Source organism: Rhyacophila brunnea, unplaced genomic scaffold, assembly GCF_057557595.1.
Source record: "Rhyacophila brunnea isolate RB1 unplaced genomic scaffold, BYU_Rbru_1.0 scaffold_4, whole genome shotgun sequence".
NCBI lineage: Eukaryota > Metazoa > Arthropoda > Insecta > Trichoptera > Rhyacophilidae > Rhyacophila > Rhyacophila brunnea.
Window position 1 is genome coordinate 7415922 of NW_028233068.1, and position 52545 is coordinate 7468466.

The window sequence follows — 52545 nt, forward strand, 5'->3', positions numbered from 1 at the left end:
TATTTCAAATTACTATTTTCAACGTAGAAGTTAATAATATTTGCTTACTCAAATCAAATAACTCTAAATATTTATATTCAAAGTTACATGCTCATGTATCAGCATTTTATAAGTAAAAATTCAATGTGTGGATAGGCATTTGAATAGATTCTGAAATCAATAGTACCTACTGAAATCAATTACTACCTAACTTTATACTTACGCAGGTACAGTTAATTCATTAATATTTCATAGGTAATATTTCACCTGGATAGTAGAAATTTAATATGGGAATAGTGGATATAAATAAAACTCAGATAATTCAAATCTTTATTAGTATCATTTTCATTTCAACACAATAAAATAATACATCTAATTATTTAATAACATCTTTTAGTGCAGACTTTTTCCACGTTTTATTAAAAAAAAACAATGCAGGTTTCGTAAAGCAGTGCAGTTTCAATTGAGTTCAAAAATATAAGTTAGTATAAAGACGATATATACGTGATTACTTTCCATTTTTTTAATTTATGTATACTTATAATTAATACGGTGATACTGTGGAAAATAATAACATAATTAATGTAATATTTAGAAACTGACTATAATATCTTTATTGTTCGAAGAGAGTACACATTTTTTATAACACATAAAACTTTTATGCTTTTACAAGAATCTTTTTGTAAGTATAAGGATTTAATAATCGTTTATTTTCAATTACAGTTACACTACGCATCGCAATATGAATTCGGGTACAGAGTAAAAGACCATCATTCCGGAAACGACTTCGGTCACAAGGAAACATCAGATGGCGAGACCGCTTCGGGAGCATACCACGTCCTGCTGCCTGATGGAAGACTCCAGCAGGTGTCCTACCGCGCTGGACCGGAGGGTTACCACGCCAAGGTCACCTACCACTGATCACAATGAAGAATCTCCAACACTCCCCACCTGCACAAGAACCAGAAACATTTAAACAAATAATTGGGTAATTTTTTTCGATGAAGCTGATAATTAGGTATATCATTAAAATAGTACCCGTTGGTACTAATATAGTATTGTTACGTGCAGATCAAGGATAATTATTCTGATATGCTATGTATGTAAAGCCATTTACAAAATAATTATTATTTAGTTTTAAGATTAATTATTTATCATTATCACATCATAAAAATAGTCAAACAAGTTTTTAGTTTACTTTAAAGGTTATTACATTGTTATTATTTAAATAGCCATAATTATTTTACCAGTACCATTAACAAGGCATATACTTTAAATTGGCTTATTTTTATTTGTCGTTTTTTAATAATATTAATAATACGTTTTGACATCCACGTAATATATCTAAAAATAATAACACAAACACTTTCATTGCAATACTTAATTGATATATTTCTATAATATTGACATTTAATTCGAATACTATGGAAGGTGAACCAATTGAGACTATCACAAATACGCAATTTATTCAAAAGCTTACAACTAAAAGCTTCGTATCGTTTTCTAATTATTGAGCTTTTATTTTATCACTGCATACGTATTGATTTAAAATTTTAATACTCACTTGACCACCACTGTAATTCAAAATGTTTATTTTGATCCAAGTCACGTACGACGATAAAACATTACAAGTCCCTTTCTATCTGTACTTATAACAATATACATACAGATTTTTCATATACGAACGACTTTTCCCTTTAAAAATCATCGTGTAAAATGCTGTGTATAATAACACAATGAAAAACACATTACTGTTATTCTAATGGTTTAAAATATATTATAGTAATTATAACTGTTTTAAAATCTCTTAGTACCTACAGGTCACAAAACGGTACCAAAACAAAACGTCTGCGCCCGACGAGGCTTAAAATCCAACTGGAAAATTAACTGCCGAAACGCTTTTACTTATCACGTTTTTTCAACTCAATCAAATAAAATTTGAACGCACCAGCTGTTTGTTCCATAATTTATTTAATAATACAATAAATAATACGGCGAAACGAAATGCTTTCTTTGCCACTTTATTAAAATAGTGTACCTATAAACAGTGTAATTAAAGTACATTTTAATGCGTTTTTAATCTATGTCCGTAAACTGTATAGCAAAGATAACTTGCAGGTTATGTAGACTTTTTTACTAAACTTATTTTTTAAAGTTAACTATCTGTGAACCATTTTACAGTAAAATAAACCATAAAGTTAATAGAATAATAATGTAAAATTGCTCTTATAAGTAAGCGTGAAACAGGATTCAATCATATACCTTCATATTATCTGACTTAATTGCATATTTTATTCCTAATATCGCATTAATATGCGGACATGGGTGTATAGCACATAGCCCCCACATCTTGAAGTGGGCCCCCAGGCCAGGATCTATGGTGGTCGGATCGGATCCGGACCCCCCCCCCCAGAAACGAAAAAATACATATATGTAGTTAAATAGAATATTACTTCTTCTTAGTCTTACTCAGAACCTCATAACTGAGGATCGAGACCCGGATGACTTGGCCTTCTCAACGAGTTGGTCTCATTCATTTCGGCAAGCTTGCAATAACTCATAGGTGAAGACAAGGCGCCTGGGTGTCTGGGTATGGGAAAAGGATCTGTAATAGTGAGTAAGTTGTTCCGTGGTTGAAGCAACGAGAAAGCTGGGTAAATGTGGAATCCAGTGTCACCTTGTAGATTTTTTTTAACCCCGGCCCCCTGCTGCTGTTTTAAAAATTAATTAAAATAATATTTGGTATTTCTTTCAAAACGAATCCCCCGCCTAAAAAAATTACTACTACTCTACTCTTCCCCATAATTTTGAATTTAGAAGAATTGGGGCTAAAAAATATCGGTTGCCCCAGGCATCGCATTTTCTCTGAAATACTTTGAAAATACCGTCATTTTCGAAATACGACGTGAATAATAATATTATATTATTTTATTATATAGGTACTTCAATCTCGGTTTTATGAATTGACGATAATAAAAATATATTATGCATTCTCAAAAGCTGTTGATGGTTTTTATGATTCATGAATTGCCTTTTGTATGTCGGAGACTATTTCGTTCTTAATTAATGTGTCATAAATTCATTTAAAAAATATACTTTCGAAATAGTTTAAATTACCTAGTTATAGAAAAAATATTGGTCCTCATACGCACAATTTAAAACGTACTTACCTTAAATAATATTGTATGAATGGTGAATGGTCATAAATTCAAATATATTTTATCATCACCATGTCAAATTGTAATATTTTCTAAAACATAATGTTTTATGACTGTACCTAATTTGAATTAATTATTAGCTTAACACTCTTTCTAAATTTCTCCGTAAGTACTTTTACATAAGTGAAGGTTCACTTTTGTTCATCAAGTTTTTTCAAGAATACTTACATGCAGAAAAAATAACAGATCAGTACCTTTTTGAGAGACAGTACCCATTATGAATTGTGGCATATGATGTAGGTAACTGTAATTAATATTACCTGTTTGTTTTTTATTGAATTATTATTATATTCTACTTTTACTTAGGACTTACCTGCATAATTTTGAACGCCTCAGCACCAAAATATTCGTACCGAATGGGACTTGAACCTGCATCAAATACTACTTTAGTAAAATATAATATGCAACCGGTGCAATCCTAACCACTCCTAAATTTCCCAACCATGCGTTCGATTTCTATCGGCGAATATCTTCTGTATTTTTGAATCAAGGAATCAGCAATTTTATTTCTGATTGAAATCTTGTCTTAATTGAAAAATAAATTAAAGAAAAAATATTTTATTCAGTTATAGGTACTAATTAATTGGTTTATTAGTTGGATTTGGTATCGTCTTAAGTGACTCGGGTTTCGCATTTCGGTATCATTAGGGACTGTGCACAATTGTATATGGTAGGTACCTAAACACCAAGCTTGTAATCAATAATTATTGTTTAATAAATAGTACGAAATTTAAATCAATTCGAAATCAAATTCAAATTAACTCCCTACAGTTGATTAGTATAAATTATTATAATTGTACGGTTTCATTGGTCTTAAACTGTTAATCAGTGGCGAAGGGTGGAAGTAGGTTGTTAAGATGCGATGTAAATATAAATTCCATACTTTGTCAGTTATACGTATTTGTTTTCATTGAACTAAGACTACAATTTACAGATGGTGTTGGTTAGTTTTTAAAATTCAATTGAACCCTTCGATAACCAAGCCATAATAGATAATAGTCAAAAAATACTCCTCTATCTATAACACATCTATAATTATGATATTGAATCATACATTATTTTGGATACTTTATAGATAGAATGGTATTTTTATATATTATGGCTTGGTTTAAGCAGGGCTTAATGAATTTTAAAAAAACTGACCAACAACATGTGTAATGTATTCTTAATTCAACGAAAATCAATAAGTATGAATGAAAAATTGTGCACGATTTTGTCGGATTGCCCAAAACTATTATGGCTTAATTTAGGCAGGGCTTAATTGTTTTTTTTTAAAATAACCGACTCCATAATATGTAAATTGTAGTCTTAGTTAAATAAAAACAAATACGTATGACTGACAAAGATTAATACGCACTATTTATCTCAGTTCTTAGCAGCCTACCTCCACCCTTTGCTACTGCTGTTAATTATGTTTTTTTTAAATACCTGATCGTCTAAATAATTTTCAACTGTACGCGCGACGATATTTTGTACTCGCTTCGCATTCATTGAGAGAACGTGGAGTCAGACACACGTCACTTTGCTGCGTGATGGCGACGGGCCAATTAATTCTAAAATCGTGTAAAGATGACTAAAAACGTTACCCATTTACTTTAAAAAGAAAACATGTTAATGAATATATTATTATTGTTACTAATAGAATAATAAACAGAACATAAAATGGACGTATGTTGGATTTATATGAGAAATAATATTTCGTTTGACAGGCGTCTTTTGCACCCGCGACCCGCAATCCGCACATCGCCTAGCAACGATCTTTTTAGACCGTGCCTCAACTAATGCATGGCCTTTTAAGTATTGCGTAGATAAAAATAATACTTTAATCTCGTAAACTTATTTGAGATACCTAGAAACATTTCGAAACATACTTCAATAGAGAGGTTTTTCATAAAAAAAAATATGTGACAGTTACTTCGTAAGTATAGGTATATATTTTTTTAATTTATGTATTTTTCAAATAAGCCCAATGTAGGTTTGTAGAGTTATATTATGTTTAACTTACGAGAAAATGCCTTTGAAGGTACTCTAAAGTTCCAATTTCGGAGAAAAATGTAGCTAAACAGTGACATCCCTTGGCAAAATACCGCCCTTATTATTTTATAGGATCATGTTTGTTTTTAAAAATTTAATAGTATAATAAAATTAATTACCGAGCGTATTTGTGTCACTTATTTTATATTATAATGTTTCTACCGATAGTTGAGCTCAATAAAATTATTTTTAATTAAAAATCGTTCTTCCTAATATTACAAACAGATCGACATGAATAAATCTATCTAATGCCATTACATTATTATTTTTTTAGTATTTAAGTAGGTACGTATTTTTATTAGATACGTTGTAATATTATGTGCAATATTTTATATATTAAGTTTAATTAAATAAGTACTAATTATTTCTTTCAGGCAATGTTATTAAATTTAGTCATATTTTTAATTTATTGGTACCTAAGTTTTGTGTGAAAAAAAACAAAACAATATTACCTAACCAAGTAAAACACAATAACTATTAAATTGTGTGGTTTTCATTAAAATTTACTACAATAAGTTGTTTATTAATTATGTTGTAGGTATTATCAAAGCATTTAATTGTTTTGTAATTGGAATGCTATTACCAAAATAAATTGTGCAATATTTTTTTATTATTATGTTTACTTGCTCCTTGTGTACCTAGTTATTCTAATATTTAATTATTTTAATAAATCCATGATTTGCTGTTATAAAACTTTTCGTATTTTAATTATCACCCACCTATATTTATTATATTATCATTATTTTTATATGTACATACGTAGGTAATCATTGTCCTATGGGTTTTGGAGCCCATTAATAGCTTCTTCAGAAACAGTGATGATTTTCTACGAAGAGGATTAATAATATTTGAGGATAGTTATGTATATAAATTAAAAATAAGATAATTAAAAAAGCACTTCGTTAATTAATTTTGAACCTGACTCGCCTGAAGTTTGAGAATCGTTGGTAGCCAATTGCACAAATCCTGGACCACTAAGGCCATCCGCCCACATGAATACTCAAAAAAGACGGGACTGAAACTCCAGTATCTAGCTAATGTATTTTCGATGACGGCTCGCTGACGGCAAGACTGAAATCTCTCAGTTTCAAATCGTCCGCAACTGAAACCTAGGAGACGCGACATGCTAGTCTCCCAGTCTCTCAGTTATCAGTCAAACAGTGGTACCAATACCAGTAGATTCAATGAAAATCATATTTTCTTACCAAAATTGGTAAGACTGGACTGAAATAAACAAGCAATAACAAGACGTCAAGACGTCAAAATTTAATTAAGGATGGGCGAACCGATTTTTAATTATATGTGGCAGATGTTGAGAAATACTCCTGCCTGTATAATTACAGGCTGCCAGAATATCCTTGTAAAGATATTGCGGAAAAAGCTTAGAATGAAGTAGGAAAAACAATGGGTTTGACAGTTTGAGTTTATGGGATTATTAGGTTTCAGTAGCGCCGTGTGCGAGGAATTAGTCACTGGCCAGTTTATGAGTTCCATCACCAACCGGTTCGTCAGATTTTAGTTTCTGCGTGAGCGGATGGCCTTATAATTAATCACATGTGAAACTCATCGTGATTGTTTTAAAATGACTTTGTTTTTTAACGGAATTTTGATTAGTTATCCTCCTTCCACTGACTAGGCCAGGGGTCGGCATAAGCGGCTCTTTGCATAGACGTTTTCAGCTCTTCAGACATAAACTCCAATTTCACCTCATCTCAAGCAGCCTTGCAGTTTGTGAGATAGAGAAAAATGAAAAACAGTTTTGGTGAACGTTTTTACCAGTTCAGAGAAAATAAGACTAACTACACTAGCTTTTATCGTACGTCCTCTCAAAATAAATGTCAATGAACTTAACTTGACATTGTTCGACACAGTGATGTTGGTTCACTCCAGATGCAGTTAATAGCTTTAAAAAGCAAGGAACTGTAGAGCAACAAATTCACAGATCTGACCAGCCGTTTGGAAGAACTCGAAAAAAAGAAATCCAATTTGATTTCTCAGCATATAAGTGGACAGCTATAAAACAATAGCCTAAAAAAGAAACAATAAATCGTCACTGTTCTGGCAGAAGACACTAATTCGAAAAAAAGACATATTGAGTTAGTTATACCAAAATGTTCTTTATTTCAAACTTTACCGTCTGGAAACGTTCTTAATAAATAAACAGTCTTTATCTTAAAGTCATCCTTTTTACGATTACTTAAAAAACTCACATGATAAACCATTTCAAACATTTTAACAACTTCAAAGTCAAATTACTCAAAACTAGTATTCTCCAGTTAGTGTGTTCTACCAGAACAGACGAAATTTACATGGAATAGTCGGCCTGAAATATATGACGCGTTAATAAAATTTGCTTTCGATATTCTCACAATCTTTGGCCCTACATATATAATGTGAACAAACATTCTCATCTATGAACAAAATAAAAAATAAACTTAGAAGCAGAATAACGGATGAGAATTTACAATCATGTATTCAATAAATAGGTAGCTATTATTTGCCAGATATGGTAAAGTTATCAAAAGCGATGAATGGACGCCGTTCTATAATTTTTTTTTAATAAAAAATCTTGAACTCCCCCCCCCCCCTAAAAATCCATATCCATTTACATAGCATGTATATTACATATATGCGGCTCTCTGGTACCTTTGTTATCCTGTTTCCTTGACCATTTGGCTCTTCTCACTTGACAAACTGCCGACCCCTGGACTAGACTGTTGACATAATAGATTTTTTCTGTTCGTGTATCCATAACAATTGAAGTGACGTCGTATTATTATGCTGGCAATATTAAACACAAAAAAACACAAAACATTATACGTGTGGCAGCACATTTCTGTCAGCTTGAACGGACATTAATTACGTAGAAAATTGTCGGGTGTTGTTTTATTATTGTCGTATTTCTAACATAAATGAAAAGTAATGTTGACATTTGAGAACTACGGGGCCCAAGATCAGGGCACCATGCATCTTTTAGATCTGCCAGTTGTTATGATCGAGCACGTATTCTCCTTCTTGACCTACGATGAGGTAGCCAAAAACAGGATCGTAAGTAAAATGTATTAATACATTCGGAGATCGTGACTCTAAATTACAAGGAGTTGATGTTTATTATAATATTTAGACCCAATTCTCTAAGCTGCCACCCGTAGCTGAAATGTATTAAGTATTCCGCACCATTGTGTAACTGAATTGTTCTAGAAAACAATAATATTTACGGATGTACCTACTTACATAGATTTATCTTATTATTATATCGATCAAAAGCATACACAGATCGGCGACAAAGTATCTTAGCGGAATAATGTCCAAGATTGTACACTATATTTAAAAATATACGAGTGAACATAAGAAAAACGGAATGAGTTCAATTTATAAATCTAGGTGATCAAAATATTACAAAACCTTTTATACCAATATTTACCCCATAATAATATATCAACAATATGATAACACAGCGAAAGTATGTATAATCATTACCGGTCCGATCCAGAATGACATTCTTCCCATGTCTGTTCTATGGTTTATCGGTAATTTGCTTCCATTGCATAGTCATCGCAACTTCTGGCGCATTGTCTTGAAGACAAATGACAATTTTTGTCAGCATTCCAGGTCTCTTCTTGATTTCTTTGTTCAGTTGGGCTTACTAATGTGGTGTGTTCCATATACAGTACTCTCTCAGTAATCCGCCACCCCGAAAACCAGACAAATGTCCAATTAGTGAAAACGGCGAATTACAGTGCATACATACAAAATATGGTAAAAATTAAAAAAGGTATTTTGTAAAAATAGTTTTTTTGAGGAATTTGTACTAGCAAATTACGGTTTTATTTATAATCAAATCAAGTACATAAATTTACTAAATTATACATATTTATAAACTGGGTACTACCTAGGGATAAACTACCTAAATATTAAACAGTAAATCACTTGACACAACCAGTTGTTCAGTGTGGCAGATATTCTTGAATGGCTTAGGATTCCTGGCTTTCCCTATGACCAAAAGCCTCAGTTTGTGTGTCGCGGTTGCATTGGAGCACGGCATTGTGATACGGTCCTTGGGTAATTTCCTCCCTGGTACGTTTTATGAAGAAGCTTCCAAAATAAACCTGTCTACCTGCGGTTGCATTGGAGCGCGGCATTGTGATGCGGTCCTTGGGCACTTTCTTCCCTGGTACGTTTTATGAAGAAGTTTCCAAAATAAACCTGTCTACTTGCGTTGTATACTTGTACGCGGCGGACTACTGAATTTGACAATCGAATACCGGCGAATTATAGAGCTTGATTTTGTGCTTTCAACTAGTAAAAATAACGGCGGATTATAGTAGTTGTCGGATTATTGAGAGTGTTCTGTATTGTTTTACCCATATCCAAGTAATCAGCTTGTTAATGTCAGTATAATCACAAAAAATTGAAACCATCTCACTTTGCCAGCTGACAAAATTGACGGAACCGTTATGCCAGCATTGTTTCGATTCTTCGTACTTTGGTTGATAGTGGTGAATTTCCATCTCATCCATAGTTACAAATCGTACCAGGATCAACATCAGGATTAGTACCAAATATCACCAGCACTCGTGAATTTAGTGGATTTTGAAAATAGCCGATATACTTGATTATTTGTTAGGTTAGGTTAGGTTATTATTCTTGAATTCATGATGTTTGCCGAAATCGGATATGAAAATTGCCACTGTTCCCGCCTGGCTTCCAGTAGAAAGACTTGTACTGAGTTTTCTTTCTTGATAATTAAAAATAGGGTAGATTTGCCGCAGATGCCCGCATGAGATTTTATAACTTTCTTTTTAGACCAAACCAAACCAAACCTAACTTACCCCAACCTAATATAATCTTAATTTGTGATAATGATGCATCAAAAAATTTCAAATTTTAAATTAACAATTATTGGATCGGAAAGCATCTGCGCCGACAGAAAAAGATATTTAATATAATTGTATACATGGAATAAACTGTTGAATAAACTGAAAAAACTGCGGCACAAGTAAGCAAAAATAGTTATATTTGGTCGACTAATCTTTGTGACTGGTGCAAACTAGCACGTTTTGATGAAATTTTTCCGGAATGAAAAATTTTAATGTTTTATATTGCAAACAAACTGGTAGGTATATTAATTAATAAAGTGCCCATCTGCGCCATCTAAAGTTTCTTATATGCTCAAGTGAGTAATGCAAAAATAAAAATGGTAAGAAGTACTAGCCGGAGCTTTGTTCTATTTTATTTTTGATAATAAACGAAAATCTGATTTAGCCCTAGCCCCTAGAAGAATATTTGCCATGTGTGGTGTCAGAAACCTCAACACCCATGAAGTAGAAGGTTTCGAGAACTAAAAGTTCATATATTATAGTCCAAATTCTGGCTCTCCAATGGCTGTATTTTTTTAGATCTGCAAGGATTTTGATTCAATCTGTCAACGAATGCTGAATCGAGGGTTCCTACTCATTGAAAGGCGGCATGCTCTCAGCCTAAAAGCAATAAAGACGCAACTACCACGCAGAGAAAGTGAAAGAAGGTAAATAATATACTTATCAACCAATTATTTAAAATTTTCAAAAATATAATATAGATATAGATGAGTAAAATATAATCCAAATATTTTTTATGCCACTGGAAAAATCCCAAATGCGAGAATCCTAGTCTTAAATGATATTATTTCGCTGCCCATTGCCATTATAATTTTTATTAAATTATGTCAATCGATAAACGCAGTCAAACTTCACTTGAGACTGTGGTGACCTCAGTCTTGATAATCTGCTCCTGAGACATTACCAGGCATAAAAAACTGCTGATACGCTCGATTAAGACTGAATATGGTGCGGGCCGGGTTGATTTGGAGGAGACTTTGTTTGTGCTGCCACTTTTGGAGCAATCTTTATGCATCAAAATAATTGTACACTATTGATCTTACAGTTTGAGCTTACGTGAAGTTATAGTCTTACGGATGCGGTTAAGCCCTGTGATCGAGCAACATTGTTTTTTTGCATATGAATTTGATATGTGATTTTTTTGTAGTTATATTCATATCGGCATATTATATTTTCTATATTTGCTCCGGTTATTAGTATTGTAAAACATTGCACTGTATTTATAATATTGCCATTAGAAGCAGTGTTGTTATTCCATCTGGATCCGACGGTTTACTATGGAAGATTTTATTTGCAGAAGGGAATGTGTTGGACAAACTGCCGAATCTAATGTTAGTGATGTGAAATTTGAAATACCTAAGTTTTTAGAGTATAATGACTATACCATTGTAAACAATACTGTTGTCTGCACTACATCGACTGCCTATATTGATGGGCTGGTATTTTGTTCCGATAGTGGATCAGATTCAGAGACATTTTATGGAGAAATGTCCATCCACTAAAAAGTGTGTTCCAGCAAAAAGGTACTACGAGAATCGAGATACATTTGTGCAAACAATGTAATGTGGCATTATGTGTGGAACGTTGTTTCAAAATTTACCTTTCCTTAGAAAAATACAGTGTATAAAGTGGCTATGGTAAAGTGACACATTCGCGGATATGACGTCTATTATAGACGTCATATTTTGTGAGATGTGATATGACCGGACATCCATTGACATCCTGTACTGTGGAACGGAATACGACACAACGTTTGTAGAAGTCGTATTTTGGATTAAAACAATATGTTCCCTGCTACTTGTGTCATGGTGCGAACATATTTCCATTAGATAGTGTCGTATCTAAAGAGTTCACTTATTTCTATATATCTAAATCGAAAATTTAAAAAATTTTAATTTTAATATGTGTGTATCACTAACATGTGTCCGCAAATGTGTTAAGATCTGAAGTTTTGATATAAGTATAATATTTATTATTTTAGTGTGAAATCGTTGACAAAAAATAGAGAAATGTGTTAATTTGGTAAGGTATCACAATTTTTTTATCATTCTATGCGTATTTCATATTTTTCACGTGATTTATTTTATTCCAAAAAAATAGCTGGTTTAAAGGTATTGACCTAGTAAAATTTGGCTGGCAGTGCAAAAGTTAAGGAAGAATTATTTAAACTACAACTGAGACATGTCCCAGTCAAGTGTTTGTGTCTGCGCTAGGTGTAATCTTGGTGTTTCAACCAAATTAACTGTTTACTAAGATACCAGAATGTTTATGGTATTGTATATTGTTTATTCTCTATGTATTGTTTAATTGTTATAGATTCCATGCATTTGCAAAACACAATGATATCCTGACGTCAATTGAAACACGATTATCGATGCTAAGCATGACTTATGCTAAATTCATCGATCAAAATGTCTGCTGCTTCATTCCGGGAAAGGTTGGTTGTAAAATATATTTAGGAATTAGACCTAAACCGTTTTGTATTTAAGTTATTTAGTCGTGTTACATACGAAGTTGTCGTATATATTATTTTTTTATTTTGTTGCATTTTTATAATAAATTTACAGGTTATCGATGAGATCGATCGATTGTTGGGCATAGTCGAACATTCTCCAGTGCTACCCCGGGCCCATGAGGTCTTGCAAGAGCTCAGAGACATATCCAGTATGGCCATCGAACACTTTGATGATAAAATCTCACCTGAATTGCGGCAAAGGATGATGGGCGGGAAGCCATTCAATGCACCTCCACCCGATCCAAATTGTAAGTGAAACTGAATTATTATATTCATAGATGTCAATTAACACAAATCATTTTGATTAACGCCAACTGAAATACTATACACTATGAACTCGTCTAAATTGTCAGTCTGCATAACTCATGGAATTTTATTTTTGGAGACGAGACAGATAACAGCATTTGTTTTAGGGTTTAAATACTATTTTTAGCAGCAGCAGCTTCCGGTGCCGATGGAAACCAGCCGTTTTCGCCCGACAACGGTTCCGAATTGCTATGTATCAGAAATCGCTGCTTCAGAAACCATCGAACCATTCTGCAGCTCTCCAAGAGATATTGCAGAGTTTTTAAAAGGGTAAAAATATTTCACTTGATCTTCTTATTAGTATTATATCGTAGACAATTAATCTGTTTAATTCAGATTTTTGCAAAGTACAGTCATATCTTCAGGGTTGACGACAGGCAGTGATCCTTCCGTGCATCACGATGTTTGAGTCCTAGTTTCGCCAATCCTTTCCAAGTGTACGTTTCACAATTTTATTGTTTATTTTCCCCATCTGGCCCTCTCCTTAACTTCGCGAATTTCTGGCTATTGATCTGTTATGTGATCTCTGGAGGTTTTGCCTTTGGTGCATCTAAGAATCTTCATTTTCTAGCAACATACATTTAGTTTTGTTAGTGTCTGCTCTAACCTCAATTACGTATTTCATAAAAATACATTCGCCTTATAAATAGGTGTTTTGCGGCCGTGTTTTTCCAAACAATGTCTTGTAGATCTACTCAGGTGGCTGTAACTTTATTTGTCTATTTACCGTATAACTTAACAATAAATAATTGATACTCTGACTTACGATAAACATTTCACATAAGCATCAATTCCGGTAGTTTCATCAGAAAATATGACGTATATAGAGCGATGTCGAGCTAAAAAAACGATGCAATAAGCTTCATGTAAGAGCAGTCGAAAATCGTATAGGTAACAATAACTAAATTCATGCTCACTAGAAGACATCGCAATCTGCCTTCAAGGCTAAATTCGGCCCCTTAGAGTCAAAAAAACGTATTTCATTTTTCTCTACTTTACAGGAGACCCCAAACAGAAGTAAATTTACATTAAAGAGACATTAGCAAGAACGTGTTTGCAGGAGATATGTATTGACTTATCTTTTATCCATTGAATTATTTGATAAGTTTCTTTGTCACTTAACATGACATGTCATTTAATGTCCAATACCACACGTAACTCAAAATTGTTAAAAATTATGATAGGTGTCTTTGACTCTAAGGGGCCGAATTGTTCCACTATAAAACCTATTATATCAGTGTATGGCGTGAATATCTTGATGAATCTAAACACATCAATGTAATGCGCGCCGGCTAGACGCTCATGCTTTACCACAAACCTGCGCAAACCAGTTTGTATCGGGAAGCCCGTGTGTATGGATGGGAAAACTGTAACTCGCGCAAACCGAAAAGTGCGGCCTGCGCAAAATTCGACTAAATGAAAATGTCAACGAATGAACCAAAATGTCCGTCATTACATCCGAGATGTCCGAGATCGTAATAACCTAGTTCGACTGTATGTATATTTCAATAGTTTCAATAATTTTTACAGATGAAACTGTACAAACGGCAGCTTTGTAACCAGAATAGACACATTAAAGAGTTATCAAGACGTCAGGCGGATCAAGATGGAAATATGGGTAACATTTTTATCTAATGACGAATCATTTAAGTTTAAAAATCAAAATTTTGTAAATACAACTTTCAAGATGCAATTATCTGATATAATAATTTTACATTTTCCAATAAATCAACTTGGTACTTTTATGCGTAATATAACCGTATGTCCGGACAACTGAGGGAGGATGTATTCGAATGCCCACCAGCTGTGTTATAAGCCTGAAATACGCACTGGCCTTCTGCGCAGTTCCAATTTTTGAAAACATTGTAATCAAGTCGATAACAAAATGGCAGAAAATATTCAGAAACATTTTGCAAAGCATAAAAAGATTTATTGGAAGGTTCGTAAGCACATACTATTGTGTTATCGTTAGTCTTACCATGTAATCCAATTTTAACCAGGATTGTCGCGGCTTGGTGATGGGCTCCAAAGTCCTGACCGGTTTATCACTGTATCCGGGTTTATAATGTTATAGTATGTATTTTCTGATCGACACGCGAAAGATAGATAATTTGAACCATCTATTATACATTTTTTTTTAAATTACATTTATGTATTATTATTTATTTTGAATTATCTGCAAGCTATTCTAACAAATCACATAACATCCAAAAAGAGCTACATGTGTTAAATATATCACATTTATCACTTTCTGTATTCAGGCGTTTAATTAAATAAGTTAACCGTCTGAACTGTCAAAAAGTGCTATCTTTTAACAGCCCCTCTCTTGGCTGTGTTAACATATAAAGTGAGACAGAATATCTCAATTTTACATGTTGAGAATTGAGATACATGATCTGAATGTTTTTAAATATGATTACATCATGGCCGCCGTCTTAATTTTTAGTTCCCCGCGAGCTGTCAAATATTGAGTGGCTAGTAGCAGGTAGTAGTAACATAATAGTTGTTTTACTGCAATTACATTTTGTGCAGCAATCGCAATGACATAACTAATAAAATTGTAGGTTATGTTGATATGTCTGACTTATACAAAATTCTTGGGTTCGGGCGTATCCCCCATGACGAACATACCCGAATTTGACCGACATGTCTACCAAACCTAAATTTTCGCCATATTACGAATTAACCGATTATTGTAGATAGCTGTCGATAACCGCCTTGCGTATGGAATGCCTTCCGTGTTAATTTAGACAAATGAAAATTAACATAGTAAGCTTTTGTCTACTGTATTGGACAGGTACTACCAATTTTTTTAATATTAGTTTTGCAATCATTTTAGCTGAACTGAAAAAGAGAATTGAAGAATGCGATGTCAAGTACCAGGAGTTGACCCACAGCCAAGTGTCCGGAGGAAAGGGAATCAAAGGTTTGCTATTATTATAATATCATGTCACCTTCTTCTATTGGAACCATGTCTATTACTGGACATTGGCAATGAATTCCATCAGTTACCATTCTGAACACTCGAACAGGAAGCTGTAATCTAGCTAACCTCTCGGAAAGAGTTCTTGACACTAAAGCGCGAATCAAATTGAGGTGCATGTCGCCTATCACGTGAGGTCACAGTAAGCTGCCGCTACGGAAAAAAAGTGTCTAATGTCGTTTTTCTTGGTGTTTAAAATGACAAATTTGATCTATGGTTTCGTCATTTTGCAGAATATTTTGATCACCATCTCTGTAAATTCACTGAAGAATGACACTGATGAAGAGTGCCAACTATAATGTATTAGTAATTTGAATTATTATTAATTATTCATTAAAGGCATGTATGATAAAAACGTTCATTGAGGCATGCAGGTGTCGATGCAGTGCAGTCCAATGTGAGGTGACCTCATTGTTCTGGTGATTTTGGCAGATTTTGCTAATGGACAATGTTCGTTTAAAGGTTCAAAATGTGCTACGGGATGGGAGCATCAGTCTGATAACATTTTAAACACCAAGAAAAACGACATTAGACACTTTTTTTCCGTAGCGGCAGCTTACTGTGACCTCACGTGATAGGCGACATGCACCTCAATTTGATTAGAACTTTACACATTTTCATCCATTAATCTTCTAATAGTTCAGTGTTTGCCATGCCTAATGGTGAAATATTTAATGACTTTTCAGTCTCGATCTGCCGCGTTACACTTACCTTAAAACTGTCAATCTTTTTAATCCTCAAATTACACAAACTGATGCAATTCCCATCGATCGTCGGTGTGGCATCATAAGAATGTCATTTTGAATCAGTTTGGATAACCTGGAGTAAAATAGAAAATATTATATTCTCGCCAGATCACCCTCGACAATTGGACATGGTTATGCAGAAAATAGCCAGTGCACAAAAAATAAAAAAAATTAGATATGATATAGATCAGATGCGAGAAGGTTTTCTCTACGTTTTGCTGAAAATAGCCAAGCTGCAAAAAAATTATTCTTCAAATAAAATAAAATTTTACATTTTTAATATCATGTTGTTGCTAAAGTGCCATTATCTCAGCTTGACATTATTGTGGACTGGCTACATTCTGCATAACTACGTTCAATTTAGTTAATGATTTTGTGCAAAAATTGGCAACAATGGCCGAAAATATGCTCGTTATGGTGGCATAATGTTGACATTTGCTTTCAAACATTGTCACACAGATGTTAATCAATATTTGAACAGGCAATAATAATTTTAAATATAAATGTAGTGAACACGATCAGTAAACACTCCAGTAGTTTGCGGTGACGTTTGAAGTAAGAAAATATGAAGTTTACGTTTATATGTCATACTAGTTGAGTCTGTTACTATAGTAAAACCTCATTACATAATAAGAACACGGATAATTCGAAATTCGCCGTGAATTGAAATTTTTGCGAAAAAAAATCCCTCGAACATTATTTTCATATAAAACCATACCTTTAATTCGAATTTCGCAATACGAAATGATTTCAGAGTCCTGGCATATAAAAATATTCAATAAATCGTAATAAAGTACACTATTTCATGAGCCAGTCATTGAAAAGTGACAGACTTTTTTTAAAACATTATAAATTACTTATTTTATGAAGGTATTAACACTTTACGGTCCGGTCACGCCACATTGGCGTCCTTTGCAAGCCGAACGTTACGATCCGGTGACGCCTACGTGGCGTCCTCACATAGGCATATCTTTACTGTGAAAAATAAATATGAAATTTAATATTTGGTTGCAAGATCTATCGACAGATGGTTGAATGACATGTGCAAGAAGTAAAAGCATGATGGAAAAAAAATATTTCGGGGTTTTTACAGAGATGGCGGACGTAATACCATTCAGTATTTTTTTGTACCTATACCATTTTTTTTATTAGTTACAAGCCCATTTCTAGACGGGTGAATCACGAGACGTAAACAAAAAAGGTAATAAACACTCAATGTTATATTCCAGTGTCGTCACTTCAACTTCGAAATTTAATTGTCGACCCTTTTCAGTGGTAGTCACCCATTTATGAACCTGCATTCTTTTTTTTTTTAAATGAACGCGATTTTTAGCTATGAAATTGCATCCTATTTGATAATTTGTCATTAATGGTTTACTACCCATGAAACATCCACCATGCTTCATCATCCATGATAGAAATCTTAACTTGAAAATGAGAACAGTTATAAATGTGAACTTGTATCGCGTTGTCATTTTCGTTCGCTTTTTTCGGGAGATTATTGCTTGTGTAACTGCATAAATAATAGCTATTATTATTTATATTGCACTAATTTCATTGAAAAAATAATTAATCTAAGTATATTTTAGCTAGGATATATATTTTTTATTAGTTTTATCTCCAAAAAAACTTTTAAAAATGGAGGACCATTCGTTTTTAAACAGAGGAAAACTATGCGGATTGTATGTCAGATATTCCCAGTGACTGAAGGTATCGGAGATTTTAGTGTAATTTTCAATCACAATCAAATATTTCCGGGGATTTCCGCAACTAATAAACGTTTAAGAAGAAAGTGTAAAGTGTGTTCCTCACATAAACTTCGAAAAGAAACTATTTACATGTCCAAAGAGTGTAAAGTACCTCTACATCTACATATTGGTAATTGGTTTTCTTCGTATAATTTAAAAAAAAGTGTATTAGTTGGTAGTTCATTTTACATTCATAGTTTTATAAACTATTTCAAATAATTTCAGCTTTAGTGTGATAATAATTATTTCGTGCCTAGCCAGTTATCTAAAGGTATTATCCATAAGATTGAGTGTTGATTCAAATATTTTTGTGGAATGTAGATGTTTGTTTTACAATCCTATTGCTCATAGATTTTGTTATATGAATTTTTTACGCACGCCTCTGCACTGTTATTGGATTGTCTCGATTCCTACAATAATACCAAATTGTAATAAGCGGTGGGAATGTATATGCGTGCATTTTATTTATTTGAATTTACTCGAAAATATGCACGCCACTGCACTGCCTTTATCGGCTTCGGGAATGAATGTGCATTTATTTTTAAACACTTCACAGTTTGTGTGAAGTCTTTGTTATTTTATTATATTTGATAATCAGAGATATGAGTAGCTAGCGCTAAAAATGAATTGATACGTATTCTATAGCGGTGTAAAACATTTTGTATTTGAATATTTTATTATATTTTTTTAATTAAAAAATAATATATTGTGATGCTTTATATCAATAGGCTGTTTCCTTTACATTATATTTAACAAATTGAACTAATCTAATAACATATAATAAATAATATACGAAAATTTACAAATTATATACTTTACCTCTATGGAACGCGGGCCAGAGGTTGACAAGTGTTGAATAAATGACACAATTTGATGCATTGATATATTTTAAGTATTTTCTGAAAATTTTATTGAAATATATCAATAGGTTCAAAAGTTATATCATTTTTAACTTCGCGATCGAAATTTGTTGATTTTCATTAAAAAATACCGGATATTGGCGTAGGTTCTTCGCGAAAATTCGCGGACCGTATAGTGTTAAGAATAATCCTGACATTTTATGACCCATCAGTGATACCACTCCACTCAAAGGTAAAACTATGTTTCAGGGCTGTAGGTAATTTACTTGTATATTGTATTTTCATATAGTTTTACTTGACAACCTATGCCAAACAATTGTGTTGACAAATTGGAAATATAAAAATCTTTCATATTTTTTTATAATTCTGGCTCAACACATAGTGGTAAATACCTACGTACATTACTTGGTGACTTCAATCAATGGATTAATGACACATGGTATTTGCACAGATTTTAATTTGAAAGAATTGTATCAGAATTTTTTTTCCCCCCCATACATTTCATATTTCGGTCCCGTGGAATTCGTATTAACGAGGTTTTACTGTATAATCATCGAGACAATCCAATTGATGTGTGAATCTTGTCTAATAGCTGTTTCTGGTTGGCAATTGTTCATTATCGAGTCTGCGAATTGATAAAATTGTTCATGAAATTTGGCCAATACAAAACAGTCATTCTTGAGGAGTAGTGAAGAGTAACTATTTGTCTATCTGGCAAAGGCACTACCACTTCTATTCCTCTTGCCCTCGGATACGAATGTAATATCATTAGAATTTTTGTTGTAGATATTGCAGTATCTCCCGCACTGAACTGCGTATCGAGTTCATCTAACCAGTCATCATCGGCCACATTAAAGAACTTCAGCAGTCAGATTAAGCTTGACCCGTCGCACCTGCACATGGGACCGACACGAGGTTATCAACCGACACTATTTGCTTACATATTTCCATAACGCCTTATTGTCTTTTCAGGAGAATTTGAAAAGTTTCAAATTGTATACTGATTGTGTTCATTCTCTTCCATACTTGTTTCTTTGTGTCAGTTAAAAAATTTAATGCATTTTCCACATAGGCCTATTTTATGTTTCTTATAAAAATCACATGCATTTTGCCCATTAATAATATTTGTAAAATCCCTGTCATACATACGACAAACAATTTATTCATTCTACATTCTCTTAAACATTCTATTAATCCGGTTTTGTAAAGAGATTCTACTAAATTTAAATTCATAATAAAAATTTATGAAAAGGCATTTTTATGTTCCTCAACCAAATCAGGATTATATTTTTTTGAAGTACAGAATCAAACTCTAGAACTCGAGGGCTCTGAATATTATTTCGACAGAACCGAACCCATTGCATTCTTATAACTAATCTCATTTTATATACCCATGTGAAAAGTTTTAAAATCTATATCAAACCTCCCACTTTTTGCAGGCAGGCCAAACATAAGGCCGCGAAAGGCATCTGTGGACCAACCGCCCAACAGGGAGCTCGCCTCGTTGACAAGTAAAGCTCGAGGACAACACGGTCACGGCAAGATGTCGCCCGCCGCATCCCGATCCGCGGTCAACAGACTCGCCGCCAGAGGATCTAAATCTGAGACTTTCCTGGAGACTTTACCAACAAACACTCTACGAGTTTATAAGAAAAGGAATGCATCCGAGTGTGTTGTAGGTGATGCAAGCATCGATAATAATGTAGATAGATCTTTGGTGAATTTTAGCGAACGAAGTAGTCGCAGTAAGACAGACAATCTTGGTTCTTTTGTTGATTGCACCAACGATAACAATTCGACCGCAGGACCTAGCTCCGCCTTTCAAAAAGTGACTACTGGTAAATGTTACAGTGGTCATATAAAACGTAGGAAAAGCTACGAGTCTTTATACAAAGCTTTCGCAATTATCGACGAGCCATCCGAGGCCGACAAATCTCATATGAATGCGCAGAGAAACAGCTCCGGTAACATTAGTAATGATCCCATCTTGAATCTTATCGCTAGAGGTCAAATTGCACTTCCGCCTCTCAATGCTGCAGATTATAACCCTAGGAAAAATTTTCTCGAGAATTTAATCCCTTTAATACCCGACAATGTTCAAAAAGATGGCGTAGATAGACCCCACCATGTAAAAAGTGTACCGACCGCAATCTGCGATGAGTTTGTCGCTGTGGGTAATAAACTTGTAGCTGTCAGTCAGCTCGGTGCGCCCGGACCTTCAGCTGGACCGATTGTCGATGTCGACGCCCCCCAAAACGTTGATATGTTTCAAAAGAGAAAGAGAGTTTACAGCGACGGTTGCATAGGTTGCTGGAATATGGATAAGATTCGTTTGATTCGGCAATGTAAAATTTGCGAAAAATCAAATCCTGAACTGCCGGGAGTCGACACTAAACGACACAAATCTTAAAATATGTAAGATAGTCTTGTAAATTTGGGTGCATAACTATTGTTGATTATGCTATGTAAAATACTTGGCAGCAAATAATCAAGAACCGAGACTAGTGATCAGAGGCAGGAAATCGTTAAATTGTCGATCCCGATGTTGTAAAATATTTTCATTTTTAAATCTATTCAACTTAAAAAAAAAAATATAAGTACCTACCTATGTACTGTTTATTTGGCTGATGTAAATAAGTTATGTTATTCAAATTAGATTGTCAATTAAATTTGACTGTTCCGTATATTTTTTCTTGATTGTACTAGTTTTTAGATAATAGGAAAATATATAACGAATTATGCTCGATCCAAATTAGGACGGTATATAGCTTGAATATACATGCTGTCTCGCTTTAACATTTCTCTCACGCAGTGGCTAATGGAATTTACTGCAGTTCCATGTGGTTTTTAATATCGATATTATTTCTACTCACTAGATGTAATATTTTATAAGCATTAATGCCATTTTAATTTCAACAGTGTTATGTTTTTGATTAGCAGTGTTTTTGAGCTATGTTCTGATAATGACTTCAGTAATTAATAAATTTATGGATATTAGCTGCGTCAACGATACAATGTTACATACGTAAAAAGATGGGGACAGCGTGTCCGATTTAGCTATCTGATTTCTTATGGCGGATACGCTATAGTTGAATTACTCGAGGTACAATTTACCGTATATAAAATTAATTGTTTTTATCTGGTAATATTTGATTACTGTTTTTTGAGAAATTATATAACACAAAATAGTGTTTATTTAAAATTCTATAAGAAAATATTCAACAAAGCTCATTTGTTTTACAAAATTCTATACACCTGTACTATCTTTTAATTATTATATTTTCGTATACTTAAGTTATTCAATATAATTGAGGGGTGTAGTAACCAACTGCAACAATCTACGAATGTATTAAAAATAAATTGAATAAGTTACATTATTAGGAGACGCCATATTCTTGTATGAACTCAAACTATTATGTATAATAATAATATTTCAATTGAAATTCGAAGAGAAGTTTGAAAACTGTAACACGACGCATATGCATGGCTATACTGCTCCAAAGGCTTGTTCGGATTAGTCGAGTGGCGGGTAATTTTGTAACTTAAGGTGACGCATCAGTGAAACGCTAAATAATTTTCAACTGTACGCGCGACGAAATTTTGTACTCGCTTCGCATTCCTTGAGAGAACGTCGAGTCAGACATACGTCACTTTGCTGCGTGATGGCGACGGGCCAATTAATTCTAAAATCGTGTAAAGATGACTAAAAACGTTACCCATTTACTTTAAAAAGAAAACATGTCAATGAATATATTATTATTGTTACTAATAGAATAATAAACAGAACATAAAATGGACATATGTTGGATTTATATGAGAAATAATATTTCGTTTGACAGGCGTCTTTTGCACCCGCGACCCGCAATCCGCACATCGCCTAGCAACGATCTTTTTAGACCGTGCCTCAACTAATGCATGGCCTTAACATGTATGAATAGACAAATTTAGTCGAGTAATTTAGTAAAATCATTTATTGAACATACATAACTTGAAAATACCTCAGACTACAACCACTAATAGTGGGTATACATCTGAGGTGATTTCAAGTCATGTATGTTCAATATATGGAATGTTACATTCTCAAAATCTTGTGAATAATTAATTATTCATTGTATAAAAGAAATGGTTTATTGAAATCATTTAGTTGAGTCAATCCATTTTGTTCTATTTTTTCGGTCGAGTAGCACCCCCATCACCTCTCACTAAATACCAAACAAGACACAAGACATGTGAACATGTTACGCTGTTCCACTCCATATTAAGCCCATATTCATCAGATCACGCTCTCATTCATCTCGCTGTTTGAAACTGTAACAATGTGGAAGTAAATCTGATTGTCATAACAAAACAATGAAATATTATAATATTGATTCAAATATATGCGTAGTATATTGTATACTGTTCGGCTTCTATATATTGATGTCTACGACATGGCGCTGTTTGCGATTTAAGTATTACGCCATGCACTTTTTGCATGCTGGAGCATTTCTGTACTTTTATCCAAGTAATACTTACTGAGTTATGTTATTAGCTATTAAATTGTGTATTACAAAATATAAAATACTCTAAGATCTTATACCAAAATTGTTTGAATGTGTTAGTATGTAGAAAGTTTTTTTGTTAATAATGAAGAATATGTTATGCCGAAAAATCTCAAATGCTCGGTGGATGGCGTCGAATGACCAAAATCATGTGTTGCCATGCTTATTAGGGCACTACACAATTTATGTGTTACGAATATCCAAAAATATTTATTATTCAATAATATCGGAATATAAAATATTTGATACATACAACATAAAACAAAAGATAATTCAGTGCAAATAAAATATAATGAATGAAATAAATTATTGGTTTTTTTTGCCTGAGCGTTTTCAATCTTTGTATGTAACATTTGTGTGGTTACTACCAAAAGCTGGTAAATCTCGAAATCAACTGAAATTTGAAAGTTTGACGTGCCCCATTAAATCAGGCATTTCAATTTCTTTGTGCTTTATGTGCATGTTCTATAATATATCTGATGGCCTTCAATTTTTTTTCTAGCATACACACTTATAATAGACACAATCCAATGTTAACTCAAAAGTACCTAAATTATCGACTGTTTGGCAGCAACCCCACAATATATAATAAATACTATATTATTACGTCATAGTGTGTGATGTGAATTTATATTTATGTTTATGTTTAATAGAATGTAGTGTTGTTTAACATAGAAATAAAAACTATGTTTTATAATGAAGCAGCTATACTAAAACATTATTATCCGAATTCCCGTCTGTGTATTCAATCCTTCAAAGGAATAAGCAAAGAATTTCATAATTTAGTTAGCAATTAATATGGTTTATTATTGAATTTGTTTATATTTCGCTTGTATAATATATTGTATTTTCTTGTAACAAAAAACGTTTCATTAAAAGTGTAAAATACACATTCGTATACTATGCATGGTCCCACATTCTGAAGTAGGGCCCCCCTAACGATCGTTAAGGTTAACCCGGCGCCCGCTTCTGTCACGAAAGTAGTACGCGAAATTGCGCAAAACTACGGGGCTACAGCGCTTCTGTCGCCAATGTTGTACGCAAAAATGCGCCGGTCGATTATGTAGAATATACATGACGCATGATTTTGAAATCTCTACCATAATTTGCCTTATTTCATTACCAACGGTGACATATATATAATATTGTCAAATAAATTATGTTACAATACTAAAACTTCGATGTTTGACATGCCTTCGACAGGCCGTCAATCTACGCTCATTTAATTTTGGCTTGAAACATCGCGCCACTTTACTGCGTTTGCGCAGTATGCGTAATATCACTGTTGTGAGAGGACTGTGCAAGGAATCGCTCTTGTCGTTTTTCCATACAAAATATTACGTATTTTACGCGATCTATTGTATTGTGTGAATTTTATTATAAATATTTTGTCTGTGTTATTGTTTATGTGTTTTTAACTATTCCATTCATGTGTATTAAACTGTTATAAGGTGTTTTGACTATATTTTTTTGGACTATTTTACCTTTTTTATCGTGTGAGTGTTTGGTTGAAAACTTTTTTCAAACTTCAATATGGCTGGTTTAAGTGAGGAATTGGACTCCGATTACGAATTGTCTGAAGAAGAATTGGAACCATCTGACCTCAGTGATGTAGATATATCAGAAGAGCCAATTGAACACTTGAGAACATGGACATCCGGACCCCATGTCCCGATCGTGTATGAGTTTGATGATTTTCAATCCGGCATAGCAAACAGCGATTTGACTGAGACTTCGCCTGAGTGTCTTTTTTTTGAACATTTTTTAAACCGTGATATAATGTTGAAGGTAGTCCAACAAACAAACATTTTTTTTCACTATCAATATAATACTCAAGAACTTGGACCAAAATCACGTTCTCATAATTGGATCGATACAACTGTATCAGAATTATATGCATTTTTTGCGGTGTCAATGCTCATGACACGAAACAAACATTTGTCACTAGAAGAACACTGGAGTACGGATTGTTTTTTAAGTGCACCCATTTTCGGTCAGACAATGCCTAGAGACCGATATGAGTTATTGCTCCAAATGCTCCATTTTTCCGATCCAACAAGTGTTACCTCAGATAGACTAAATAAAATTAGGTTACTTTTAGAGCATACACGCAAAATTTTCAAAGACACGATGATTCCGCATCAAAATCTCTGTATCGATGAGAGCATTATTGTTTTTAAAGGGAGACTTATTTTTAAACAATTTATTCCATCGAAGCGTCATCGTTTCGGTATCAAAATGTTCGTGCTGTGTGACGTTATGACGGGTTATATTTTAGATTTTATTATTTATTGTGGTGACGGGACAGACATAGTGGATAGCCAAAACTTTGGAATTTCCGGAGCTGTTGTGACAACGCTGCTGACCGAGTATCTGGGCAAAGGGCATTCGTTGTGGTGCGATAACTGGTACACCGGTCCACAGTTATTCAAACACCTCCATGAAAATAAAACCAATGCTTGTGGGACTGTACGTAAGAATCGCAAAGAAATGCCATGCTTCAAAAAGCTGAAAAAGGGGGAGACAGAGGCAAAGTCAAAAAGCCCACTGTTGGCTCTCAAATGGTGTGACAGAAGAGATGTCCACATGCTTACAACCATGCACGATGACTCCTTCGGTCCAACCGGTAAAACTAATTTTAGAACCGGAGAACCCATTATGAAGCCAAAGTGCATCTTAGAGTATAATAAAAATATGGGGACTGTCGACAAGGCCGACATGATGCTCAGCAGCTTGTCGTGCATGAGGAAATCTGTGAAATGGTACAAAAAAGTAGCATTTCACATGATTGACCTCTATTTATTAAATTCATTCTATATGTATAAATCTGTTACTGGTAGTAAAAAAACTTTAGGAGAATTTCAGTTAGTCGTGATAAAACAATTAGTTGCTAAGTACGCTGTGAAAATCACGAAAACTCCACAACCCAGACCATCGACTAGTGAAAATCCATTGAGGTTGTTACCTAGAACTTTAACAGATCATTTGCCGGAACACATTCCGCCCACGGCAAATAATAAAAAGCCCAGAAGACGCTGTCATGTGTGCGGAAATTCAAAAATTAATAAAAAAAAAACATCTCTATCTAGATATATGTGTTGTATTTGCAATGTGGCTTTATGTCTCAGTCCGTGTTATAAAATCTACCACTCTTCAAAACAATTTTAAATGTGAAAAGTAAAAATAAATATGTAACTCAGTAATAATATTTAATAGCTGTTTAAGTGTCTGCCTAAAAGTTTGTTTAGTCTAAAATTATTGTGCTATATTTACGACCCTACTCAGGGAAAAAACATTATGTGTGATTTTATTACCATTTGTGAAGTGTTTCTATACTCGCGTCAAGCACGAGCGTGACGAATAACAAAATACAAGCCTTGCAGTGCTCCATATACATAAAACAAAATGGCGGAAATCTTCTAAATGGTGAGTCTTTGTATAGAATTAATTTCTTCGGATATTTTTGACATTATGACTGATTTATTACGGTTTTTTAATGTTGTAAAATAATCTGAACATGTCTAGGCGCCTAAAGAGCCATAAAACTCATTTTTTATTACCATTTTTATTATGAAACACAGAAGTTAAATTAAACAAAAACCGTCACCGCGGAGAGTGAATTCGTCATACTACAATAGCCCGCGAGTGCCAGGTTAATGGCAGTGTGATGTTCTACAGTATTGTTCCACGAGGTAGAATTAAGAGTATTCCGTGTATTTTTAAATAAATCCAGTTGGATTAATGAGTTGTCAGCACTTAGATATCATAATATTATGACAGCCAATTATGATCTTTCTGACCAATCTTTTATGATAGCCAAGTATAATGCGACCCTTCACCTTATTGGATAAATAGCCGTTTTTTATATATCAGGCTAACACTAAAAATAATTATAAAATTATACATGTGAATTATTATTTAATTTTATCAAAAATATCAAATTGCATCGCAGAGCCACATATTTAAAAATATTAATATAGTGCTGCAGGTGACTTTTTTACTATTAGAGTAAATTTGTGGTGCGTGTTTATCTCACTTAACTGGTCAACCCGCCACGCTGGATGCCCCCTAAACCCAGGCCCCTAGGTTAGAACCTTGTTGGCCCCCCTTATGGAGGCCACGATACTCTGTACTGGTAACCCTAACAACACAAAATTGTTACAAAAACCCTTTTAATATTTATGACGCATTTTTATGAATACAGTTAAAAATAAGCTGGTTGTATTCAATGAAGATCACTGCAAGCATTTAACTTTGTGAATATCATTGATGCAACTCTGCTATGCAATACTTTCATCCAATTTCTTTCATCTTTAAGATATGACATTTGAGAATTGATAATCGAATTACACTAGTGGTGCAATTCAACATAAGCTGTCCACCCCTGACGTCTGGCTTCCACCATGATCCATAATATATAGATTTAGTTGAAACTTCAGTCGAACTTGGTTATTACGAGGAAGATGGGACCGACTGAATTTGCTCGTTATAAGTGTTACTCGTTATATCAGAGAATAGATATTTTTAAATGAGCGGTCACATAACACGAAAAGTCACAGTTCAAACAAAAATACACAATTAGAATTTTTCCCCGAAACAAGCATGGCATTCGTAAACAACAAAAGAAGTTGTTTATTATAATGAACGTTGGTAGGTACCTACTGACTTCACAAACCTTGGATTTTTTACTGATTTCAACCATATGCGTGGAAACTTTTCAATATTGTCGGCGAAAACACCAATTAGGTAGGTACTTAGACACTTAACTAGTGTCATAAACGTAATGCGATCCCGGCGGCATCCTGTTCGGTCGGATTTTATTGCTTAATGTTTTTAAACAATCAACACATTAACAGTTTTAAGAAAAATTTTGACGATATTTTAGCTTGGTATATCCGATAACTTGCTCGTTATAACAATGAATAAATGTATGGAGAAAATCATAAACTAAAAAGTCAATAAATGTTTCCTCATTACATCCAAGATCTCGCTATATCCATGATCGTAATAACCGAGCTTGACTGTATTACATATTATGTTAGATCACCTTTACTTTTTAAGTGAGCCTTTAGCAATTGATTTGTTAAAAGAATCGATGGTAGCTTTCATATTGTAGTTGAATAGGTCTAGGTATCTTATTCGAGTGTCTGAAATTATTGTATATTTAGTAAATAATTGTCTTTAACCTGATGTATAAATAAATTTGTAAATAACCTGCATATTTTTAATTGAATAAAATTCCAAAGATGTCAGTTGCTATTTCTTTTGTCATGTGTACTGTATCTATAACGGCAAGGGCGTTGATAATTGGCATCAGTTTTAATATAAAGACTTGTCTTTATAATTTTGAATATGTATTGCATTTTTTATTTATTAGGTCTATTATGGAGAAAGCATTGTTAAATCTAAATGAATACCAAAAAATTCTAAATTATGCAAATGAAATAATAAAAAAACATGAAATGTAAAGGGAAAATATACAATTATCCGGTTATAAATAAATAGTAAGTATCTATAGCATCGGAGAAAATGGTTTTCAAAGGAGCAAGAGAACAAAACAGTTCTACTCGATCACAATATATTACAGTTCTGCAGAATCGAGCACTTTACTATATAAGTACTAACTCAGTTTAGTTTTGTATGTGTGAAAATATGTGAGACCAAATGAAACAGTCACAATGGCCGCGCATCGTGGGTCCTAGGTTCGAATCCCGGGTCTGGCAAGTACACACATTGTTTTTCAATTTGTGTATCAGTCAGAGTATGGACCTAATAGGTTGAGCAAGTAGCTGACATCCATTTCTCGTAAAAAACAAAATTTGTTAATACAAACACAAACCCCCACGCAGAGGCCCATATGATCTTGGTAGGATGGGACCAATGACATTAATATGGACGAAGCATCTGGCAAAATAAATGACACTCACTTTTTTGTCGGGTCTGCCGAATGGCATAATCTGTTCTAACGCCATTACAGTAAAGGTGATATTGCTATAAATTCCCAATACTTTTTGTTGGTCTGCCGAATGGTATAATTCATATTTTAATATCAATATAGCTCACTCAAATGAACATTGACACTAGAAACACTGTTCTAACGCCATTACAATAAAGGTGATATTGCTATAAATTCCCGATGCGTGATATCACATAATCGAAATTGCGAAATTTTGTCACGTGACGTCTACCTATACATGTGCGAATATCGCTATGCACGAATTTACTTGCTAGCTACTGTACTGAGTGCGTTGTCCATTAATAATGTCATTGGATGGGACATGGAAAAAAAAATGTGGTTATAATGTGCAGAAGACACTCGAGTTATGTTCATCGATCCAAAAAATGGTGACTTTAATACACATGTAATTATCTTAACAGAATGCTTGTATTCACCAAATTTTGATACAGTGTATGCGACATTCCTCGCTACCTACCGCGGAATAGAGAAAATGAATAACTAACGACCATCGGTGAAAAAAATACAATAATTGGGAGAAGGATAAAATACATTGCACCAGTTTAGGATGGAATAAAACTTTTAATAACAAAATTAAATGATGTATAACTTACAACAATTAAATATAACTTAGTATTAGATTTTTAATCATAGTTTTATATGAAATTACACCAGCTTATACACTGTGCTGCTCGAATAAAAAATAACTGAACAGTTTTTTTATTGGTTGGAATGCATATTAGATTTGTTTGATAAGTTCTGAATAAACATTTTTTTATTCAATGATATAATTAAATTAAAACATGCCTACTCAATATTATAACCATGTGAAAACATCCCAGTCAGGATGAAATGGACAAAAAGATTAATTGACAGTAAATACAATAATATCCACCAGCCAGTGGCAAAGAGTGGAGGTAAGCTGTTAATATCCGCCATAAATAGTGCAAGTGTAGTTTTAAAAACTAACCAACACCATCTGTAAACTGTAGTATTATTTCAAAGAAAACAAATACATATGACTGACTAAGCTGAGTGTGCACTATTTATGGCGGATCTGAACAGCCTACCTCCATCCTTCGCCACTGCCACCAGCAGTGCGGATAGATGAACTGAACACATAAATGCAACAAGTCAAAATCCACATTGTTTTTACTGACTGCACCAGTGGGTCTATTCTATACTTATCGAACACTAAAGTGATAAATAGTATCAAACTTAGGGTAGGTTCGTATCAAAATATTAGCACTTATTGTAACAATTACACGAAGCTGGTTTTTATTGTTGCAATAAGTGCCATATTTTAACAGCAGCAAGATAGGTGCTGTTAAAATATAGCACTTATTGCAACAATAAAAACCAGCTTCGTGTAATTGTTACAATACGTGCTAATATTTTGATACAAACCTACCCTAAGTTTGATAATATTTATCACTTTAGCGGTCGATAAGTATAGAATAGACCCACTGATTGACACTCAAGAATTGAATGAATATTCTATTAGTCAGCATTAAGTGCAATTAGTAATCGAAAATTCTTTTTATCATTTCATTCTTTTAACCTCGTATCACTAAACCTTTTATCAATAGGATATTTAATTATAAATAAAAACTAATTTCAATTCTAATGAAGTGCCAATATTTTAAGTTTACTAAATAAGCCTAGGTGAAATGCTTTGGAACAAAAATAATCATTCATTTATAACGGACATTGTCTCAACTGGTAGCTGATATTGTCCGTATGTTGTCAAAGTCATCCATTTTGTAAAGTCCGAGACATCTGGAAACACCGGTGAGTAGGACAGCGTAGTTGAAGTACCAGAGAGCGAAGAAAATAGATGAAAACAATATATCTGTAGCAGTGTTAAGGAAATATATTGATATACATAAGTCACAGAGGGTTGAGGCCATGGCGATGTGGCTGTATAGACGTAGACGCAGATTATAGTGCATACATACAAAATATTTTGGATATTTTATAGATAGAATAATATTTTTATATATTATGGCTTGGTTTAACACAATCACTGCTGAGTATCGAATGGCCAGGTAACGCAAATGTGTCAGTCGTGGTGTCAGCACCACAAATGAGTTAAGATTTTAAAAAACTACCCAACAACATGTGTAATATGTATTCTTAATTCAATGAAAACATATAAGTATGAATGAAAAAGTGTGCACAATTTAGTCGGATCACCCAAACCATACCAAAACTATTATGGTTTGGTTTAGGAGGGTTTAATTGATTTTTTTTTAAATTAACCAACTCGATCTGTAAATTGTAGTCTTAGTTCAATAAAAATAAATATGTATGACTGACAAAGTTTAATGTGCACTATTTATCTCAAATCTTAACAGCCTGCCTCCACCCTTCGCCACTGGTAGGTTGATAGGTTTTAGTTTGTTTTCAGGTCTCGACAGTATACTTATTGTACATATAATAAATAATGCATGAATAACCTAGTTACGATCACTATATTTCGATAGTAAAATTGAAAGATATCGACTGTAGAAAGGAAAAAGGACTTTATCCCTTAGTTTTTTTAAAATAGGTTTTATAGGGCAATAATGTTGTACATGACTAAATAAACGTTGTGTCTAAAAGATGTAAGCTGCAAATACCGATTTATTATCTAAATTTACCTGGCAATTTAAAAAAAGAATTAAGTGAGGTAGGAAAAATGACTTAACGATCATATTCGTTGGTTTTTCTTTAATTAACTCAATAATTATTAACAGATTAGGGATATAAAAACAAATCACTAATTATCATGCACTTCAAGGTTATGTCTATTTTGTATAATAACTTTGACCGAAAACCATAACAAAAACGGTTTTGTGCCAATTGTAAAATTTGATTTGTGTGGATTAAGCCTTTTTCCTTTGTAAGGTCGATATAATAGAGTGAATGGAGCGAAACTGTCAAATAACTTAACAGTTTATCTAATGATTATTTAAGTAAATTAAATCATATTTAATATGAATAATTCGAAGCGAAAAACTGTAATTACGTTAATACCAAATGTAAATTCAGTATATTTATAATCGATCATTGATATTATTATGTAGAGAATAAATTGACCCTCCCGTTATCTTCAGTGCCATTTTGAGGTTATAAAAAAAGGATACGTATTGTGTGCCGTTCCCATCTCTCCACCATGTAAAGTTCTGTCACCACCGTGTATCTAAAATACCAGTATGTGATGAATTTCCAAATTCTCGAGAACATCCTGATTCTGGGAAATCAAATTGAGGATTCCTTGTAAATTATTCAATTGTCAGTGTCAGTATTGACAGCACAGGCCATAGACTAATATAGTTTTAAGCAAAGACAAAAGTATATTAGTTTATGGCATAGACTAAGCACAGATAATAAAAATGAAAGTCAATACTATGCGTACGAGTGTTATAAAATGAGCACTTTTGTGAATTAAAAAAATATGTAAAAATTTATGTTTTTGTTCTTAATTTACAATCAATAATATTCGTATTATAAATGAGGGGTATAGAAGCAAAGGCAGCAATCTTGGAAAATTGGCAAAATAACCTATGAATGTAAAAATATAGAGCTGCTCATTATACACATCGTAAAACAATATTTGAAACGCAAACCTTGCATTCTTTCATACAAAATTCACATTAGAAGCAAAGGCTGCATTCTTCAATATTCAATATTATTCCCATTCAAAAAAATCACGTGACAAAATGGCCGCTTGGTACAATTTGGGAGCAAACACAGCAAACTTTCAAATGGACGCAAACACAGCAATATTATATATTCGGAAGCAAATGTAGCAATATTGACTTTTAGCGAAATTACTGATTTTATTATACAGATTATCTTTTTAACCTTATTTCCACATTGAAAAAAAAACAAAATGTTCTGCATTAAACTTATCTGCCTTAAAATAGTTTTTCTCCAAAACACTGTTTTGGTAGAAAGCTGCCTTTGCTTCTATACTCCTCAAATAATGTACATTGATTTTTTTATTATACTCGTGACTTAATAGTGTCACGTGAATGATTTTATTTTTTCATTGCTAAAGGATACTAAATATTATCATAATATTAAAATTAAATTGTTTTAGTACCTATATTTTGATAAAAAATAAATAATAATATAATTTATAGTCGTATTTAACCATATTGTAATCAAAATAATATAAATATATTTTGTTTGTGGCTACCATTCAGTTCATCATTCATCGTCTCTACACTCTCTACTCTCTGTTATGGAGATTTTTACTTTGCTTGGAATGAATCGCCTGCATTATTTTATTTTATCTGCTGTGTGGTTTACTATGCATCTTCAACGGACTTACTCCCTTCGCTGTATGGCCGGCAATGGCTGGGGTCCAACGATGTATCCAGGGCTCGAAATGGACCGGAGCGCCGTACCGGTTCGTTAAATCGGTAAAATTATCGCTCCGTCTCGTGGAAAAAATGGTGGCAGGAAAAATCCTGAGCTGGATAGGTCATAAAACAAAAAATCGAACACACTTATTTTTATAAATACACATAAAATTTGATAACTATGTCAATATCTTTAGGAAAATTTTCGAGCGCTCCGGTTCGTTAACTTTTCTATTTCGAGCGCTGGATGCATCTATAGTCTAAGGGTCCAACCTCTTGATTTGCATAATAGTATAATACAGGTATGCGACGCATCCACCATGCTCCTCAATTAAGATGAGGTAGCGGACGTCGGTAACTTTCATCTTACGCCACCTACTGTTACACCCCCGAATGTTCCCTATTTGGGGATGTCTTCTCTGGGAATCTAAAGAGGCTTGAACCAAATTCGGGGTGACTCATAGCAGTGACGTCCCAAGACAAAATGCCGCCCCATGGCAGCGCTAAAATGCCGCCCCATTATTTATGCCGTATTTTATATCACCTTTTCATGACAACAATATCTAAGAAATTGTGTTGTATGGATACATTACTAACAATACCTACACCACTAGATGTAATTTAAATTCCACGGTTTCAGATAGGTACATTTTAAAATACATGTAACAACTTCCAAAACTCGCGAGTGACAGGCAAAAATATTTGGATAAATTTTAAATTAGGTAAGTTTGCACCTATCTATAATTCAAATGTAATTCGCAAATCTGCGCACGTCATTGTTGATCACCAAGGACGCGACGTCCAATGACAACGTAAGTAAACTAGACCTCGTGAACCGACAAAAAAATACAGTCCTGTTAACCTGTTATAGTAATTAATACACTTTGTTTCCAACCAGTGAGCTGATTTTTTAATGGAAAGATATTTCCGTTATTACTAAGTTTAGGTAGCTATTTCTATATATACCTAATAATTCTCCTCGATTTGTCGCCTTTCGGTTAACTGCCGCCCCCAAGCGACGCTCAATCTGCCTACCCCCACGGGACGTCACTGACTCATAGTAACAGGCTATTTCTTTAAATTATCAAAAAAAAAGTACTTCAGCTATAGTATTGGAAGTACGATGACGTGTTACTACCCGCCTTGATGGTGAAAAACTTTTCATGAGAAATCGGACTATCCATCTAATGACGCTAGATGCGACGTTAAAAACATGGCAGAAAATGTATGAGGAGAATGTATGTACGTATGACTCCACCAAAGGAAGGCACACATAATTATTATTAGGTACCTACCAAAATATATTTTTCTTTTCCAATAATTATCAAAAAATGGCGAATAGAAACAACCGCTTTGACTCCATAACCATTACACCAGCCAATTTTTGACAAGACATGTGGCTTCGCTGGCAGGCTTTACGAGCTTGGTCTTGTTACCCGCACAACATGTCCATGTGTCAGAGAAATACAGGATACAAACCACATCCTCTGCAGCGCTCGAAATGGAAAAGTTTACGAACCGGAGCGCTCGACAAATTTTCTGAAGATATTTACATAGTCATCGAATCGTATGTGTATTTTATAAAAATAAGTATGTCAGATTTTCTATTCTATGGTCTATCTAGCTCAGATGGTTAACATATTTTTTCCACGAGACGGAGCGATAATTTTAGAAATTTCACGAGTCGGAACGGCGCTCCGGTGCGTTCCGTTCCATTTCGAGCCCTGATCCTCTGGGAATATCCTAAAATGGGTACGGAAAGGAGACAGCTGCTCAAGTCGGTTCAACCGGTTGTCGGGCCTACTGTACCGTCCGACTTGATCGCCACAAAGGCCAATTTTGTAGCATTTAGAAAGTTTGCGGCGTCATATTGTCAACGTGAAGATCCCTTTTTACATTGTTTGGCAGTTTTATATTAGATTTTGTTGTTTACATTTTTTTTTAATTTTCCTGTAGTTTCATAGTTTCAACCGTCATTTTTGTTTCGACAGCAGTTAAATGACAAAAATCGACACGTGGGAAAGTGGCGTTAGATTCTAATGGTAACGACGCTGATAAAATCAATTCATTAATGATTAATTAATATTACCGAAAAAGCGTTTTTGGCCGCCATTTTACCAAGATGGCATCGTTTGCCCAAGGGTGCCTTAGGAGCACCCGGCTGATTTATAATCAGCGGAAAATATTGGAATAGATTTTTAAAAACACTTTTCAGGATTTATGTTTATCTTATCATTTTAGGTACGTAAATATTTGTTATTATGTAGGTACTTATATAATGTAGTAGTACGCATGAATTAAATCAAGAGTTTTCATTTCATTTATTTTTTAAATATGTCAGTACCTAGTTAAAAATGTCTGATAGTAAATAATTGTTTTTTTTTCATCGGTAATGAAAAATACCTATACCCAGATAAATTAGTATTAGACCTTCGATGATGAAATATTTAGTTTTTATGAAACATACTTTTTATGACTAGTGATTAGTTAGTGCTTTTCGGTCTGAGTTTTCATATCATTCTTATCTATAGATCAGTGATGACGAACCCAATGTTTTATTTTGAAGTGAAGTACCTAGGTAATTAAAAAAAAATACAAATACATAGGTACCTGTATACATATATAAATGCTTATTTTATTCGGTTTTTAACATTATTTTTACCAAATCGATACGCAAATGGAAACGACGAAACTGATTTTTATCGATTTATAATGCTTGAGATTACTCTAATGAGAGAATGCCTCATCTGATTGGAGCAATTTTTAATCAATTTGTGGGTAAAAACCAAGCTGTAATAATTGAAGCGCCTAGTTTAAAAAGCCCTTCAAACGGTTTTTGAAAATTTTTGAGTTAGATATGTATTTAGATAGGATATTTTTGTTACCTATATGATGGCCAAAAATTGAACTTTAAAAAACGCCCAAAACCGTCAATACGTATGATCAAAAATTACGGTAAATTTCAAAACCCGTTAAAATTGTTGGTTGTGCTTTTCAAATACTCTCAAATGGAAAGCCAAAATACTCTTTAGAATTAAAAAAGAAATAGGTACATAAAGTTCACAGATTTAAAGGACATGTTTTTTCTCATTTTTCTCAGAACTACCTAAAATCGTTTTAGGGGCTTTTGAAACTAGGCGCTTCATATAGAAACAAAACAAATCATTGCTACCCACACAATGGCTTTACTAAGTAAGAAACAAAAATCTTGGTGGAGCTAGAAGTAGTAATTCTGGCAGACAGTTTCAAAATTGGTAGACTGAAATGTATGACCGCGATATCTTTGAAAATGTGTAAACAAGGAAAAAATTATTAAAAGAATAAAAGATATGTCTTCGGCTAAAAACACAGAGAAAGATAGAATCTCAAGAACTCAATTGTAATTTTAAACCTTTTTAATAGAACTCTTAAAAATCACGTTTTTCATTTTTTCCCCATCAAAAACTGCGCTACACGTCAGACAGTAGAAAAATAATATTTGGGAAATTTTGGCGCGCGTGCGTAGAAAGGTTGGCAACCCCTGCTATAGATCATTCTTAAGGAAAACCGCCACTGCTTGTCATCATGCTGTAAGCAACTGAATTAATTGTAATACGAGTCTATTATTAATCTCAAAATATTTGTTTACCAGTCAGTTTGTGGTAACCCCATTTTACATTTTCCTGTAAACCAGGAGCGCACACAAGGGGGGGTTTTCCGGTCCGGATCCCCTCAGAAACGGAAAAAAGTACAAACTCTTCAGGTAAATGGCATATTAGTTGCTATTCGTCTTTGTCAAGATCTCACGACAAATACCCTTCTTAACGGATTGGCCCCTCTCCTCTCGGCATTCTACGACACGCAAGGCCTGTGGCCACTTGAAGATTCGTGACACTCATAAATTGGTGCAACTAGCTGGGGCATCCAATGTTTACTTTTATATACCGATGCTGCTCGTTTAACCAACACTGCAGCGCGGATGACACAAATGGACACTAACGATCCTAATATTAATTATTACTGTTAAGCCATACTCATTCGATAGCCATTTGTGGATGCGACATCTCGCAATGACACGTAGGTGAATACCTGGCGATAGTTATACCTGCAGACCATGTGTTTATTGCTGGATTCAGAGTGTCTGAATCATGGCCCCCACAAGGCTGACAGGGCTCTAGCCTAGGGGCCTGGGCACAGGGGGGGCCAGCGTGGCGGGTCGACCAGATAAATGAGATAAACACACATCGTAAATTTGCTCTAAATATAAAAAAGTCGCCTGGCGAAAAAAAGGCGCTATTTTACTTCGTAATTATTCCCATTTAAAAATATATGGTTGTTGTGACGTGTTGAGTGATACTCGACAACTCCATAATTCGATGTGTTAAAAAATCGCTAAAAATTGAATATTATTTGACCTCGAACATTCGGTGTAGAGCGTCAGACTGCCTTTAACCATAACAATAGGTAGGGGGCCCCGCCCAAGATCCTGGCCTGGGGCCCGCTTCAAGATGTGGGGGCTATGGTCTGAATATAAAGAATGTATATCTATACTCTATATATTTTATTATTACATATTTTCTATATTTTTTCACAACGGACCCCCTAAACCATTTTCCTGAGTGCGTGCCTGCCTGCAAACATGATAGAGTTTGAATCATAGATACCTACCTATATGTTGAATATGATCAATGCCACAAAACCACATTGTATCAAATAATTGATAGGACAACATTCCAGTGATACAATTTTATTGATAGGAATTAAACATTCCTATTTTAAAAATAAATTAGATTTTTTTATTATATTTAATGTTTTAATTACAAAATTCAACTCTGTCGCGAGGATTATCACATCTAGTGGATACTAATAAACGGTGAGAGTTAATAATATTGTAATAGTGCTTTATAAGAAAACAATAATTAATAATGTTACGTATCTAAATATGAGGGGTACAAAAGCAAAGGCAGCAATCTCCCACTTTTATGTTTTAGAGAAAAAGCTCAAAAACTTATAAAAATTAAAGGAGATTTCGTCGGAATCTAAAAAAATACATGATTTTAGTATTTTGATATCAGGGAACAAATTCATTCTCAGTTTTTCTTCAATGTAATGTCTATAAAAAGATAATTAGTACTTATTTAAATCAGGAGATTGCTGGTTTTGCTACCACGCGGTGGCGATTGCTGCCTTTGCATCTTCGAAAATTGGAGATTGCTGTATTTGCCATAAAACTTTATAAATTGCCGACATCTCTGCTGTGTGTTAATTAGCTCGAAGGAAAACCTTATAATTTGGAAAGGGACATTAAAAAGATTTAAAATTAGCACCAATAAAAATCACCGCCAACTGTCTGTTTAGTATGGAGCGGCCATCCTGTGGCGTGACATTCCCTTGCATTTGATAGGTTGAAATGGAGATTGCTGTGTATGCTTTTGAAAGAACAGTGAGATTACTGCCTTCGCTGTTAATAACGATTTTAAAAGCTGCGTTTTGATGAGAAAATGCTGGGTTTGCCACTAAATATTGAATTTATCTGGATCACAATTATAATCTCTATGGAACTGTATTCACAACTTTTTTTTTGAGTTTTTGGAGATTGCTATCTATGCTTCTATACCCCTCATATTGTAAATTTGTACGTGTTACATTTCGCCGTAGCACAGTTTACCGTGAATGATTTTACCGCAAATAGATGGCAGTAGGTATCGTTTTGAAATAAAAAAATACGAATAATTGTTCGTGCAGCATTGCAGACAGTAATGTTCCAATTTTTTTTGAATCAATAAAAAAACTAATTTGATATTTATTGGTACCAAATATCTGATAATAATGCAGTGGCGACAGGTTGAGGTAGGCTAAGATCCGACATAAATAGTGCACACTAAACTTTGTTTTCATTGAATTATACTGCAATGTACAATGTGTACAAATAGATAGAAGAATATTTTTTATCGATTATGGTTGGTATGTAGGGTATATTTAAAAAAAAAAAACTAACACACACCATTTGCATTCACCGAAAACAAATAAATATTACTAAAAAAGTAAATTTGTCGGATTGCCCATAGTATATGTACCTAAACTATTATGGTTTTATTTGGGCAAGGTTTAATTGAATTCTAAAAACCAACCAGCACCATCTGCATTTTTTTGTATTCTTGGTTCAATGAAAACAAATAAGTATGACTGACAAAGTTATTTATGTCGAATCTTAACACCCTATCTCCCAGTGGCGAAGACTCCATACTAGGCGATTATTTAAAGCCTACCTTCTTAAGAAAAATATTTTTTAATTGCATATTGACATATTTATATACTTAATCACTTCATTATTTATTTTTATGTTATATAAAAATAATTTATTTTGCCAACGAGAGATGTCGTATATGTAGGAATGTATTAAAGTATTACACAGTTTACAAAACAATCTGCAAAGGTATTAAAAAATATACCACAGCGCGCCATAAATTAAATAATAAACGCCGCGACGTCTCGACGTAAATAATTTTCCGATTATGTGTGAAATAATTCTGATTTTTTTCGTATGGACTTTACGTCTCGTAGCCTCAGCAAGTCTGCTGATTTGTACGAAATAAGGTAAGTTCCTATCGCAGGGCCTAAAACATTCGCGCACAATATTGTTGTCACGACTGCGCACTTTGTCCAAAATGATTGATAATTAGATAATTAAAAAAATAATTTGAGCGGCGTTTAATCGAATATTAATAAATAAGTAAGTATTGATGGGTATACATGTTTTGAAAAATACGTAATTTAAACACATTGCTCATTTTTATGTCGACAATGAGTTTTTGAAGTTTCATTTCATTGAATTAGTGTGTCGTTCGATTTTTATTAGTGTGTACCTATTAATTAGTAGTAAATATCGTACTATTCTCGTAAGTATACCTGACAAGTGTGCTCTTTTTATCAGATCTCCACAGCCTACCTCTTTCCAAAAGTCACCCTTCGCCACTGCTATCTCCACCCCTTGCCACTTTTGACTACGACTTAATATTTATGAGCAACTACCAGAATTTAGGAATCTATTTTCTTATATCTTTCCCTGTATCCCGGTGGTTTAATTACCTATTTTTAAGTGATTGGTTTAGACATGAATTTGATCTCAATACTTTACGACAATCTATTTCCGATACATATCACGGTGAAGTTGTAAAAAAACAATCAGTATTTTGTCATGGTTATCGTCAGCATGCTTCGCATAGTAATAATTATTAGCCAACCGGGCAGCTTCTGTGCAAACCCTACTGAATTTTCCAGCGTAAATCGATGTAGCCTTTGGCGACCGCATTTCATCAGCTCCAAACCAACGCCGACTAGGTATATATATAATTACAGTCGAACTTGGTTTTTACGAGGAAGATGGGACCGACTGAATTTGATCGTTATAAGCATTACACGTTATATATTATTTTTCGCACCACGTTCAATTTAAGCATAGAACATAAATAATCTGAAAACTATCGTAAAAATCCCCGAAACAAGCATGGCATTCATAAACTACAAAAGAAGTTGTTTATTGTAATGAAGTGCTGAGCCGCCGGCGCTGGTAGTACCCACTGACTTCACAAAGCTTGGATTTTTATATGCAATTTCAACCATAGGCGTGAATATTTTTTCAATATTATCGGGGAAAATACCAATTAGGTCATAGTCATCCCGACGGCATCGGTCTAGTCAACTGCCCGGTCGGATTGTATTGCTTACGGTCGAAAAGGTTGTTTTTAAACGATTGACACATTAACAGTTTTGCTTGGTATACCCGAGAAGTAGCTCGTTATAAAAGTGAATAAATGTATGGAGAAAATCATAAACCAATAACCCAAAGTCAATGAATGTTTCCTCATTACATCCGAGGTCTCACTATTTCCGTGATCGTAATAACCAAGTTCGACTGTATACTAATTATACATACTGTAAAACGTATATTATATTATACTAGCTATACTATTATACGTTGTTCTGCCATATAAATTATTTATAGTGAATATTTTGGTTGATAAATAAAAAATAACGAATGTATTGTAAGTGTGTGGGGATGGGATCTATGACAGAAAGAGGAATGGAGCGCTGTAGATATGCAATATCCGTATTGTCCCTTCCAAAAAATTAGCGGATATTGGAGAGCGTCGTATGAACGGTGTGTGTCAGCGATGAACTACAGATTATTGTTTCTTCTTCGAATCACAATTTCTCGCGTCGATGTGCGGTCGCCAACCATGATTCCAGCAACGTCGTCAACAACAGGCGCATCAAATCAACGCACGTGCTCTTCAGCTGGTGTTTTATCAGGATTGATGACAATAGCGTGATTGTCACTTTGCAATTCGTGCATGTCTGATTTGAAGAATTTCAATAATTCATTGTGCTCATTCAATAGGGCGTTCAGTTCGCCGACGATGCGCCTGGCATTAGGCGAATTGAGGTTATTGTAGCCGCAACGTGCATCCACACGATTGATGTCCTCACCGCCCATGAAGTAGATTTGTAAAAAATTATGTGGTTCGTTTGGCATTGGCAGCAATGAGCCTACTTTGTGGTACACTTGGCCTTTGATTTTGAACGTTGAATGGAATTGTTGACCATTGCCGCAGTATTGTGAACTATTTCTCTTGCTCCGAACGAAGTCATTTGGAAGCATGAATTGAATGTGCGAATGGACTTCAGGAACAGGTTTGAATCCGGAACCGTGCCGATGAGCAAGCCGTTCAATGGTTCTGGTGGTGTCTCAATTTCTGGTAGTTGCACTTTTCCTGATGCGCAACACATCCCGGCTGACTCATGTTTGAATTTGAGCGCATGGCAATGGGGACATTCTTTGTCCATAGCACCAATCAGCAGCAACGGCATGCTCGATGTACTTGTTGGCGTTGTCGGCCATTTGCTCTGCGTGTGTTAACTACGAACCGGCGCGCTTGGCTCCGTTCCAATTGTCGTTGTTGATTTCCTTCAGTTCGTGCCTCTTGTGATTGAGATGCACGCAATTGCGACATGCTCACACGCACATTTTCGTTATCTTGTTGGATTTGTTCGTCTGTTCTTTCTGCTCTACTATTTCGCATGTTTGTCGCTTTATTCATTTGACGGCCCAAATGGGCCCTCTTGCGTCTTGCTGGCATTGTTCACTGTAATACACGCACACAAATAGATAAATTAAAATAAATCGTACAAAATTTTGCACGCTTTGTGATATGCCGAATGAAATGTCAAAATAACGCGACTCTTCTCTTGAATTCTTCTCGGACGTAGCGCCATCTGTCATTCAACAACACAAATAATTTCGTTCTGTTTGAAATACAAACGACGGTTAAATTTGTTCTTACAAAAATACTAAAATCGTGATTAAAAAATGGCAGGTTGGGGTGGGGGTAGGAGAGTTAAAATTTGGGGTTATGGGTATTTTTGATGCCAAATAAAAAAAAATTGTCAAAAAAATAAAAGAAAAAATTTTCTGGATAGAGAACACTAATCAGCTAGCGGTATGAAATATACTTTACGACCTATTCTCATACCTAACAAATATACATAAAAAAATTGATAAAAATCGGTCGAGCCGTTTCAGAGGAGTGCGACCACAAATACCGTGACACGAGATTTTTATATATATAGAGATTACTCAGGCCATGGTATTGAATTACGAATTGACTTCAACCAGCTTCAACCGTGGACCCCCGAACTTTCACGTTACATTTCCTAAATATAGACACTCCGGACTTTGAATAGTTTGAATCTAGAGATTAATACTTGGCGCCAGTAGCGAAGGGTGGAGGTAGGCTGTTAAGAACCGACATAAATAGTGAACATTAAAATTTATTAGTCATACGTATTTGTTTTTATCGAACTAAGACTAGGTCAAACTTACAGATGGTGATGCTTTTGGTTAGATTTTAAAATCAATTAAAGCCTGCCTAAACCTAATCATAATAGTTTTGGTATATTTTGGGCGATACGTGTTTTTTTAAAATTCTATTTTAATGAGTAATTTTTTGAATTCTTTTTGTTTTCCTACTTCTATCTGTTTGTCTTCTTATTTAAATAAAAAAAAATCATATTTTTTTGAATCTGTCTGTTTTACAGTGATTTTAGGATTTTTTAATGTTTTTTAAAATCCTCTCGATATCTTGAGAATTCTCGAGAATTCTTTTCTGGAAATCCCAAATCCCGAGATTGAGATTTTCTCGGGAAATACCCATCTCTACGGGTGACAACTCTCAGAAAAAAATTAAGTAGATAAATGCATTTTATTAAATTTATTTTCTTAATAGTTTACGAACCGGAACGCTATTTCGATAGTCTCGACAATGTCATGTAGCGGAGCTGTGCTCCGATCGATTTTGAATCCTGCCATCTACTAGCACGCTTTCAAACTTTTTTCGCGTCACGGCACTATTGTAGGGTGACGACATATGGCGCAAAATTTTCAATAGATCACGGTTTGCGCCGTTTGCGGTATCAAACACAGAAAAATGGTGTGGGGGGTCCATTTTGAAAATTTATCCATAATGATTTGTTATTGATTTTTAATAAAGCAGGGGGAGGGGTGAGGTTAACCAAATTCAGCAAGATGTGTCACTGACTTCCACATTTACACCACCTACCATATATGTATAGCTTCCTGACGCTCCGACCGCGGACCTCTGCACTTTTTGGGTACATTTCCTAAATCAACTTTGAATCTAGCGATTAACACCTAACCTATAAGTATAATTATTAAGGTGCCCACCAACGAGTTAATGCGAGTTGGTGAAGCCTAACCATCCTAATAAATTATTAGGATCGTGTATATCAGTTTGTATTGTCCGAGCTGTTTTGTCTCTTAAAAATGCCGCATCAAAATATTAAAGTAAACATTGCAATCATTTTATCATTGCCAAATTTAACAGCCGAATTATCTGGGTCACGATAATCAGTCCTGAGGTCCCGAATGCACGAAACCATCACATGCACAATTATTCTTCAACTCGTGTCTCGAAAGAGAAGTATCTTAACTATTCTATTTACTTCAAAAATGATCGTTGTTAGTGTTATTATTTTAATATAAAATCACTGAAATTAATAAATACCTTAAAAATATAAGTTTTAATGAAAAATTGTATGTTTATGTTAGTGGGGGGGGGGTAAATTTACCACACCGGGTGACGGGTGACACTAACCCTAGTTTGGGTTGATGATCCGCGCACACAATTGAAAAATTAGAGGGAACGTTGGTTCGGACTCATTAATAGATTTAATACAAATTCTATACTTACATGTACTTTAATTGTAATCTTCATTTTTATTTATTACAAATAATTTGTTTTCAGGAGGCAAACAATGGCAATCATCAGACACTTGTATGTTGGCATTTTCATATTCATTATATATGTAACCGGCGACATCTCTGCACAAAACAATGAATTAAAATATAACTGTTTTACGGAATCCTATGGAGAAACCTGCGAAGAGAGCCGTATTATGATTTGCCAAGACTATTATTCATGCGACATGGTGGTAACACTGAAAGCACCGCCAAAACAGATCGGATATAAGGACGGGGAAATTTTGTTTTCCGCCAACGGACAAACTTATAGAATCATGAATGGCAGTAATTATGGTGAGTCAGTCAATAGTGTGATTCCCCCTGATGGTGAACTATTTGATAAGAAAGGGAACATGTACTTCAGCGGTGACGGAACATCTTACATAGTAAAGAAAGGCTCTGGGAAAGAAATCGAGATTGTTACGACTGGCTCATATAGCTACAACCAACACACTCTCGACCCCGATTTAAACAAATTATTTATTCTGTCGTTCAAAAATTCTTATTCAAATTCTAATGATAGGACTGGGCAAATATACGTTGTCACCACAGATCCGCTCAATGCGGTCAACGACAAAGTAAACGCGGAGTTAGTGAGCAGTTTAGGTGACAGAATCACAGCTCTTGCTGTCCAGCAAGGGCACGAAATTTTACTACTTGGCACAAAAGAAGACAACGGTGGAAAACTCATTAGATTGAGACGTCAAACACACGATATCTGTTCTCAAAAGGAATCAAAGAAACTAGCTATACTCGATTTAATGAAAAAAATGGAAGGCAAAATAATTGATATTATAGATTCAGCTCCAGAACCACAAGTCAGAAGCAATTTACAACGAAACGGAGGAAAAGACTTAACATTACTTCGCAGGGAGAATCTGTATTTGAAAAGAGCACTAGATATGACTAATGACAAACTTAAAATATTTTCCAATAAATTGGTAGGGTTTTCTAGAAACTTTCAAAGAATACCAGCATCATATCCAATCGGGGAGTCTTCTTCAACAAACGGACATCCGTTGCCAGAATACATACCGACAGACAGAGAAAATATTCCTCCACCTCCTCCACCTCGTCGTCCTGCGCCCTATTCAACGACAACCCAAACTAACCACGAGGAAAATCCAAAAGACGATGAAAATCACGATTTCATTGTACCATCATACGCCAACTCCATACCCGATAACGAGCCATATGATTGTATCCCGCGAGATGAGCTAGTTCGGATGAGATATCAGATCGACATGTTTGAGGAACGTGAGAGGGAGACCCAGTTTAAATTTGGTGTCCTAATAGGGCAGCTGGATGGGATATTAAGTACAAATTCGTCAGAGGCATTTCTTTGACGTTGACATACGATCACAATGCCATAATAAATTAAATTTACTGACAATCTTTAACATAAATAAACTTATAAGGTAGGCATTGGTCCTAATTTACAGTGGTGCATTTAGTGACTTACAGGCCCGACAAACTGACTGATTTTGAAGCCCTCTATGATAAAAAATGAACAGTCTACGAGGGTGGGTCAATAATTCCTTAGAAAAAAGCATTAAAACAGTTTTTATTTTTGTATTTTTTTTTTATTTCTCAACATAATCTCTTTGGAGCTCAATACACTTGGTTAGACGTTTCTCAATATTTTTTAAACCGTCAGAAAAATAAGTTTTCGGAAGGTCCTCAAAATAAGCATTTGTCCGATCGATGACTTCTTCATTTGAAAAAAAACGTTGTCCACTTAGCCATTTTTTTAAGTTTGGGAAAAGGAAAAAGTCACTGGGGGCTAAATCTGGCGAATACGGTGGGTGGTCGACCAATTCGAACTTCAATTCTTCAATTTTAGCCATTGATCGTAAATATGTGTGAACACGGGCATTGTCCTGATGAAAGAGGATTTTTTTCCTGTTTAAATGAGGCCGTTTTTCTTCAATTTTGTTTTTTAGCTGGTCCAATAAAGATGCATAATAATCCCCTGTTATTTTTTTTCCTTTTTCCAAATAGTCAACGAAAATAATTTCACGTGCATCCCAAAATACAGTAGCCATAACCTTACCAGGTGATTTTACGGTTTTCGCCTTCTTTGGACATGGTTTGCCTTCGCAATCCACTGCTTTGACTGTTCTTTCGTCTCGGGAGTATATTGGTGTATCCATGTTTCATCTACAGTCACAAAGCGACGAAAAAATTCATCCGGATTGCGTTGCATGAGCGACAACAGGGCTTTAGAGGCCACCACCCTATTGCGTTTATTGTCGACTGTGAGCAAACGCGGCACCCATCTTGCAGAAATATTTTTCATGCCCAATTTGTCATGTAAAATAGAAATGACGCTACCTTTTGAGATCCCTGTAACCTCAATTATCTCACTCAACTTTAATCATCGGTCACTTAACACCATATCGTGGATTTTATTGATCATTTCTGGTGTAGTCACCTCTACAGGACGTCCTGAGCGTGGTTCATCCTTTGTTGATGTACGACCACGTTTAAATTCATTTAACCAGTTATAAATAGTTGCAAGTGAAGGAGCAGATATGCCGTGAACTAAATCCAACTCATTTTTTATTTCCTTTGCTGTTAACCCTTTTATATTAAAATGTTTAATAACAGCTCTAAACTCAATTTTCTCCATTTTCCATTTTTCCATTTTCCACAAGCAAATTTTTTTTTTAAATGTACGAGAAACACACAACAACCCGACCAATCTGATTGAAACTTCGCAGCATACTGAATCGGTATTGCCGCTGCATGAAAACAAACCGCTTACAGTACTAGTCGCGCCACCTGTCGGCTTTTCTAAGGACTTATTGACCCACCCTCGTAATTTTAATTTTCCAAATAAATCCATGCATTCATATAATTTATAATTTTTATTTGCTTAATATTTATAGGTGCATACTTGGAAATACTGTCTGTGTACTCAAGTCTCGGATGAAACTAATCATACTCAGTATGTGTGGCCCGATAAACTTGTTACAAAAAACTTGTGATGATATTATCATCGCGATTCGCTCGCCAGTTGGTACACTTTCAACACTATTTACATTAAATGCGCGCTAGCGAGATAGCACTTGAATATAGGTATAGTTTAGTTTATTAGTCTATTGCATTCGAATGTATGAACTATAGGTCATAAATTTTGTGTCACAGCACAATACGCACGCCAAACGCTCTATATAGTATTCCAAATACTAGTAAGTATTTTGGATCAAGTTTTGATACCTACTAAGTATGTTTTTATACTGGTAGTAAGTATACTTAGTCTTCAAAATCAACCAGTTTTCCCACCTCTAGTGCATACGTATATAAGTACCTATTACCTACAAGTTAAATGAAAAGTAATCGATATCAAAGATACAAATTTACATAAGGTGCATATTTTTTTGTTTTGTTCACTGTTTGTATCTACCTACATAATTAACATATTTTTACTTCTAATCAATTTACTTTTATTAGAACCCCTACTTTTATGCAGAGATTTTGTGTGCTTTGGGCAATACCTATTTTCCACTCCGTTTGTGAGAAATATACATCTTTTTCAAATTTCAATATAAGTAGCAGGCTTTAACTCTTCGGAGGCTAGCGCTCAAAATTGTAAAGCTTACAAGCCAGAGTGCCCAGCAATTTTCTGAAGATTTTAACATACATAGTTATCAAATTTTATGTGTTTTTTATAAAAATAAATGTAATATATTTTTTGTTATATGACCTATCTAGCTCAGACGATCAATTTTTTTTTTCCATGAGACGGAGTGATAATTTTACCAATTTCACGAACCGGAACGGGGCTTCGGTGCGCTCCGATTCATTTCGAGCCATGTCGGACGACCCCTTTTAAATGTTCTCATGAATTGATTGCTTCCTGTTGCATTAGAGAAACACGTCTCTGTTAATTTATTTAAGTATTTAAAACGAGATTCGACCTTAATTTTTCGAATCGAATCGAAAGCGTAATATATTATTTTCCATACACTATTAAAATAACTGATAAGTAATAAAAACTTAATTTCTTTAAAACCTTATAAAAACCTACCTAAACCCTACTCTTTTGCATTTATTTTTAGCATTTAAAATGTTCAAATTACGATACACGACAAACAGTTGTTGGTATATCTATTTTCAAATTTACATACATTCACCAAACATGAAACCAGTTTCATCGATTCAGCGGGTTTTATGGTGGTCTTATTATTAACTCTATAGGTTTACATAATAGGAGGAGCGAATGGCTACAGATCCACTAGCATAAGTTGTCCGCTGAGTGAGGGCGCCACTTGTTAACATTTGACATATCATTCAATACTTTTACCGTAATGAGCGTCCACATGCATTTATATTTTTTGTTTACTTGTGATGTCACATTTTTGGATATTTTATAGGTAGATAGAATAATATTTTTTTATCTATTATAGTTTGGCTTAGGCAGCGCTTAATGAAGTAAAAAAAAATGAACCAACAATATGTTTAAAATGTACCTATTTATTCTTAATCCAATGAAAACAAATAAGTATGGATGAAAAACTGTGCATAATTTTGTCGTATCGCCCAAAGTATTTATACCAAAACTATTATGAATTAGTTTCGGCAGGGTTTAATTGATTTTTAAAAACTAACTAACACCATCTGTAAATTGTAGTCTTAGTTCGAAAAAAACGAATACGTATGACCATGGCCCTCACATCCTGAAGCGGGCCCCCAGGCTAGGATCTTTAGCGGGCCCCCCTACCTATCACTAAGGATGAAGGCAGGGTAACGCTTTCCAAACAATAGCGTTTTCCAAATGGTGCACATTAGAGGTGGGAAAACTGGTCGATTTTGAAGACTAAGTATACTTACTACCAGTATAAAAAAATACTTGGTATCTAAACTTGTTCCAAAATACTTACTAGTATTTGAAATATCAGCTTTAATAGAATCGTTAAAAATACGTCGGCTTTTTGAAATGTCCCATTTTCGAGACAGGTACAGCTGGAACTGTGGCGCTAGTCACTCATGTTTCAGTAGTTATCCATTTATACAATCACGCATATAATTTGAATTCAGTTTATGTTTACAAATTACAATTATAACACTAAAAAATCGAGAAACTTGACGTGACGAAACCAGATAAACGCGTAGTCAGTTAGAGTTATCAGAACTCCGTCATTCCGGCTTGCGACTGACGTCAATTCGATGTAAATATCTTACTCAACTAAAACTAAAATTAAAACCCGTCGCATACTAAACATACGCGAGTCGCGACGCCGAGGCGATGATTTCATACGTGGCAAGACTACGAACTAGCTAGCGGTCGGCGAGATCTCATACCATGCGTCGAACTCCTGGACTCGATAAAGTTTCATACTCAACAAACCAAAAACTCTGAAACCTAAAACCCTAAGGCGAACTCAAAAGTATCCTATAAAACGAACACGTGACCATTTCTGTCCTTCACTATACCAACTTTACAACAGAGGAGAAAGGGGAACAATGACAGTTGAGTATAATATCACGGCTAGACATACGTGTATCATGATATCTCGCTCGCGCGCATTTAATATCAATAGCGCTGAATAGCGAGTCACGGCGCAGATATTATCGAATGCGTTCGAATTCGAACATCTAATACGTTTCAAGTTTCTTGAAACAAGTTTATTGGGCAACAAATACTTAGTATGGGTAGTTTCATCCGAAACTTAAGTACACAAACTTGTGACAGTATTTCCAACTCACCTCTAGTGCACATGGTAAAATTAATGTGTATATTTAGTGTTTTTTTTGTATATTTTAATACATCCATTTGAAGTATTGTTTTAAGTTGATGAGTATTGATACTTACATAATTAAAAACTGTATCGTACAACCACATAATTTAAAATAAATATATCATTAAAGGAAAATAGTGCAAAAGAAACAAATTTGTGATGTGTGTTTATCTCACTTATCCATGCGTATGTCTAACAAAGTTTAATGTGCACTATTCATGGCGGATCTTAACAGCCTACCTCCACCCTTCGCTACTGCTAGGTGGAAAGATCATCCAAGGACGTGGGAAAACAATCTATCAAAAAATAAAATTGGGTTTTTTTACTACGACCACTACTTGACTAATTATTGAATATGGATGAAACTTGCACAGTATTGGTACTGTTTAAGTCAGCTTCTAGTGGAGTTTCATCACAATTCTTGATAATTTTTCGACAATCATGAACTTTTAGCCCGGAGCTATAGAATATATTTGGAAGTCAAAGTTTATCATACTTATATTGCTATCATACTTGTAAATGTTTGTCTCTCGAATACTCATAGACAGGCTGTCTGTAAACTATACCTATCTACCATTTATGATAATGAGAGCTAGGCTATTTCAGATTCTACAGCTTTAAAAAGTGTGTTTACTATTCACAATACAGTAGAACCTCGATATAACGAACTAATGTGGGTTAGAGCAGTGTTCTTCAACTTTTTAGCACCCACGGCCTGGTGAACATAGGAGAAATATTTCACGGACCGGTATTAGCCAGAAATAATATCCATTATAGATAGAATTTTATTTATTATATTATATTAGACTAACTAACTAATTTATTCAATGGTGTAATAAATGCATCCATTCACTTCGAATTTATAAATTAAACTGCTGTGCAGCTGTGTGAATTAGCGGCCAACATTGCAAACGTCAGTGCTACGTTCAGTCTATGATAAAGACTACATTTATTATACATATTGTTATATCATTTTTTTTTTAAATTCTCAAACTATAATATAATATAAAAAATATTATTCTATCTATATAATAAATTATGTATGATTTAATGGCATAATTTTAGATATTTTATAGATAAACGAATATTTTTTGACTATTATTATTATGGCTTGGTTTTCGCAGGGTATAATTGAATTTTAAAAACTAACCAATACCAACTGTAAATTTTATTGTAGTCTTATTTCAATGAAAACAAATACGTATGACTGACAACGTTTATTGTGCAGTATTTATTGTGGATCTTAACAACTTACCTCCACCCGTCGTCACTGAACAGTACAACACTTACACATTCAATTTTTCACCAAATAATAATAATGAGGTGTCTAATTCCAAAAAGCGATAAGTCCACATTTGGTCAAATCGAGAAAAAAATACACACG

General features: G+C 34.2%; 3 protein-coding genes across 5 annotated transcripts; 2 read left to right on the forward strand and 1 right to left on the reverse strand.

Moving 5' to 3' along the window:
• Positions 1 to 8061: 8061 nt before the first annotated feature.
• pall (F-box protein pallbearer) lies at positions 8062 to 22990 on the forward strand. Of its 3 annotated transcripts, none has more exons than XM_085954177.1 (9): positions 8062 to 8279; positions 10631 to 10758; positions 12428 to 12548; positions 12679 to 12874; positions 13060 to 13202; positions 14463 to 14550; positions 15772 to 15858; positions 20056 to 20184; positions 20709 to 22990. In XM_085954177.1, exons 1-9 carry the CDS (start codon positions 8154 to 8156, stop codon positions 21677 to 21679), a joined length of 1989 nt encoding a protein of 662 aa, XP_085810303.1. In that variant the 5' UTR covers positions 8062 to 8153; the 3' UTR covers positions 21680 to 22990. The 3 variants fall into 3 exon arrangements, with proteins under 3 accessions (XP_085810303.1, XP_085810304.1, XP_085810305.1); XM_085954178.1 differs by having other exon boundaries at positions 13063 to 13202; XM_085954179.1 differs by having other exon boundaries at positions 20713 to 21850.
• Positions 22991 to 30642: 7652 nt separating this feature from the next.
• Positions 30643 to 33077, reverse strand: ghi (ghiberti). Its single transcript, XM_085954211.1, has 3 exons — positions 32895 to 33077; positions 31234 to 31618; positions 30643 to 30939 (listed from the first exon to the last, which is right to left on the reverse strand). The coding sequence occupies exons 1-2, from the start codon at positions 32992 to 32994 to the stop codon at positions 31482 to 31484; spliced, it is 237 nt and encodes a 78-aa protein (XP_085810337.1). The 5' UTR covers positions 32995 to 33077; the 3' UTR covers positions 30643 to 30939; positions 31234 to 31481.
• A 12349-nt stretch (positions 33078 to 45426) lies between these two features.
• Positions 45427 to 46763, forward strand: LOC147066774 (uncharacterized). Its single transcript, XM_085954521.1, has one exon. The coding sequence runs from the start codon at positions 45432 to 45434 to the stop codon at positions 46761 to 46763; it is 1332 nt and encodes a 443-aa protein (XP_085810647.1). The 5' UTR covers positions 45427 to 45431.
• Positions 46764 to 52545: the final 5782 nt, after the last annotated feature.

What these genes read in the sequence shown, in the direction of transcription:
- ghi (XM_085954211.1), bottom strand. Translation starts at nt 32,994, where the DNA reads ATGTTCTCGAGAATTTGGAAATTCATCACATACTGGTATTTTAGATAC. An exon ending in ATGGGAACGGCACACAATAC is followed by an intron (nt 31,619 to 32,894) that starts GTATCCTTTTTT and finishes ACACTGCTACAG; the next exon opens with ATATATTGTTTTCATCTATT.
- pall (XM_085954177.1), top strand. Translation starts at nt 8,154, where the DNA reads ATGTTGACATTTGAGAACTACGGGGCCCAAGATCAGGGCACCATGCAT. An exon ending in AGGTAGCCAAAAACAGGATC is followed by an intron (nt 8,280 to 10,630) that starts GTAAGTAAAATG and finishes GTATTTTTTTAG; the next exon opens with ATCTGCAAGGATTTTGATTC. An exon ending in CGGAGGAAAGGGAATCAAAG is followed by an intron (nt 15,859 to 20,055) that starts GTTTGCTATTAT and finishes TTTTTGTTGTAG; the next exon opens with ATATTGCAGTATCTCCCGCA.
- LOC147066774 (XM_085954521.1), top strand. Translation starts at nt 45,432, where the DNA reads ATGGCAATCATCAGACACTTGTATGTTGGCATTTTCATATTCATTATA.